At 41.2% G+C, this 72089-nt stretch overlaps 4 protein-coding genes across 4 annotated transcripts in view; 2 read left to right on the top strand and 2 right to left on the bottom strand.

Annotated features, from left to right (window-relative positions):
• LOC146972629 (uncharacterized) overlaps positions 1-1927 on the bottom strand; it is a 25586-nt gene extending 23659 nt beyond the window's left edge. The window contains exon 1 of the mRNA XM_085803233.1: positions 1720-1927. Coding sequence (XP_085659359.1) covers positions 1720-1897 — 178 coding nt within the window. The 5' untranslated portion in view covers positions 1898-1927. The remainder of the gene's footprint in view (positions 1-1719) is intronic.
• Positions 1928-16707: 14780 nt separating this feature from the next.
• ctsk (cathepsin K) lies at positions 16708-35221 on the top strand. Its single transcript, XM_085803036.1, has 7 exons — positions 16708-16861; positions 21255-21377; positions 24044-24196; positions 30274-30492; positions 32497-32662; positions 34156-34264; positions 34436-35221. Exons 1-7 carry the CDS (start codon positions 16739-16741, stop codon positions 34533-34535), a joined length of 993 nt encoding a protein of 330 aa, XP_085659162.1. The 5' UTR covers positions 16708-16738; the 3' UTR covers positions 34536-35221.
• A 2793-nt stretch (positions 35222-38014) lies between these two features.
• ctss2.1 (cathepsin S, ortholog2, tandem duplicate 1) lies at positions 38015-52786 on the top strand. The gene is made up of 8 exons (XM_085803034.1): positions 38015-38057; positions 41216-41343; positions 42189-42311; positions 45066-45218; positions 46902-47126; positions 50638-50803; positions 51294-51396; positions 52406-52786. The coding sequence occupies exons 1-8, from the start codon at positions 38039-38041 to the stop codon at positions 52503-52505; spliced, it is 1017 nt and encodes a 338-aa protein (XP_085659160.1). The 5' UTR covers positions 38015-38038; the 3' UTR covers positions 52506-52786.
• Positions 52787-59793: 7007 nt separating this feature from the next.
• On the bottom strand, positions 59794-69436 carry onecutl (one cut domain, family member, like). The gene is made up of 2 exons (XM_085803418.1): positions 67898-69436; positions 59794-60111 (listed from the first exon to the last, which is right to left on the bottom strand). The coding sequence occupies exons 1-2, from the start codon at positions 69135-69137 to the stop codon at positions 59801-59803; spliced, it is 1551 nt and encodes a 516-aa protein (XP_085659544.1). The 5' UTR covers positions 69138-69436; the 3' UTR covers positions 59794-59800.
• Between the last annotated feature and the right edge of the window lie 2653 nt (positions 69437-72089).

Below are 72089 nucleotides of genomic sequence, written 5' to 3'. Positions count from 1 at the left end.
TTTTCCCACATTATTTAGAAGAAAAGTGGTGTGTTAGGATACATGTCCTACTCATTGTTGCTAAAATCCATTAAAAGTTATATAGTAACACAGCAAAAGTCAATTTCAATGTAACACTTTCAGAAAACAGGATGTTTTTCATAAGTGCACTTAAATTCAGGTGCACTGAAGGTGGGTCAAATTTTTAATTTCACACCATTTGACATTTTCAAGGACATTCAGTCTAACTTCTGTTAAAAAGTTTTGAAGGTCATGAAACCAACATGAATACAAAATCAGGGATGTGATTGGCCAAGGACAAAAAAGAAGGAAATTAGACAGACCCATAGCGTGACACGGCAACAGTGCAGCCATTACACACAATGACATAAGTTTGACACTTTATATGAAAGTATATACGCAAACAGAAAACAATTAATTTAAGGAGAAAAAAAAACTCAAAAACAGCATGTCAAACAATAGGTGCAGATATTATTACAGTGTGTGTGTGTGTGTGTGTGTGTGTGTGTGTGTGTGTGTGACATAATCTTCATTATTTTGATCATTCAAAATGTGTCTGACAGCGACAGAGACAAGAGAGAGAGCCAGTGGTGGCAGGTGGAATTCACTTGATATTGAACTTATTGGTATTTAAAAGGAAAACAAACATGCAGTACTTAGCTCCATTTTAATATTTAAAGGTATATTGTGTAAGAATTACTCCCATCTAGCGGTGCGGTTGTAGATTGCAAGCAACTCAGTCGTATTTTTCATGCTGCATTCACGTGAAATCGGTTAGATGGCAGACGGACGACAGCCGCTGCAGGTAATGGTTTACACAAGTGGCCAGTCAGCACGAGGCAAAACAATACACATGACAATATGTTCATCTCTCCCACTTCCCTCTGAAACACACCCCACAACGCATTCGTCCTCATCCAATCACAATCCGCCACCTTCCCTCCTCCTCCAATCAGCTTTCAGCTGTCATGTTTAAAAGTGCTCTCTCTCTCTACTCTCATTCAGCTGTCAACCAACCCGCAGAAAGTTCTCGACCCACCTCCTCCCCTTCTCCTCCTCAACCTCCTCACTTAGCTTCCATATCAGCAGGCATCATCCCTACCACCACCAGTGTCTGGGCCCGGGGGGGGGATGTCCTCTTCAGATAGAAGCTTCACATTCATCAATCTGTCTTCTAAGCTGATCTACTCCCTGGGGCCTAAGCGCCAAAAATATTATTTGTTCACAATAAATGTCTTTCTGTTTTACATCCCGTCTATTCCATTCTTAATAGTCTGTCCTGATTGAAATGTTGTTCTTTGGCAATATCTGGATTTTTTCATTGGTATTATATCTCTGTGTATTTGATTAGGCTTACATTTACGCGCTGATCATTAAACAAACAAATCAGAGGTTACTCAGCAGTTACTGAGTACTTGAGTAGCTTTTTCACCAAGTACTACTACTCTACTCTTACTCAAGTAAATGCTTGAATGACTACTTTTTACTTTTACTTGAGTAACATTATTCTAAAGTAACTATACTCTTACTTGAGTACAATTTTTGGCTACTCTACCCACATTTTCGGAAAAATCACATGCCTGCAAACCACAAGCAGCACGTGTAAAACTGAACAGGAAACAAGAGAAAACCAGAGGAGAAAACACTAAAGGTTGAAGAAGTTGTTCCCCCACAACAACAAAGACTATATATAGTGTCACTACTCCTGGTTTTACAGACCTGTCCTCCTGTGCAGCTTTATCTCTGGTTTTAGGGCGATATCCAGCAGTCTGCGCTGACGATCGATCTCCTCCTCCTCGTACTCGACGACAGTTTGTTTAAAGACTCTGAATATTTCTTCAGCAGCAGCAGTTAGTCGCTCGGTGACAAACTCTCTCAGAGACTCAACTGAAGACATTGTTGCTTCGTCCACACTGAAACATTTCTCTGAGATAGTGATGGGTCTGGTCTTGCCGTGCCACTGCCGAGGCTTCGAAGCGCGCGTCGAGTAAAATGAAGGAAGTATTTTGTGAAGCAAAACCGAAACCGAAACCAGATGTTTTATTTTTTATGAGTTTAAAATAGAAATCAGATATTACATTCAGCTATTACAAAATATTAAAGACAGAATAAAAACCTTAGAATATTATAAATTATTGCAAACAACTAAATAGCTACCTATAATATATAAAATATAATATAGTGTTGGTACCCCTTTCAGTGTATATATGTATATATTTTTTGTTTGCCTGTTCATTGTATGTTTATTGTTTGAATATTTGTGTGTTTATATAAATGTTTAATTAAAAAAAAAAAAAGTATTATGGGAACCAGAGCGGCATTTTTATGCAAATGAGAATGACTGATGCATCTTGGGTAATTTAGGGGCAGCGCCCGGCATCCCTCCATTGAAAAGTTCAGTACTAACTGGCTTGACAAACTAATTAACAAAAAGTTGGCTATTAACAGGCTATTACAGACAACACTTAGCCAAAACCTACCCGGTGATTCAACCAAATACGTGTAGATGTCTGGGTAAGACATTTCTGGCCACTGTGTGCAGGGTTCCTACAGATTAAGCCAAGTTAAATTTAAGACTGTTTAAGACTTTTTTAAAGCCACTTGAAATGAAATTTTTAAGACCGACTTCATAATAACTAACTTCTCTATGTCGGAATGTTACCAATTATTTTGAGATTTGAGACTAATTACAACCATAAAATACCTAACTGCAAATCAGCAACAACGATGTAACGTTGGTGAACATAAGAAATGAGATTTTAAAAATCCTTATTGAGGGCAAAACTAGAAATGTCTTGCTGGCATGTTCTGGGAAATGAGTCATACCCCTTTGTTTGTAGTAGTGTGTGAATCTAGATACCTCTGCCTCTGCACATTAGTGCATAACTTTAAAGACTGCTGGTCCATGGAAATAATCTGCATCAAGTGGTGCAGTGGTGAATTGTTCTGTTTCAAAGGGCTGGCAGTAATTTCTTTATTTTATTTTATTTGATGCCCCGTTTATTATCTTTCTATTAAACGTTGTCTCCTCTGAAGCTCCCGACAATTAAACCTCCATAAACCCGCTGATGTAAATCTGTGACTTTATGAATGGGAGCTGTGATGGACGATCAACCGGCTCCAAAGGTCGCACTAATGCTCTTCCACAGAACAAAGCATACAAGCACAAATAGACCTTTTAGCTTTTAAATCCATGTTGAGGCCTCAGCTGTTGCCTGTACTAATGAGAGTCCAGCTGATGCTGCTGAGTGCTCAGATATTCTTTAGGGTTAAACTATTGGCACCGCTATAAAGAGTGTCACTTAAGCTACGAGCCTTAAGCCTCGTTTCATTCCCAGCGTCAGCAAATTTCTGTGGAACCTTCGTCTAAAAATATGAATTAAAAAGGACGGCGACACCGCGGCACTTTAAAAACCTCATGTCAACTGCTAATCCCCTAAAGAGCGAACTTGGGAGATGGATCAGCACGTGACAGATCAACCGCTGGAGAAATTATGAATGTGTGCCGGCAGCTTGTGTTTGTGAAGCAGGTTTTTATTTCAGTGTGCGTGATATGTGGGGTTTTCTCTCTCTTCGTCGAGGACTAATCCCTTAAACATGGCGGCACATGTGTGCATCAACTGGAGGAGGAGGGGGTTGGTGGTGGAAGGCACCGATGCACAGATGCACAGCGGCCGTAAAGAGATTTAGATGCCAGAATTCATGAATGACTTAGTTTTGCTGCCCAGTTTCTGACGAGGTCCGTTGATAATTTTCTCCTCGGCACGTGACTAAAGACAATGAAAAAGATGAAGTGAAGATCTGGTGTGGAGTTGAGCTGATGGTCCGAGGTCCGCGTACATGAATGATCACGCAAACATTGTGCAGATGTCACTCACAGCTGGATTGATGCCCCACAGTCACGGTCACACTGGATCTCTTATAGACCACATCACATGATATTGTTGAGTTGAGCTGTTGATGAATAAAACAACATGTGACTGGTTCCCTTCATGAGACAAAATGCAATTCATTGACAAGATAGATAATAAGATATAGATAGATAATTATACATTTTAATACTGATTATTATTCTCATTCTTATTATTGTTGCTCCTGAGTTGCTAAGGACACATGTACACATACAGTATCCACACACCCACACACTTATATTTTCAGGTTTTTTTTCTATATTATTGTTGTTAGTCACTATTATTTTTTTCATGTTTTCTGATATCTTGTACTTTTGTACATAAAATTGTAATATTAATATTATTATAAGGTGGATGCTTCAAATAAGCCCGTCATGGGTTTTTTTTTTGCCTCTCCCTGCACTGTTTCATTATTACCTATCATGTTGTATGTGTATTCTTATTGTGCAAAATAAAGAAGATAGATAGATAGACAGACAGACAGACAGACAGACAGACAGACAGACAGTTAGTTGTGGGTTTTCAAGTAGCAAGAAAAGTGGGAAAAGAGTCCGATTTAAAATTAAAAATGCATTTATTTAATTACATATTTATTCCCATGCTTGCTTTACTTAGCAACAGATGGGCTCGAGAGACGACTTGATGAAAATGCAGCGTATCCAAATATCATGATAGATTATTCTTTTTTTCCTCCTCCATTTCTTTTAGAATAGACATATGGTCTTGGGGGGGAAAGTAAAAGTGAATTTTAAAAAGGAACAAATAACAATCTTCTGTTTTATTTTTCTAAATTTCACTTCAAGCGTTTCTCATTAAAACAAAAGTACAGAGAGCCAAGAGGGAAGAGATGAAAGTGGATATGAGACAGACTGCTGGTTTACTTTATAAAATAACACAACGGGGGAAAGAAGATGATCAATAAAAGAAGAAAGGCGATGTTAAAAGGGTTAAAGCTGCTGGTTTGCAGTTGTAGATTTGAAGAATATTAGCGCAACAACAACTAGTGAGTGAAATAAAGCAAAAAAAAAATGCAGTTCTGCTGAGAAATCTGCCTGCACTCTGCCAAAGTCTGGGGGCATTACTCTAAAAAGAATTGGCATCTTTTAGGCTCAGATCCACCAGAACGCACCACCCACACAGACCGAGGGGGGGGGGGGATAAAAACAATTTATCCAATTTATCTCGAAACTTAAAGGGATAGTAGCATTTTTTAAAAGTGGGGTTGTATGATCTACAAATAGCCCCTAAGTACTTTAATTGCAGTAGAAGACTCTCTGCACTCCTCCCGTTAGCAACGCCAGCCCATAGCCCTGCCCAGAGATTTACAACATACATTGTTGTGAATGGACCCAAAGAAACGGCCTATTTTCGCGGCCTAAAAGAGGTTTTACCTGAAAAACAAAAAACACAGTTCCATTGTTCGCTATAATATAATTTTTTCCAGCCCTTCAAAGTGCAGGAAAAACGCAGTATATCATACAACCCCACTTTTTTAAAAAGTCAAACATCAATATTCTATATGTCTAAAATACTTTGTCGTGCCGCATCAGTCCAGAGTATTGACGTGCCGAGCGCCGTCAATCACCGCTGTGCTGTGTGGCTGTAAATAACAGTCTTCCTGATGCTCCGACATCCCAAAATGTTTGTTTTTCTAATGTGTTTTATTTTATTTATCTTGGCACTGAGCGAAACCCAGGAAGAAGAAGAAGGAGAAGGAGAAGAAGGAGACACTGATTAATGGTGTAGATCAAGGAGAGCATATTGGATGTAGAGCCTGACCCCCGAGGCGTGAATGCTAAGGAGGATAACAGCGTTCCCATCAATGTGCTCACCCACCCACACGCTGTCCATTATATCTCTGCTTCCTGCTCCTTCTGCTTTGAATATATATGGAGCTATTCTTTCTATTTTCTATATTCTAACGCTGGTCCGTCCATCTGTCTGGTTTGTTGTTATAGTCCGTCCAATTCTGTCGTCAATAACTGGACTGGTACAGACACGAGTGACGTCCCCGGGGAAACTAGTTTAATGATTTTTTGGGGGGATTTTTTTTAAAGATTCACTGGTTTTTCATGCAGCTACAATAATTAGGTCAACATTTCCACTTCAGACACGTTTCCTGAAGAAATTAACACATGCAAGTCTGTGGAAAAATGTGTCGGTTTTCTTATTCCGAAGGGCGGAAATGTGGTCGTTCATTGTCGATTGATTATCCTTGAGAACAAAATCACAAAAATGACCTGATTCTCAAAGCAGGTGGTTCATCGTTACTATACCACAACGATCTGGATCTCCTGTAGGCCGCCGCAGAGCATGGAAATACCAGTAGTATCCTCTTCCTGGGGTCCATTACAGGAAAAACTAAGGGTGAAAAACGATGCCAATTAAAATCAAAGGAAACAAGAATATAAAACAACTTCAAACAACAGAGAAAACACAACCAATGACAACAGGAGCAAGTCCTACAGCAGTGGTTTCCAGCCTTTTCTAACTCATTGAAAGTCTCAGAAATATCGGCGGCCAACATCTGGGGCTCATCTGTCGATTCACCGCCAGCCTCTCTTACATTGTAATTCTCCCTGTTGTTAACCAGCTGTGAAATAAAGTTTTTTTGCCATGGACGCAATTTTTATTGTGCAGTCAGACTGAGACAGGAAGTGATTCAGCCAGCAACATTGACATTGGCTGTCAACAATGAATGACATCAATAAGAGGATCAAAAACTATGGAAACTGTGAAAGGAGTTTTTTAAGATTGTTCATTTTGTTTAAAAAAAATATTAATTTCTACAAAACTGAACAGTTTTGCAAATGATTTGTCAGCCCACGTGCAATACCTTCACCACCCACCAGTGGGCCCCGACTGATGCAATATTCATTTATAACTCAGCTCAGAAACAATAATACAACAGTATTACTTTACTTATTGTAACGTATTATATTAACGTATTATTAGTTTCTTTAGGTTTTGCAAATTAGAAGCTTTTTTGTTGAGAAAATTAAACAGCATTAAAGACAGCAGAAAAACTAAAAGTGAATGTGTTAAAGCTGCTGTATAAGAATCTGGTAGTGACCTTTTAAATTACACAGAGTTACTTCATTAAAGCTAATGCTTCAAATGATTTACCTCAACTGAAGTAACTTCCCCTACGGTTAATTTGAATAATTTACACCAACCTCCTGACCCGAATCCAAAAAAACCCTGTGGACGTAGCAGGGATTCACTGTGTGTTTTGTCTATTGTGTGTAATATTACACTACCTATCCTCCAGGCTAATTCACCCGCCTCTAATTAACCTATAATGAACAATCTGGGTCAGTTCAACCTGGTTTTGTTTTCTGGTCACATCCTCTTGATCCAGATTATAAGAGTTTATGTCTTTTTTTTTTTCATTGTGAACAACAGTGGTGGTTTTTTGATTTCTTATTTTGGTTGCACCTGGATTCACCTGTTGGCAGCGCTGACCTCAGTCATATTATTAAAAACTAGGTCACCGTCTTCCATATATATAGCATTTTGGAATAAGTCTCTCACAAACTGCAACACTAAGTACTACAATATTAAAAAGTAACTCATTTGCTACCACAAAAGATATTATAAAGACTTTTCATTGCACTGTCGCAGCTTGGAATGAAAGTATTCCAATCTGATCTAATCTGAGTGGATGAATGTAAGATTTTAAAAGGCTTTTTGCTTATTGGAAATGTGGTGCTTTCTGTGCTGCTGTTCAAGACTGTCTGAGGTCACAAAGACGTTCAGAGAGAGGGTTTTAATCCAGGCCTCTGGCATCAAACCATCACTGCCTCTACCGCCTCCAGAGCTGCTCAATCTCCTCCTTTTATACCTCCGTCTTCAAAGGTTGACTAGTAGGCTACTGTATGTGACACAGTTTACCTATTTACAATTAAAATTAAAATTAAAAACTCAAACACAATCTCAAACAAAAATGTCCTTTTAAAGGGATAGTTCACCCAAAATTCAAATTGCACTCATTATCTACTCATCCTCATGTGGACTAAGGGCTGGGAGAAGTTTCAGAGTCCTCCGTGGCTTCTCTGAGTTACAGCGGGTCTCGGCGTAGCAGTGCATGTCCATAGAACGGTTGCAAATGGATACCAACTGTCTTCGTAACAAAAAGACACACCAAAAAACATCCAAATACCTCCATGCTGCTCGTATGTAATGTCCATCTTGTATTGAAGTCCCAAAATGCGAAATTGTTCCGAAAAAAATTAAATAAGTCAGTAATCGCACTGACGCCGGCGCAAATCTCGCGAGATTTGGATGGACCAGGAAGAGGAGCTTCCGCTACAAACAAGCTTGAAAGATAGACTCGCATTTCGGGGCTTCAATACAAGACGGACATTACATACGAGCAGCATGGAGGTATTTGGATGTTTTTTGGTGTCTTTTTGTTACGAAGAAAAGTGGTATCCATTTACAACCGTTATATGGACATGCACTGCTACGCCGAGACCCCCTGTAACTCAGAGAAGCCACGGAGGACTCTGAAACTTCTCTCAGCCCTTAGTCCACATGAGGGTGAGTAGATAATGAATGCAATTTCAATTTTGGGTGAACTATCCCTTTAAGGTATTTGCGCCGAGATTTGCGCCGGCGTCAGTGCGATTACTGACTTGTTTAATTTTTTTCGGAACAATTTCGCATTTCGGGGCTTCAGTACAAGACGGACATTACATACAAGCAGCATGGTTACGAAGAAAAGTGGTATCCATTTGCAACCACAAAGCAAAATGTTAAAAATGTCCCACATGACATCAGTAACAACAACAACAAAAGCAGTTCAGTTCAGTTCAAATTAGGCTGTTAAAAAACCCTCAGAGTGATCCCTCTCGCGCAACAAAAAAATCTCTGGGTCAGGTAACATCCTCTTTTTTTTTTTTACACCCGAGGAGCTAACTCCTCTTTCCAAAAAGGAACGCATAGAGGATCTTTCCGACGCTCACCGACAGTTGTCATAGTTACCTTGAAATTGGCCGGCAAACTTGTTGCTACTTAGCGTTTTACGGTCCTGTCGGCCGATCATCCGGTGTGGGTCTACAGGACGAGGGCGCCGGTGAACTGACCGCGGACTGTGTTTAAAAACCACAGACAGGCTCGGCGCTGAGGAGATGGATAAACCCGGCGAGGCGGACACTGACGCTGCTGCGCCTGTAAGTACAGTAAGATTAACCGCCATCTTGGCTCTAACGGGTACCATTTTTAAAAAACACATGGCGGGATTCATTGTGGGACGCCACTGGCTAGACTAGAGTGACAGGGGCGCGATGGTGCGTTCGATACGACTCGGAACTCGGAGTCCCCCAGTTGAAAACTCCGATTTCTGACCTCAAAGCATTTGAGACCTACCACGCCAGAATAACCAAAAACATGACACATCAAACATCACGTAAGACATTAAAACATTACACTAAAACAATTTTAAGAAAAAACGTTTTTAAATAATTAAACAGATCATCTACTGCTGTTGTGGAACACAGTACATTCATGTTCTCTTCGATTTCAAATAATCTTTATATTAACCGTAAGTAAATATTGTATATTTTATAAAGTTTTATATATTTTGGTATTTTAAAACGCATTTTAATCTTTGTTTTACCATTGGTGGTGTGGTTTTGTTCGCCAGACAACTAATTCTTGGAGAAATGGGGTAGATCTTTTTCAGAAAAGAAGCTCCAGTGCAGGAACAGGGCAAGCTAAGCTAACAGGCTATGCTAAAGAAACCAGATAATCAATGAAAATATTTTCACATTTATTGATTAACAATTTAATTCACTCTGCATCTTAGGGGCTACTGTCAGCTACCAGTCACTATTAGAGTGAAATGCTTTATGTCGTGTTTGTCTGCATGATTGGCATTTGGAAATGCCTTAAATGTCATCATGACAACTCAACTAAATTTGTTTCAATCGCGCTTTGCAAAACATAACTTTAAGTGATTATTTTCATTACAAGGAAAAAAGTAGGCTATTATGGCGTTGTTCCTGCAGCATTTCTTATCTGTTAAATGTATATTTTGCTTTTTAAATTGTAATAATTTTCATCTTTGTCAATAGTAGCCTACAGCCTTTAGCAACACTTCATGACAACCTCAGTGTGTGACAGTGAAAAACATTCACACATCTTGAAAAGAGCGGCTCAAACAACTTCTTGATCACTTCCTGTTTTGCCCCTTCCCCCCGACGACAAACACTCTAAGCTTGGGATGGGAAAAAAAAAAAAAAAGACAACGCAGTCTAATCTGCTGGAATCAAAACAAGCCTTTAAAACCTCTTTGGTGTCTGCTGCACTAATCTCTGAACTGGTCAGTGAAAAGTGCACACAGTTCAGCGCGGGATTGAAAGCCTCTCGGCCTCTCTCAGCAGATTGGCAGCGGAGAAGAACCTGGATGAGGTCCGATGTTTTCTGCCGCTTAAACACAATTCATTTGAAGAGGGAACAGCAGCATTAGTCTTACGTAATCTGTCCCCGAGGGAGTCATTATATGGATCGTGGGGTGGGAGTGGGGGGTGTGCATATAGAAAATGGGATGTCATTCGGGTTCCTCTCTGCAGTGCCGCACCGCTGTGATGTAATATTACTTCTTGTTATTACGGAGTGAGAGCCATCCCCGTGATGCTCTGAGTCAGCGGCTCGATCATATGACAGGAGCAGCAGAGCATCCTGGGAGTGCAGCTGGGTTTTGTTTTTTTTTCTTTTTGTGGTGAGGTTTTGACATGGTATGTGTTGAAATGGGAAACAGATGTGGCTACAAAACAAAAAAGAGAGGAGGAGGAGAAGAAAGAAGGAATTCACAGACTAGTCAGTCGAACTGGGCTTTGGGTTTTTTACGTTTCAGTTCACGCAACCACGTCAGATTGGAGCGGAAAAATCAATGGCAACAATAAGATAATGGCTCCTGCCACCGCCGCCGCTCACATCACAGCGGTGTGGGATTATAGAAATGCTTTCTCAACATCAGCCCATATAGAGATATTAATAGATTTTCTAACACTCTGGATAAAAATAGAGCCATCGACCGATGGGTAACCACCTTAGTCAGGAGTATTGGATTATAAATCTATCTTTCATCAAGCCCCCACACGCACACACACACACACACACATTCGCACACAGGTCACGACCCCGCTGCCTGATGGTATGTTCACCGGGTTCTTGGATGATAGATCAGTGGAGACACTATCGTCCATGAGTCTCATTATCTAAAGTGACCATATAGGAATGAAGAGGACAAGTCTTAAAGGAGCTTAAGATGCTGGGTGGGTCCTGATGAGCAGATGCTTCAGGGAGGAAAAAAAAAAAGAGAGAGAGAGAAGAAGGAAAAGCCATCGATCAGGTAGATAGCGAGCTGTCAGGGATGAGAGGCTGCGCCGGGAGCTGCACTTAACACAACCACAGATCTCATCACAGTGTGGCCGACTGGACTGGAGAGACTGATCTTTTAGGTGTTTGGAGCTTCAACATTAGACCTGCACCTACAACAACACACAGCAGGTGGAGGATGCATTAGGAAAAGAGGCTGAGAGCTTCAAACTACGGCCTCTAGAGGCAGAAATGCTCTTTACTGATGATGTTCCTTCCTGGTTTTCCACATTATGAAAAACAACATGTCGACCTGTTTGTTACCAAAACAGTGTAAGCTGAGAGTTGCATAAGTGCACTGTAAAAACTCAAAACCTTTCCAAGAATATTTGTCTTATTTCTTGTCAAAATGTCTCATTTCTAGTCAAAACTAATCTCTTCCACTTAAAATAAGACTCATCACCTAAAAACTAACTTGTTTTTAGATCATTTTCACTTTTTTCAAGCAAATTTTCAATTGAAATAAGTAGAAAAATCTGCCAGTGAAAGCAAGTTTTTTGTGCTTGTAATAAGAAAGAAAAACTTGCTCCACTATCAGATTGAAATATATAATATATAATATAATATATATAATATAATATTGTAAAAATATGCTTGAAAAAAGTAAAAATTGTCTAAAAACAAGCTTTTTATGTGATGAGTCTTATTTTTAGTATAATTAGATTTGTTTTGACTAGAAAAAAAACAAATATTCTTGGTAAGATGTAGAGTTTTTGCAGTGTGGATCATCCCTCCCTCCAGGGCTTTCATCACACACTTCCTGGGTCAGATGTGATTCTGGTGAATTCTTGTATCTAACACTAACAGATACAAGTTGTTGTGAAATTGAATGAACTGAGTCATTTTGCAGACTCTGTAACTTTTCTCCTCCTGCACCACTGTTAACGCTCTGATTTACTTTTTTCCCACTCGTCACTCGAGGCCACTGTAGCTGTTATTCAGCAAAAAGAAGTTCAGCAGTTGCTCAACAAAACAGAACTTCAAAAAAAAAGAAGTTTCAGGCACTTTAGATGTTTAAGATGAGAGGAGATTTTATTGATCCCAGGCTGCAAAATGACTGTTACAACAGCAGGCATATGACAGACAATGCAAATAGAAGACATTTTTGAATAAGATATAAAATGTAAAGAATAGTGTATAAAAAATAGATGATACATGTTGTTTAGATTCAAATCCAGTCAGTTTTGGATCATGATTATCAGTGTATGTACCTATGCATTCCCTGAATGAGACAATAGAGTACATCTTATCTTATCTTCTTACAGCGACAAAACACTAGCAGCCTACAATAAAAAATGTCAAATAATGATTTGATTTAGTTTTTTTTCTGTTCCTGTTTTGCTTTGTCTGAAGTTCAATTATTCACCTGCCCTTCCTTAAATCAGATTTAGTTCAATTATTCATCTGTCCTTCCTTAATTCAGATTTAGTGCATGAAGTCCTTTCATGGCTAATACAATATTAGACTTTATTAAGATGCCTGCAGTCAATGTCACTGAGATCACATATTCTTCTCCATTGTGACGTTTTATCTGCAGGATCTCATATGCACTGCTGCCAGACGATCAGCCGATTGGACAACTGCACTAATGAGAAGGTGTAAAGATGTTTCCGAGAAATGCATGGTGAGTGTTTATCTCAGAGGTTACAGCAGAGAAGTCACAAGATTCATCCACATTATGCCAATACTCTGTTACTCAAAGACAAAGTCCTGACCCTGAGGGAAAATAAAGAAACGTCAAAACTACTGGGGTCCATGAAATCATAACAAATATTATAATTTAATGTATTTATATGATATTGAACCATGCTTAACCCATTGATGGCATCACGGGAAACATGACGTGAAGTCAATGTGCTCTGCAAAAAAAAAAAAACATCACATCTAGCTATATGTTTGTTCTATTTTACATGAATGAGTAACCAGCCTATGTCTCACTGGACATATGAGCTACACGGGACGCTCTTTATATTTAGACGGGTGACTACATGTGCCAGTCTGCTGCAGGAGTCACCTGACATGTTCATATATACACGCAGACCTGACACATGAAGCTGTTGACTAAGTGAAAGAGGAAGTGCGGTGCACGTCGTCCACCATTGACCAGAAGTGAGCAGACATGATGGCACACGTTATAATTATGGATCAGGCCGGGAAACTTCCTTCGATGACTCGATCCATCAGACACAATGTCTTACTAATATTGTTTTATAGTGTTTTTCCAATGCACAATCCACAGTTATTTATAATAAAACACATAAACATTTTATTTTTAGTTTTTAGATGCTTTGTCCTCGATGTTCACTCACGCTTTTGGAGATTTTCTAGAAATCTGTGTTAAACCAAATGTTTCACTTTGTAATATAAAAAACAAACCAAAAAAAACAAAGCCCCATTAATTTTTCATCTGGGAACTTTGTAGATGTTGTACTGTTAGTTTTTGTAACCGTGCATGAGGTTGTAAAAGTCTCGCTTTATTTCCTTATTTATCACAAAAGAACACATTCCTTTAGATATTTAGCACAGAGATTGTGTGAAGCTTCTTTTTTTTTTCTGCTGCTGCTGCTGTGGATGTTTTGAGGGCGAATCAACGTGGAAAAACACAATCGCCGAAACGCTTCATCATTAGTAAAGTTATTAGTTGTTTTTTTTGCTGTTACATGTCAGAAGTTATAGATCACAGCCAGAAACACAACGAACGCCGGCTCGTGTTTGACAAAGGTCTGATGAATAATACAAGCTCTGTCTGAGGTTTGAATGGGAATAAAATCCAAGTTGTTTTTTATTAAAAATTCAAGAGCCTTCCTCCCCCTCCTCCTCCTCCTCCTCCTCTTCTTCTTCTTCTTCTTCTTTTTCTTCCAGACTCAGCGTTCAGCCGCCGTGAGGTTTTTCTGTTCAGACACGTAATCTGACACCTGACATCATCTGGTTCGGGGATCTTTGCCACTTTGAGTGAAACCAGATGTGATTACCCGGCATGGAAAAAAAAAAAAAAAAAAGACTCCACCTCCTTCTCCTCCTTCTCCTTCCTCAGACCTGGAACTCCCATTGTACTTCCTGAAAACCCCAAACCAATATAAACTCACACACTGACCTACTTCGGCAGCAGTAGGTGGACGGCGCCAGACTCAGTGGACTTCACCAGAACTCTTTGACTTTTTTGCACCTAAAGGTAAAAGTTTGTTGTTTGTTTGGTTTGTCTGGTTTCATGCTGCAGAGGAGTTTTTTGTTGTTTTTTTTACTTTCAGTTCTGTCTGTTCCTCCTGAGCTTGTAGAGCCGGTTAAATCAGTTTGAACGGATTAGAAAGGGACGGCTGCGGATGTTTTGTACTTCAGGTAAATCAATCTGGGTGTAACTGAGCTGAACAGACCCACACCGGTACAGAACTCACTTCTCTTAGACTTACAGACTGTAAGTTTCTTCCCTGACATCAGGTATTTTTCCAGCTAAGAAAGTAATCAGCCTTAGTGGCTCTGTGAGATTAGATTAAAGAATGATTGTGACCCGGTTGCACCTTTGATTGGAGGATTTCTGGGAAGTTGGCTGCAGTTTTATCTCAGAGTGTGCATGGGAAATTACAACAAGAGACATATTTTTTAGAATATGATCACAAATATTTATGCTTTGTGCAAACATCCATCTCTAAATCCTGCAGAAACTCTCAGCGGGAGAGTTCCTTCCTGTGACTCATCATGCACACGCTGTTTTATGTAAATCGAGGCGTTTAGTTCACATCACCCAGGGGTGAAGCCGTGGTGCTGCTGGTGGATGTAATCCTGGTGTGTAGGAAGCAGAGACGGTGAGGCAGCGGCTCTCAAAGTTGAAGGAAACTGTATTTCTTGTTGTTGTTTTTCTGCTTCAACCGCACAGGTCAGACGCCCTTTACTGGAAGAGACGGGTGCTGCTAATGCAGATTAGAAAAGCAGGATGTAGTGAAACAGCAGGGAGAGGCTGATGAAAGACAGATGGACAGAAAGCAGAGGGAGGTGAAGGTGGAGAAGAGGAGGCCTCAGTCTGCACACAGACGGTTTCCATCCAGACAGCAAAGGAGTTTTATCTGCAGAGGTTATTCAGCTTGACTCTCCGTGTCGGGGCAGCTACTGATACGTCTGGTATGAAGCAGCTCACAGACGACATCATTATCCACAAATTCAGTCGTCTTTTATGGAAGGACAAGAGTATTTTTTTAACCAGACTGTGTGGAAACTGATCTCAGAGCAGCAGTTGTTTGGTTTCAGCCACTTCTGGACTGCTCTGTGAGGTTTTTCCTCCAAAATCAATCAAGCTTTCATGGAAAAGAAATTCCACAGAGCAATGTGGCGTCAGTCACCACCAGTTTCATAGCTCCTGCTTTATTTAAACAGGTTTCTCTCCTGCAACAAGCTCCCAGCTCTTGGTATCAGGTTAATTCAGGTCTCACACCGACCTGAGCACTGGTTTGTTGTGAATATAATATATATAAAACATTCGGTAACACTTTACAATAAGGGTCCCTTAATTAACGTTAGTACATTACATTATTAAGCATTAATATATAAACTAATGTGTTAATTAATGTTGAGTAATGCATACATAATGATAACTAATTACATTATTCAACTTTTATTATTACTTAATAATTTATTAACTAACTTTGAGTACGGTAGTAAACATTAATTAACTGCTTACTAATAGGCTACATTAATTCATGTGTTTCCTAATCCTAAGTAATACATAATAATGATTGTTAATATATCTGTAAACAGTTAAAGGGATAGTTCAACATTTTGGCAAATTGGCCCATTGCCATAATCGCTATAGTCATAGCAGTAGGTTTGTTAACTTTATTTAAGGAATTTCTTGGTTTCTCTCATCAAACTCATCAAATACAAAATCCCCCAACTCCAAAATGCTTTTGTGGACAAGTTGTGACCTGCACATTCACCACGATATGAGATAATAACGGAACGTTACGAAACAGAGCCGTTTTCATGGTAAATACAGTGACTGCTTGCTGAAAAACTGTCCCTGAACGCAACGCATATCAGTGGTTTTGCATGAATAAAACAACTCTGTCTCGTAACGTTCTGTTATTATCTCATAGCGTGGTGACTGTGCAGCTCACAACTTGTCCACGACAGCGTTTTTGAGTTGTTGGATTGTGTATTTGATGAGTTTGATGAGGGAAACCAAGAAATTCCTTTAGCCTCCGTAGTGTAGCTCTGAGCAGCTCACGGCTCTGCTCCGCCGTTCTAAAAATAGCTTGCACCGACAAATAAAGGTAACGAACCTACTGCTATGACTATAGGGATTATGGCAATGGGCCAATTTGCCAAAATGTTGAACTATCCCTTTAATTAATGCTTAATAATGTACTAACTAATGTTAATTAAGGGACCCGTATTTTAAAGTGTTACCAAACATTCAGTTGTGTGTATGTGTGTGTTTGTTGTGTTCTTCCAGGATGTTGTCGTACGTGTGTGTGCTGCTGCTGGCGGCCTCAGCTCTGGGTCACCTGGATCAAGCTTCTCTGGACGGCCAATGGGAGCAGTGGAAGATCACACACCAGAGAGAGTACAACGCCCTGGTGAGTGTCAGCACAAGGAGTTTATGATGCAAAAATAAGAAAAAGCAGAAAAGATCATTGTTTCAGTTCAAAATCAGATTGTTAAACCTGAAGTGAAAGTGAAACCGGCCTGCTGTGGCATGTAGGTTGGGCTTTGTTCGAGTTGTGCTCCAGGTGCTTGTGGTTTTTTAATATTTAAAAGTTCACCAGGCTCAGTGAGTAGACAGTTGGTCATATCTAAAACCACAAAGCTTCCACTTCTCTCTTCTGTATCGACAGTTTTCTGCTCTCACATGAGTTGTTTCATTCTGAGAAAAAACATGATTGCACAACTTCTGGACAGCGACAGACAGAGGACTGTACTTATTTCTAAAAGCTGCATAGTTGAGTGAATCCTTGTTGCTCTTGTGGTGAAGCTTCATGTTTCATTCCTATCAATCCGATCTGTACAAAACAAACTAAAGAAACAACATTGCTTTTTTTTTGTTTTTATTCTTGGACGTTCCTGCTCTGAGCTCTGCATTGAGTTTTTCTTTTGCTGAAGTTTATTAAATAGATTCAACAATATAAGGCAGAGTGGCAGGAGGAAAGATCATAGTGACATTAATGGGGAACGATGTCAAAGTTTCATTCCAGCTGCAGTCTCAGTTTGTTTTATAGCAGTCTGTGCATTTATCTGCTGTCTCTTCCCATCAGCCTCTGTTTGTTCCCTCCTCTCTCTCTCTCTCTCTGTCTCTTTGTGCTTCAGTGAGTTTCTCAACATGGACATGTTTGTGTTTGACTCACTGTCTGTCTACATCTGACTCAATTTATCGGACAGTCAGTGTTGGACTCCCTCTCTCTGCTGTCTGGTGGATATTTATTAGAGAGGATGATGCAGACCTGCAGAGGGAACATTAAACAAAACAAATGTTCCTTGTAGGAGTTACAAAGGAACTCCACGCCGGTACCGAATCTCCATCTGCACCGTCGTTATCACTCTGTCGCTCAAGTGTCGTATAGATGATCGAAACAGCTCATCACTGCTTTGTTTATTTCAAAGGATTAAAGGGATAGTTCACCCAAAATTGAAATTTCACCCTCATGTCGACTAATAAGGGCTGGGAGAAGTTTCAGAGTCCTCCGTGGCTTCTCTGAGTTACAGGGGGTCTCGGCGTAGCAGTGCATGTCCATATAACGGTTGCAAATGGATACCAACTGTCTTCGTCACAAAAAGACACACCAAAAAACATCCAAATACCTCCATGCTGCTCGTCTGTAATGTCCGTCTTGTATTGAAGCCCCGAAATGCGAAATTGTCCCGAAAAAAAATTAGTCTCTAGTGCTTCGAGAAGCTTCCGCTACAAAACAAGCTTGAAATATAGACTTATTTCATTTTTTTCGGGACAATTTCGCATTTTGGGGCTTCAATACAAGACGGACATTACATAAGAGACCCCTTGTAACTCAGAGAAGCCACGGAGGACTCTGAAACTTCTCCCAGCCCTTAGTCCACATGAGGGTGAGTAGATAATGAGTGAAATTTCAATTTTGGGTGAACTATCCCTTTAAAACAGAGGTAGGGATTTATCGCTGACTGTAAAATCAACAAATATAAAAACCATCGGCCCTGAAAGAAGAGAATATAAAGTACATAGTTTAACTTCAAGAAAACCATAATTGGGAAATTATCTAAAGAACTGAAGTTGCACTTTAAAAAAATCGCCTGCTGAAGTTTGGCTTGTTTTTATTTGGGAATAAAAGTGCATCATCAACAAATTACTGATTATTACTGGTTATAGTCACTGCAACTGGAAAATATGAAATGTTTAAGTCTTGGTGTTTTCCAGAGGCTAAAATAGTAAAAACTGCTGACCCATGTTGAGGTCTTTTCATAGCTGAACTGCTGCAGTGGAGTTTCTACTGTTGACAGATGGAAGGATCAAAAAAGTGGATTAATCCCGTCTCCAATGGATTCTGTTTGTACAGTCCAACAAATAGACTTTTCTTTTCCACCACAGTATATTGTGTTTGTTTTTTTTTTTGCAACCAAATGTTGTTGCTGCCAAGATTGTTTCCCTGATAACATTTTTGGAGTGTAGAACAAAAACAAAAGAGAAGAGACTGGGATTCGTGTCCACAAACGTGTCACATCTTGTTCTACTGTTTAGGTTGTAGATTTTAAAGCTCGCTAGAATAAAAAAGTAATAACACTTGAGATGTTACAAATAGATATTGCATTGCATTACTGTAGGAAAACATGTTTCTTTCAAATCAGCAGCTCCAAATATGTAGGAAACGTTGAGACGAGCAGCGTATTTAGAGGTGGTACTGTCTGTAACACCCTTTACAACATTTTCAGTTCTATATCAATTAGAATTAATGAATCGAATCATCAAACCATTTCTGATTAGACAGCAGCCGTCTGTATCGTCATGGCTGCATCACTTTTATTTGAGCAGGAAGAAAAAGATACTGAGCGACCAAGATGTTTGTAGGATTTGTCCACAAGCCAATTAAAGCAGCTCCTCACTCTCTACAAGTGTGAGTGTTACCTAAGATAATTAACAGTGAATCTCTGCAGCATATGTTTTCCTTAGACGGGCTGCGTATATTGTAAACGCTGAGGGACACGCAGTCGACTAGAAAAGCGAGTGATATACGGCAGAGTCGGGCCGCGCCGGGCCGAGCCTGGCCGGCACTGGTTGCTCTACTTCCGTGTTTTGGCCCGGAGTGGAAACGAGACAGATGGAGTTTAGAGAAGCTGAAAAGTAAAGCAGGACACGCACAATGAGAATTTACTTTACTTCATCTTTCTCATCTCCAGCCAGTATTTAATTCAGAAAAAAAAAAAAAAAAGTTCATTCTCAAAAGGCCGCAGACCCACTTTACTACTCCGTCTTCTTATTTACTTTGAGTCAGGAGGAAGAATCAGGGCCGACGGACAGTGATGCGTTTCCTTTTCTCTAAAATTCCTGTTCCTTTCTTTCTTTTTTCTAGTTATTTGTTTTTGTCCATCCATTTCCTGGATGGAGGGAAATGTAGTTTAGCTGTTGTTGTAGGACAGACGCCTGCAAAATTGACTTCCTGGATGTTCAGTGAGCATCTGTCATCCCCTCACTCTTCACCTCCAGCCAGAGGTCACCGCTTCACAGCTGTGTGTGTGTGTGTGTGTGTGTGTGTGTGTGTGTGTGTGTGTGTGTGTAGTTTGTAATGGTGCATGTGCAGTATGTTGTTTTGTTTCTATTTGGACACCATACATTTATGCATTTGCATGTATGTGTGTTTGTGTGTGTGCGTTCATATGATGATTATGTGCTGTTTATTTATATCTATGTGTAGTCAGCAGAAAAGACACTACCTCTCTCTCTGTGTCTCTCTCTCTCTCTCTTTAATCACTTTTCCTCTATTTCAACCTTCCTTGAACTGACATCATTGTAATAGAATCAGCCTCTTCGCATGATTTGCATTTTCCATTACAGGAAAGGATGGAAAATAATGATCATAGTTATGCTAATGAGTGTTAAGACCATGAATACTAAGCACACTGTTGGATGTGTTTAGGTAACCAAGCATGAGACTGTATCTGAGTCCCATAATGCATCTGTACAAGCAGCACCGATGTCATATAAATGCAAAGTCACTGTCTGACACATCGGCGCTGATGGGATGTCAATACAAATATAAATCACAATGGGATTGGACAGTTTAGTTGTGTGTGTACAAGCTGCAGTAGGAAGGAGGATTGTTGTGTGAGTGTGCACTGATTTAATTGGCCTAATTAATGAAATGGGGCAGCTCTCTGTCTTTGCTAATTAAAATGTAAATTTGCTCTATTTGCCCAGATTCATTTCTTTCCACTGTCAGGTGTTAGAGCAGAACTAAAACTTCAGACTGAGATTTACTGATGTGTAGGTGACATTCATGTATCACAAGGACCAGCATGCACTTGGGGGGCTGGATCCTCAGGTGTTTAAAAAGTAAAGTCATCATGATTTCATAAGCTGCACAGTGTTTTATAGATCCTCATTTTGTCATTAAAACGACCAAAAAGCTTTGTTTGAGGTAGTGATTTATTGCTGACTATAAACACCATCCATCCTAAAAGAGGGAGTGTGAATTACACTGATTTTGAATATTAAGTGGAAAAGCTTTACTTAAAGAGAAAACAAAGTTGAAAACATATGAAACGTGTGTTGGGCAGCTGAAGTGTGGCTACGTTTATTCGTGCATTTGAGTGAATAACGGTGCATCGTCAGCGTATTGCCTGATTAATAGCAACGACTGGAAAGCCTGTTCACCATAAAGCTTTAGATAATCTGTTTATTTTCTGCTGCGTTTTGAAGGTTACCGGTAAATGTCAAAAAGGGACAATTTCAAAGCTCTAAAGAATTTTTTAAAAAGTTTTTAAAAAAATGTTGTGTTTTTGTGTCAGGATGAGGAGGGGATCCGCCGGACCATCTGGGAGAAGAACATGCGCATGATCGAAGCCCACAACGAGGAGGCAGCGCTGGGCATCCACTCCTATGAGCTGGGGATGAACCACCTGGGAGACATGGTGAGTTCAGGGACAGATCATGTCCTTTTCTATCAAACATTAACCCTCCAGATATGAGATTTCACCTTTTAACCCTTTAACGCCCACTTTTTTAAGGGGTTTATCCCATGTAGAGTGTAATAGTGGAAGACAATCGATAGAGGATGGCCTTCTGGCATTGTGACCATCTTCAAAAACATGAATATCATGTTGAGGAGCAGGAAGATCACCAGTATCCAGAACTAGGGATGTCACGTTAATAAATTTCACAACACTATGAATGTGTAAAATCAAATATAGACAAAATGTAATGACATTACTAATCTCCTATAAAGGACCAGCTATTAATCCCCAGTGGGAAGTGTTTGAAATATTTAAGTCATTAATTGTCATTTTTACCAGATGTTTAAGTTTATTTTAATTTTTTTTTTTCTTTTACAAATGACACGCTAACATTTAAATTCCTAATGACACGCTAACATCTAAATTCCTATCAATTAAGTGAAGTGAGTAAATGGACCAGTATCTGTGCATTTTCCTTTACTTTGGTGCACATCTGTTGATATAGTTCCGACATAATCTTTTTCGGAAAGTGACGGTATTTAGGAATCTTTACGATCAATTAATTGTGGCATTTAATACCACGATTTATTGTGAAAACAAGTAATCGTGACATCTCTATCCAGAACCAATCAAGTCACTGTTCCCGCTCTTCTTCTATCGTTCATATCCATCGTATCACTTTGCTCGGCCCAGCTGCTGCCGTGCCAACGCTGAGGCAGCTGTCTCAGGTTAATGAGGTAAAAAATGACCAACTGCCACCGCGACGTAGACCGACGATGCAGCTTCTAACTAACATTTGTTTAGATTATGGTCTCTGTTCATCATCAGAAAACAGTGAAGGTGATTTCTTCACACTGCAAAAACTCAAAATCTTTCCAAGAATATTTGTCTTATTTCTTGTAAAAATGTCTCATTTCTAGTCAAAACTAAACTCTATAAGACTCATCACCTAAAAATGAACTTGTTTTCAGATAATTTTCATTTGTTTCAAACTAATTTTCAGTTGAAATAAGTAGAAAAATCTGCCAGTGAAAGCAGGTTTTTTTGTGCTTGTAATAAGAAAGAAAAACTTGCTCCACTATCAGATTTTTCTACTTATTTCAAGTGAAAATCTGCTTGAAAGAAGTAAAAAGTGTCTAAAAACAAGCTACTTTTTAATGTGGTGAGTCTTATTTTAAGTATAATGAGATTGTTTTGACTAGAAATTAGACATTTTGACTAGAAATAAGACAAATATTCTTGGAAAGATTTTGAGTTTTTGCAGTGATACGTCTTAGTTTCAGTTTGCAAATATATGCAACAACAAAAAAAGCATCATATCTAGACTGTGGAGGAGTTGAGAAGCAGCAAATGTTGCAAAAACCTATCAATTAATAGATAATTGCTTCATCAGAGCAAAGTCTTGGTGCATTCACAGATCATAAACTGAGGTGCGGATGCCAGAAGAAACATTAACACATGTCTCACATTCATTAGCGAAGCTCACATCGTGTCGTTTTCCCACAGTGTCACACATTAAACCAAAAGTGTTTCATTTTTCAGGAAGAGTGTGAGTCACAGAAAATCAGCCGCTAAGTGTCAAATACGTTCTTGTTATTTTATTTTATTTATTTATTTATATATTTTCACTTGAGGCTTTTTAGCTGCTGTCGTGTTTGTTTTCTGCATCAGCTGCATCAGCTGCAGACGCTGACATGTACTTAGACACAGACGCCGACGCCGCCGCGAGCAAACAATCAAGTGGGAAACAAGATATGTGCACGGGTGCTCGGGCTTATTCATTAGCTACACATCCAGAATCTGGATAAATGGTCGTAGTGTCGGGGTTTTTGTTGCAGGAACAGGTGGCTGAGAAATGAAGGATGAGTTTCTGTCTTGTTTTTATTACTTTTATTGGAGGCACTTAAGTGAAATTAACAGATGGTGGTGTATTTCTTCCTTTAATGATCTTTCTGCTCGGAGACTGAACCGTGATGAAAACGCTGCTGCTTATTATCACTTAGCGGTCTAACAGGGACAGACAGAAAACAAAAGAGAAGTCAGATGCATTGATTCCTTCTCTGCTCTACATCTCTCTGTCATTGTTCTGTGAATCTTTTCTTTGCACTGCTGCACCTCGTGTTGCGCCGCCTCCTGACCTTTGTGCAGCACTTAAAAAAAAAAAAAAACTGTGTCAAACCGGTTTCTTCATGAAATACTTTTCATCCTCCGCCACCCTGCTGAGTCAAATCCTGCCTCTCTCATATCTTCTTTTACTCGCTTCGTCTTAAGTCTAAAAATAAATCCCCCCTGTCCCTCCCCCCTCCCCCCATCTTCTCTTGTTCTTGCCCCAAAACATTTTTTTATCTCACAGGATTATTCCAGGAAATAAGGGAAAGTTTTTTTTTTCACACCATCCACTGTCAGCACAATACAACCTGGATCCGTTAACCTCTGCTCTCTCCGTTTGCTCGTTAATGTTTTTGATCTACACTCAGCCGCCCGCCTGCTGTCGCTGTGTTTTTTTTTGTTTTTGTAGTGAAGTAAAGTGCAGATTCAGCAGCAGCAGCAGCAGCACTAATGACCAGAAACAGGATGCAGTGTAAGTGTAAAGTGTAACATTGACTCCATCTGTGTTTATGCAGACGTCAGAGGAAGTGACCAACAAGATGACCGGCCTGCAGATTCCCCTCAACCGCGATCGCAGCTTCACCCTGGCCATGGACGACCGAGTGTCCAAGATCCCCAAGTCCGTGGACTACCGCAAGAAGGGCATGGTGACCCCGGTGAAGGACCAGGTCAGTCAGACAACAAAGACACACTTAACTTTGCATGCAGCGTTTGAAAACTTTCAGACTTTGTTGCTCTTTTGGCAGCTTTTTCCCCCTCGATCCTCTGAATTTATTTGGTGTTAATCAATGACTGTGGATGGCGTCGATCATAGCGATGAACCCACAGAGAATAATCAGCCCCAACCTGCAGCTCACTCACCTCGCAGCGACTTTCACATCAGATCCTTGTTGTTGATTTACAGAATGTGAACCTGCTGAGAGATGTTGATTAGCTCATTAGGAAACTGCAGACAGAAAAACATCGTGACTATCTGTAGCTGGTGAACACAGTGAGGCATTCAGAGGCTAAAGGTCAAAACATTTCGCTGGTGGTGGAGGAGCAGGTGGAGACCAAACACGGAGCAAAAACCAGCACAAAAATATGATAATGGACATATACTTGATTTCTACATGTACATGTAAAACTAAATATACATTTAATGTATATAAAATATTAACGAATACATTTGAAACCAAGAAATAAGGACTAATATCTTAGCACATATATCTGTTTATAAGACCTACCTAAATATTTCCATCCCAGCGTTTGTCCATATATATATAAACAGTAGTCCAAACATGAATACGGTAATATGAAGAACAACATGTTTAAGATAGATTAGAGCAGGGGTTCTCAACTAGTCTCACTCTGGGACCCACATTTTCCCATGGTCATTAAGTCGCGACCCACTTTTATAGAATTCAAACCAAGATTTTTTTTTTAAAGCCTTTAAAAACTCATTTTGCTCTTTATTGAGCAAAGTGCATTTCAGAGCACATGAATGAAACTGAGGAGGACCATGACAACTGCATGTGTTCACATGACGCGTGCCTTTCAATATTATTTTTCAAAATAAAAGACATGTCTAACATCAGATGTGCATTAAATATTATTAACTTTTTTGACCAGCTGTCCGTGACCCATCCAGAACGGGTCCGCGACCCACTTTTGGGTCCCGACCCACCAGTTGAGAACCACTGGATTAGAGAAAACCTAAAGAAACATCTAGAATGTATATATTTGTTGTTTATAAAACACAAAGTTACAACATATTAGACAAAATTTTAAAAACAACATATAGATATTGCAATATATGTTTCGCACAATTTGTATTTGAGTGTTAAATATATATTATAAAAACTTTAATGTTATATGTGATGGTAATATATCTCCTTATAAGCTGCACATATGACAACAATAGCCTTGATTTAAGGCCATATTACATTCCTCTATGGGAAATATTGACTTGAGTTATCAGAGAGTTGTCAGGGATGTAATTCAGATAACTGCTTATGTAACTGTTTGTTAACACGTCGTGTCAGAGTGATGATATGTAAATATTGAGCTCGCAGCTCGTTGCTTTTATCACCGTCATGATCAGTTCTTTCAGGTTTAAACAGCAGAACTAATTAGAGCTGAGCTGGAGGTACGTGAGTGTTGTTATGGGCAGACGAACCTGTTGGTTGTAACTGAGAAACTGCAGCACAGGGAAATAAGACGACGAACAAAACGAATAATCAGAGTGAGTTTGTTTGACTTGAAGTTCTGTGTCAGAGTTCATAGGATCATAGAGTTCATAAAACAGGAAGAAGCTGTTAAAAGGGAAGTTGTTGTATTTTTGTAGCTGTCATGTTCCTGTGGATCAGCGTTTCTGGAAACTGAAATACAAAGTTGTAAAAAAAAAAAAAAAGAAGAAGGTTCCCGTTTGGCTTTTGACATGTGATCATGTTCAGCCTGGAACAAGAAAAAGTTTCCACAAAGAAAAACCTCATTGATTTCTGAGAAGAAATGTGGCCGAGGTAAAAAAAACAAACATGAAAAACAACTTAATTATGTAGAAATCTGTCAAATTTAAAGTGTTTGTTTCTTGTTTTTCTCTCCTGTTGGGCCTGTAGGAGTGTGTGACCTCCTCAGTGTCGTCTCTTTATCTCTAAAAAACCTGAAACCCTGACACGTCGAACTAACACTTCGTCTTTTTGACTTCTTTAAACATCGTCCTTGCACTTATTTAACAGATGTAGTATTTAACACCCGTACACCAAGGTTTCCTGCTGCACTGCACTGTGTCCTAAAGCGTCTCTCAAGTGAATAAATGTAAATGAGGGGAATATTTTCATTTGTAGCCTTGAAAAAGAAAAGATTTCAGGAAACTCATCCAGTCTCTAGTGAATGAAGACGGTCACATGACCCGCTGGAGGAAACAGGCCCAGGCCTCAGCTCTAATTGACTTGGACAACAAAGGAATGAGTTTGATTATTGGAAGTAATTAGTCATTAGCAGCGTGTGGGACAGACGGGGCCGTGTTTTATGTAAACATGAGCTGAGCAGGACAGGAAGTGGATAGACAGACTGAAATATGGAGCATCTGTGCTCCGGCTCGGAGGCTCGTTAGCAGCACGGTGATGTCATGTTATCTAATGAACACACAGGGTTGATACTCTGATGTTTGATTTAATGTTTATTTTACCTTTTTGTATAGTTTCAGTAAGTTTTTTATTTATTTATCTGTTTTATTTTTTCATTTATTTGTGGTGTCAAGTTGACTTTTAGTGTTCTGTCAAATAGAAAAATACGTTTTTTTTTACATTTTTTCAATTGATTTTTCAGCTGAAAATAGATGGTAAATTAAATCAAATTGAATTAATTTAAAATTTAAAGGTCCATTTTTGTTTTCATCTTAATTAGATAATTATTTAATACAATGGTTTATTGTTGTATTTCAGTGTAAATAGCAAATTTTGTTTATATAGCTATACCTGTCATATATAAATATATAATAAGACAATGGTGCTCAGGATGTCTTCTATTGACGTATATTTTTAGTTTTTATGGCAAACTAAAGACCCTAACATATTATTTTTCTGTAGAAGTCTGCTGCCGAGACAAAATATTCAACTATTTTCATAGATAACATTATTTTATACTTGACTTTTATTTCCATTCGAATCACAATTTTACTGCAAATTACAGTAATACTACTGTTATAGTTTTTACTACCACCACCACTGTACCATTATATTCAGTAGAGGTATAACTTCATGGTGATTTATGCTGTAGCTGTGACCACAGTGAGTTTATGCAGAGGACGCCGTCGCCCCCTGGTGGTTGCCGCTCCGCCTGCAGCTGTAAACAGGATTTATTGAGCCGTCCTTCAGCTTCCTGTTGCCCATGAATTATTCAGCAGTGCTGGCTGCTCTCTGCTGCATACTAACAGCTCTGCTGCTTCCTCCTCGCCTCCTCTTCTGATGACTGAATTGTCTTTTGATGTTTTGTTTTGTTTCGACTCCGCCAGATCTCGGTCGCCCCCGGGTGACCCGAAGTGATTACTCGTTTACAAAGTTTTTTAATTGGAGAAAGTCGGAGCAGCAGAATGTCAGAGTGTTTTTTCCTCCGGGAGCAGCAGCAGAGGTGTTTCTGCTCAAATCCGGCTGAGACGTTAGCTACAGTCAGGCATCGACTCTAATTGAGTTTTTTAGCGTTCAGACGGAGAGAGGCCGAAGATCTGACTCACTCATATATTTCCCTCTGTACAATGTTGAATTAGAAAAAACCAAACATTTTTATGGTCCTTAAAAAGCTGGCTTCATCTGGTGGCAGAAATAAACATCATATCCAAGTGTTAATGTGGGCGGTGGCTGCAGATGTTGACACCTGGCTGCCTGGCTGCAGGGATCATCTCCCATTCCCCATTAAAGTGGGAGAAGCATCTCATTCATACCTGGCTGTGGTCATGTTGGGTCATCGTCAATGCCATTTTCAGCTCGGAGCCCATTTAAACAAAGAAATATCCACCTGTTGGTTTCATATGTAGATGAAACCAACAGTTTCTTTAATAGATAGATAGATAGATAGATAGATAGATAGATAGATAGATAGATAGATAGATAGATAGATAGATAGATAGATAGATAGATAGATAGATAGATAGATAGATAGATAGATAGATTTATTTGTCCTTTACAAGGAAAATAGTTTTTACCATTGCGTACAAACGGGCTTGAGATGTGCAAATTACATTCATTGACATACATTCCCACATTTCATACACCACAAATACATAGGGACATAAAGATACAACATAAGACCCTGCACCCCACATTTACATGTACATTCCCCATGGTTATGTTCTTTTCATTGTCTTATTGTAGTTCAGCTATGGCAGATAAAGAGTGGCTTCTTCCTCCTTTCCTAAGTCTACAATAACATAAAGTTTCTCTGTATGATGTCGTATTAACACAGAGGGACTGAATCCATAGTCAACATGTCAGTACACGGTGTATATTTAAGGTGGAACACCAGAGCTAGTGTGTTAGTGATTGCATTTCCACCTTAAAATTACTCAGAAAAGGCATCAAGCATAGATGTAGGTACAAAGACACTAAGATATAGACTTTACTGCTGATACACTGGACTCAATATAACGTTGTTATTTTATATCATATGTTTAATATGCACAAACCCGACGTCTTTAACAATGAGGTTATTATACAGACAATGTCATCATCCTGTGATGTTCTCGTGAGACAAAGCAGCTCATGTATGTACTTGTAGCTGTGTATTGTACACAATGTTCCCAGCAGCCTGTTCAATCACCAACTTCCTGCTGCTCAACAGCATCGTTGTAAAAAAAACTTGTCCAAGTCTGCCCCCTGGTGGACGGAGAGGAGAAGACACAACCTGCCTCCTCCTCCTCCTCCTCCTCTTCTTCCTCCTCATCCTCTTCACCTCCCATCACAGTTTGATTTCCTGCAGGCTTGACGAGGTGTTAATGAGGTGTTTAGTTGCTCTCTGCAGGCTCCGTACATCTGTGATTCAGTCACTAATGAGTCACTGATCTGTCGTTTTTCCCTCTCACCTCATTCTGCTCTTGTTTTAAACACCTTTCATCTATTTATTCTCTAAACTCTCACCAGAAACAGGTCCAGGGTTTGTTTAGTTTAGTTTAGTTTATTGGTTTAATAAGGGACAATGTGCAATTACATTAATCATTTAAAGGAAAAAATGAAAAGATGGTTGCACCAGATTTAGCTCCCAGCTAATTTTCATTTGTAGTCCCTACACATAACATAAAAGTAATAACATACACAGAATACAAGCTATTATACAAAGATGAGGCATTTATTTTTCTTTCTCAGACTCTTCCCATCTTTCCCATGAATGACATGTTAGTAGAGTATAAACCAGTAGAGCTCTGAGATCTACTGACTCAGGTCAGATAGTGGAGCTCAGAGTTCAAACCAGACATGGTGAAGCAGCATTTAGCTGTTATGCTGCAACAAGTGGAACAAACTACCAGCAGAACTGAGATCAGCCCCAATAAGCACTATTAAATCCAGGTTAAAAACATTTCTCTTTTCACGTGCTTATAGCTGAGAACTTAAAACTTTATCTATTTTCTTTTATTTTACTTTTATTTGCTCTTGCTTTTAACTCTGTTTTTAGTGTTTTGTTTGTTTTTATTCTGTTTCATGCTTCTTCTTTTTTTATGTTTTGTCTTTATGTAAAGCACATTGAGTTGCCTTGGTATGAAATGCGCTATATAAGCGACACCATCACATTACCCCAATTCTCCGCACTTTACACTGGCTTCCTGTCTCTTTTAGAATTAATTTTAGTGCCTGAATGGCCTGGCACCGTCCTACCTGTCTGACCTTCTTGTTCTTCACCATGCCCCCCGAGCACTGAGGTCTGCTAATCAGCTGCTCTTAACCACACCGAGAGCAAAACTAAAAACGAGAGGAGACAGAGCATTCTCTGTGGTGGCCCCGACATTGTGGAACAGCCTACTGTACCTCTGCATATTAGGACTGCACAAACTTTATTTTAGTTTTATATGTCTTCACTCTTGTTTTATTGTTTTATTGCATGTCTTATTGTAGCTACATTACCTGGATTCCATCTAGTTTTATTGCCACTAGTTTTGCTTGTGTGTTTTATTGTACAGCACTTTGGACAACCTGGTTTGTATTTTTAAATGTGCTATATAAATAAATATGTATTGTATTATTGTATATAAATAAAGATGCCTTGCCTGTCCCTCCAGGGCTCCTGCGGCTCCTGCTGGGCCTTCAGCTCGGCCGGCGCCCTGGAGGGCCAGCTGGCCAAGCAGACGGGTCAGCTGCTGGACCTCAGTCCTCAGAACCTGGTGGACTGCGTCAAGGAGAACGACGGCTGCGGCGGCGGCTACATGACCAACGCCTTCAAGTACGTGGAGGACAACGGAGGCATCGACTCCGAGGCCGTCTACCCCTACGTCGGACAGGTGAGCAACACGCTGCCACGCTGATATTTATTTATTATATAGTGACACTTTAGATTAGGGAACACATATTCACCATTAACTAGGTGCTTATTAATATGCATATAAGTAGCTAACTAGCTCCTTATTAGTAATTATTAAGCATGTATTAACACCTTATTCTACATAGCCTTATTCTACCTCTGTTACACCATGAATTAAGATTTTTCCTGATATTAACTCCTTACCTAATTATCGCTTATTCATTGTAAATGAATGCATTGTTGTTTCTGAATAATGATGTGAATAACCAGTGGGTTATTGGGGCAGTAGCACAAGAACAGTAATTGTTCCTTTATCACTCTTAATTAGTAGCATTAATGCATTAATTTACAATGAATAAGCCATAATAAGGAGTTAATATAAGGAAAAATCTCAATTCATGGTGTAATAGAGGTAGAATAAGGCTATGTAGAATATGGTCTTAATACGTGCTTAATAATTACTGATAAGGAGCTAGTAAGCTACTTATATGCATATTGATAAGCACCTAGTTAATGGTGAATATGTGTTCCCTAATCCAAAGTGTTACCTTATTTTATTTTATTTTTTTTGTATTTACTGTATTTCTTTATTTGCACCATCAAAAAAGCCAATTACAAAAAACAGAAATTAAACAAAAATAGTAAGTGCGGGAGAGGGCTTATAAAATAGGGGTCAGTGGGTCGGTTCCTGCCCAGTCAAACTTCCAGTCATCTCAGTGACCTATCGTGCGTCTCATGACTGTGGTAAAGCATCAACAGGAACTTCTGAGATTCACCACATAGTCGACCTCGAGTTTTTCTATCTTTTGTGTGTTCTCATTTGTTTCTTTGTTCCTGTTTCGAACTGGCTTCTTTTTTTTGACACATGGGTGGAGTCGCTCGCAGTCACAGACACAAGATTTTGAAAGTTTTCTTTTTATTTTCAGTCTCTTTGTGCCACCAACAAATTGTACCATTTTCCAGATGACGCAGGTTTAAATAGAAACAAAGTGCTGGTTTAAAAGGATAGTTCAACATTTTGGCAATTTGGCTCATTGCCATAATCCCTATAGTCATAGCAGTAGGTTCGTTACCTTTAATTGTCGGTGCAAGCTATTTTAAGAACGGGGGAGGAGAGGCTCATGGGATTTCTTGGTTTCCCCTCATCAAACTCATCAAATACACAATCCAACAACTCCAAAACGCTCTGGTGGACAAGTTGTGACCTGCACATTCACCACGCTATGAGATAATAACAGAACATTACCAGACAGAGTTGTTTTAGAGGGAAATTCATGCAAAACCGCTGATACGCGTTGCCTTCAGGGACCGTTTTTCAGCAAACAGTCTCTGCATTTACCTCTAAAACGACGACTATCCCTTTGAGCTAAACAGCTGCTGATCGTTTGAAAGCGACAACCAAAGTGCAAACCAAACAAAAAAGAAAGAATAGAAATGACCACAACTGGACAGATTCAGACTGAAACCAAAGTGGTAAACGGTTCCTCAGTGATGATCACGTGCGGCGCGATCTCACGGCACCTAAACGCATCGTTCCCAGCAGCAAACACGAGACTGATTCAGCAGCAGGAGCCTTAAATAAAAAATAAAAGCAAACACAGTTTAGTCATGAAGTGGTGAGAGGAGGAAGTAGAAGTGCTTATTAATGATTGACGGCTGCTGTCGAGCAGGAATCTACTGTGGCACATGACGGTAAAATCACAAGTCAGTGAAACATACATGACATCACCAAACAGCACAATAATACTCCATTGGTTTTGATAGAAGACAATTAAAAGCAGCAAATTCTCAACTTTGAGATCCTAAACATCAACTGTTTGGTATCGTTTCGGCCTGAAAACTGATCTTTCAGTTTGACTCACGGTGTTAAAGTCGAGCCACCTCTGCTATCATCTGGAGAAGACCATTTCCAGCTCCTGTTTGTTTGTGTAATCTTTGTCCAGAGACTAAAAACATTTCCTGTGTTCTCCGGTCTCGTCTGCAGGACCAGCCCTGCCGCTACAACTCGTCGGGCATGGCGGTTCAGTGCAGAGGCTACAAAGAGATCCCAGAGGGCAACGAGCACGCTCTGGCTGTTGCTCTGTTTAAAGTGGGTCCAGTGTCCGTGGGCATCGACGCCGGGCAGAGCACCTTCCAGTTCTACCAGAGAGGTCAGTGAAGCACTCAGATGTGTTCAAGTTTGGCTGTTTTTGTGTTTTTCAGGGCCTGTGATAAAAAGAATGTGATTAAAATAGGCGAATTGCTTTGTTATTATAGTCAGTTGTGCTGTTTCGATGCAGTTATGAGTTGGTTCTGGTGCTTTAAAGGAGGCTTGGACTCTTTCTAATGTAGGGAATGATAATAATTACAATCCTGCACACAAAAAATGTTCATTTGTGCTGCAGTCGACTCTAAAACCTTCACTGTTTAAGAATCCCCGGGCTGGTTTGTGAAGAATTTCAGCCAAAATTACAAAGAAAATGGCCATTTCAAATGTTTTTCTCATAGCGGCTGATCTCCAAGGTCTTTTCATGATCTCTTAAAGTTTTATATTCTTTTCCTGAAGCAGCGTTCAAGAGCAAATTGGCCTTAAGTGCTGCATCTTCAGTGCTGAAGACGATGCTTGAATGCACTCACAGAATAAAAAAGCTGGTTTTAAACGTGCACACCATTTGTCCATTGTCAAACAGGAGAGGAAAACCAGACTAATGGGGGCAAACAGGGCTCCTGATGGCCCTTCATATTGCTACATTTCCACAATGACAACTATGAACAACCTTAAACCTTCAATGAAGACTCTACACAGTGAACTACTCCAAGAAACATCTGTAAAATGTAGTGCCAACCAATCTGGAGTGGGTTTCTTTAAAGGTTTCGATCATCAGGGTCTTAGTTAATATTATCATTGCTACTGTGAATATATACAAGCAAAACTGAGGTTTGGATAGACAATGACAATTATAAACCCCATTAAACCTCCAATAAAGACTAAATACAGTGAACTGTTTCTGCCCCAAACCCAATCCTGCATGTGAGGAATTCAAGGAACACCGGAAATTATACCAGTTGGTTTCTACCAAATGACATATGAGCAAAGCTGGTCTTTGGTTTCAAATCTGATATCCAGCGTGTTGAGGGCCTTAAAGGGGCCATATTATGGAAATATCACTTCTTGAAGGCTCTTTAACATATATTTGGGTGTTTGTCTTGCCTCCCAGCCCCTAAAATATGAGAATTGACAAAGAAATCTGTAATTTTCAGGCTCCCTTGGTAGAAATCCATGTGGTTTTATGAGCTGTTCCCTCAGTTGTCTGACAATGATGTCATTAGTTGTCATTTGCATAATACCACCCCTACCTGGTACCGGTAGAAGGGGCGGGGCAAGCAGTGGTTAACTTGCATTTAAAGGGACAGGCACTGAAACCAGCCGTTCGGAACAGGGCTGTTTTGAGAGGATGAAAAGAGCTGTGATGTTTGATTCTTGTGGTATTTTGACTGAAACATGTCACAAACATGTCTTTAAGAACTATTTTAATTTGTGAAAAAGGGGCAGAATATGTCTCCTTTAAAACCAGAGTTTGGACCTTCTATTCATGCAGGAACATACTGTAAGACGACTGAACACTGAAAACACCGTCGTCCTCTTCTTTTCTGTCTGTCTCAGGTGTTTACTACGACCCCAACTGCAACAAAGAGGACATCAATCACGCCGTGCTGGCGGTCGGCTACGGAGTCAACTCCAAGGGCAAGAAGTTCTGGATCGTCAAGAACAGGTGGGTCACTCACGACACGACGACACGTCACCTTGTCTGAGCGCTGAGCGGCAGCAGGTGGCGGCCGAAATGAAAAAACCACGCCGTCGGTCTGATGACAAACCAGACGATCACTCAACTGTCTGTCTCTCTTTTTTCTTTTTCTGTCTTTCTTCCTTCTCTCTCTGACAGCTGGAGCGAGGGCTGGGGCAACAAGGGCTACATCCTGATGGCGCGTAACCGTGGCAACCTCTGCGGCATCGCCAACCTCGCCAGCTACCCCATCGTGTGAGAGAAAAAAAGGTCGGAGGAGGAGGAGGAGGAAGACGGAGAGGGAGGAAGACGGAGGCTCGGCTCAGAAGAAAGAGTTCCTTTCAAATCTACAGAAACCACCAGCAAAGAAAATGTTTAAAAAAAAAATTCAAATCTGACGTCGTGTGATTTGGAAACAACAACTCATCTGGGATCAGAAAAGGTTAAAAACATAACGGACTCTTGGATTGAAGCGTCTTCATGTGGGTTATCTCGCAGCGCTCTGAGCCCCTCGAGTCTTTTTCCAGTTTTATCTCCAGAGCAGCAGCAGACGTCCACTCCACAAACCTCAGTGCCAAGTTCATCCACCAGACCCACAGTGTTTGGCTGAGAGAGTCTGGTTTTGATTACTCTGTGTGTCTGTGTGTGTGTGTGTGTGTGTGTGTATATGTATGTGGGTATGGGTGTGTGTGTGTGTGTGTGTGTGTGAAAACGAATTAAAATTTTAAAACTTGAGTGTGACAGGAAACATTGCTGGGCGATGGGAGTTCCTCCATTTCCTGTTTGATGCTGAGTCACTTCCCTTTAAAATCCAACACAGTGTTTCAGGTCCTTGTCAAACTTTTTTGTTGTTTGTTGTCGTTTTGTTCAGCACTTTTCTGATGATCAAACTGTAACACTGATGTTTTCTATGAGATTGAATAAAAGTTTCATTTTGAATTTCAACATTTTATGTATGATTTTTTAATATATTTTTTATGATAAATGAAGGAAAACGTGGAGGAACCGCAGGAAACACATGCAGATCAACAACAAACTAGTGACGACTGATACATGAACCAGCAAAAAACCTGCACATTATTAAAGCAGAAGTAAGCGATCCGGTCGTTTTCGCTAATGCTGCATTCCAGGCAGGCTTTTGAAACCGTAAATTACAGCTTCAAGTCACGACTTACGACTTTGTAGCGTTCCAGGCAACCCGCAACTCGCGTTTCTCCGACCTGTTGCCTGTGAAAGTCACTATAACGGCCACTCGTAACTTCCGACCCGTGAACTCGCACCAGATCGAACTGGTACGACTTCACAGGTCGGAAAAACACGAGTTACGAGTTGCGCTGAACGCACCATAACTTCTTGTCAGCAGATGGAGTTAGCAGCCCCCGCCCTCGTCATGGATCTATTGGCCCTCGTCCCTACGTCACCACATTCAGGCGCATCCCTTGGCTGCACACACAGCCCTGCATGCCGTTCTCTCTCCTCATTGGATAAAAACTGTAGGATACGAGAAAAGTTTTCTCCTCGGCTCAGAGAGCAGAGCAGAGGGACTGACAGACCCGTGTTTCGGTCCAAACACTCTATGTAAGTGATTGCTGTCGGAAGATATAACTATTTAAGACTTATATTAACACAAATATATCACTTACTTCTGCTTTAATTTAAAGGTGCAGTGTGTAAAATGGGGGGAAAACCGTCACATCCAGCGTTCAGATTCTAAGGACAAAAAACTTGTTTACCACAACTGGAGCGATGAGGTGAAGATCTAAACCATTGATATGTTGCTGCTGTTTCCTCCTTTTTCTTCTCTCCTTCCTCCTTCTTCTTTGTTGATTTATTTATTAACGTGAAATTCGTGAGACAAACTCTCTGGTTGATAAAATGTTCAAATAAAGGAGCGCTTTGTGGACTCGTTGTTAAAAAGAGGTGCCCTTTGGCAAGGGATCAAGGATGTGGGAAAACAAAAGAAAAATTCCAAGGCACTCTCTTAACTCCGCAGGTCCGCTCCGCTGCCAACAGATATCAAAGAGACGTGTTTCCTCTTTGGTATCTGTTGGCATGTTTATATCGTACATATCACTGATTGTTTTCCTTTATTCTTCCATTCAGCTTAGTTGAGGCCTGGGCTATGGATAATGTCCCTTTAATGGGCTGACGACCACACCCACTCTGGGTCGTGGCAACCAGGTGGACACTTGTCATTGGATAAACACTTGTATAAAAGAACCATTGTTCCTGTACTCCATTTGACTCCCTGATGAAGGCTAGACGCCGAAACGCGTCAGAGTTTTTAATTGTCATTTCGACCATGCCATAATTTAATAAAGACTCTCTAGCTGGCTGGATTTTCCGTTCTTCTGCCGTACAAACATGGCGGTGCAAGATGGCGACACTCTCTAAAGCAAGACCCTTGTTAAATGTATATATAAAAGAAGAATTAAGGGGTCGTGTCCACCGGACGGGCTTTTAGCGCTCTGGGCGTCTACTTTCCATTCAGATCCTATGGAGTTCGGCGCTCACACCGCTCAGAGTTGAAATGTGTTCAACTTTTGGAACCAGCGCGCCGCTCATCAAGCTGCTCGGAAGTTAGACGGCTCGTTTTGTAAAATGGTCATGGCAGCTTTCTGAGAGAGAGAGAGCGAGCGCCCCAAAAGCGCGTCTGGTGGACACGGCCCCTAAGGCTACGAAAACCAAACAAGTTTTATTTTATAGCGATTATACACTTATACAAATATATTCATAGGTAGTAGATTCAGATTTTGCCAATAAACCTTGTCAATTATTACACACTGGACCTTTAACAGTTCGGTATGAACATGAGCATGTCATTTACAGAATATTAGATCCGGAATAAAAACATTGTTAATTCTCATGTTTACAATACAAATCATAATACTACTAAAATTCTAAATACTGCAACTATAAGTAAAAAAAACCCCACTGATAATTAATAATAGATAAACAACCATGATCTTATAACCATATAACACAGTAGTGTGTCTGTCTAACAGCTGGCCAGCTGCCATCACATGTGATGATCTTTGACCTTCCTCATCCTCACCTACACATCTGTCCGACAGCTGCTGCTGCTGTCTGGATGTTAGTGAGACGTCTGCAGCTCCACAGAGAGAGAGAGCCGCTCCTAACGTCCATGTTGTTGTTGGTGGATTTGACCTCTCTGACCTTTTGCTGCTGCGCCACAGAAATTCACTTCTACTCTGGAAATATTAATAATATTCTTGTAAAAATCACTCCCCTCAGTCCAGAGATGTTTTTAATTTCCATTTTACACCTTCTGGACAAACAGTTTTTACTGTTTTATAATAAAAAGTGTGTTTCATCCTTTTTTTTTGGAAGTGTATTTCACTGTTCAGCCTGTAGGTGGCACTGTTAAGGCTTAGATTTAGTTTTTTTTTTTTTAATACAAATATAATTGTTCTGTTTTAATGTCTTTAGTTTGGTAAATATAAAATAATACTTTCTCCCACATCCTCTCCAAATCTTAACTATTATTCTTCATTTAATTTTTAGCTCTTTCAGCCATTAAAAGAAGTTAGATTTTTTTTTTAAAATTATTTCTCATTTATTCCGTCATATATTCAGTTTCACATTGACTTCAGGTGATCAGTGTATAGCACATGGTCGCGGTCGAGTCTCAGGTTTCTGAAGAGGAAGAAGAAGTGACTCAGATTCATCATGTGACTCTTATTTCTACATAAATATGAAGCAGGAAAACACAGCGTCAGTGGTTTGATCACAGACGCAGCGATGAGTCCGACTAAACGAGGCAAGTTCAAACTTTTCTAAAGCAAAACTAAAGCTTTTAATTCACAAATTATCCTCCGCATTTATAAATATGAAGAGTTTTATTACAGGAGGCTGCGTCGGTGACAAGTTTTAACGAGCTTTGGCTTTTACTTTCGTTTTTGGTGTTTTTCAAACAGAGTCCTTTGTGTTCAATCCGCAGGTGTTGGTGTCAAATGAAACTGTAATATAAAACTAAAACTGTAACTATGAAGGTTCATATTAACTTTTATGTGTATTTTATTCCCTGTGCTGTGATATACTCACACATGCTGTGATTAAAACAAACTTTAGGCCTGCTATGACTCTTTATCTTATTATTCCTGATGATAATTGATAATACAAACAAAAAATGACTAATCAAGTTCATTTAATAAGTTGAAATATTCAGTATAAATACATAAAGGTTCATGTTTCAGCTGAGTGAAGTTGATAACTGGGAGCTTCAATAACAAACAGGCCCTTTACCTGTTGAATTAAAGACATAAATAAGATTTAATCGTCTCATTATCTGAATTTGTTGAGTTCATCATTGTCCTCCAGCTGTTCAAGGTGTTTTATTCACTTGTCGATTGTTAAAGACGCCTCTGATGTGTTATTAATGGCACCTTCCTCCATTACAGCAGCGTTAAAGACTGAACTCATGTCTCTGCCCCTTTTCACCACTTTCACTTCTGGTCTTGTGACTGCTGCTTTGTCTCATTTGTAGATTTGTGTTCGGTTCAGTAGTTCTTCAATTTTCAGGAAATGAAACTTCCTGACGTCTTAAACATTAGTATGATGATGATGATGATGATTAAATATAAGAGAAGTAGAAGAGGCGTTGTGCTCTGTCAGTGGAACATGAAGCGACACCAGCAATAACCACAGCTTCAGAAATAACTGCAGTGTTAAAACAGCATCGTCACCCACAGCTGGACAGATGTTGTATTAAGACTCTATTAGGTCTAGTAGCTGTGGCCTATTGATATAATAATGATAATAAATTGTATTTATAAGCGCTTTTCTAGAAGCTCAAAGACACTTTACATACAATAAATTCAGTTAAGAACACAAGACATATACAGTAAATGCAGTTAAAAGCAGCAAAGACAGTATAAAACATAGAAAACAATATAAAACACACACAGAAATTATGTATTAAAAGCTGATTTAAAAAGGTGTGGTTCAGTTTTACCTGAAACCTATCAATCATTATTATTAATCAACTCTTTTGATGGGTTCAGGTTTTGGGAAGTTTTACATTTAGCAGATTTGAATGTTGTTGAGTTGCTGCTCCGTTTTTCTCTTTGGGACGATTTAATCTGATTTCATAATAGGCTACATTATATAAATGTGGGTCAGATAAAAGCAGATCAATGATAATATTGAATAATTTCTCAGCTTTTCTGAATCCTAAAGCTCATGTTTGACCCAGTTTGTTTGGATGTGATGATGATACAGATTATTTATTAACCTCTTAAAGATTAATCCATTACATTCACTGGTTTGACAAGCAATGTTTATTACATTTAGATTAGATTATGTTTCCAAACTGATCATTTAGTCCTGTACCCTAGGTATTTCACAACCTAACACGTTAATATTTAATGAAAACACAATAACATTAAGGTTTACAATCACAAATATTTCAGGTTTTTACATTTTGTGTTGTTGTTTTTTCCCCACCAGTGTTTTTCACCGTCACACGACAGTTCCTCATACTTGTTCTTTGAGTTGCACAAACACAAACCACAAACTATAGGGTAGGCTACTCGTGCTTTAAGCTGCCAGGGACAGATGTTGTTGGCACTGCGCATTAGGCTACTACTAACATGTTAAAATTCAGCTTCACTTTTATTTCTGCGATATTTTTTCTTTTTTCTCACAGTTTTCTCAAAAGAGTGTTTGTTTCGTGCTGTTTCTTTTCTAAACTGACAGTGTGATGTCAAAATTGTGTCATTGTTGTGCCACAGCCTGTGACAAGTTCGACCAAGACTCTTTGTTGCAGAAACATACCTGAGACAAACCACTTCCTGCTCTTGCAGCAACACTTCATGGCTGCACAGGAATACATTCTGTTTTTATTTCCTGATGCAAGCACCTGTCTTATTGTTACAGCTACAAGTATTTGTCAGTTGTAGCGAGTCTGACTTTTACTTGTATTACTAACACTCTTGCAAAAAATGTTGTTTGTTTATCTAGAAACATGACTTTATTGACATCTGTGCCATGTTTATACTTTAATATCTTCAAAATTCATCACCCTTAACTCGTCCTTTTCTGGAAACATGGCAGTCCTAGCACTGGAGCCAAATTTTAGTGCAGCAACAAAACGTCGAGTAAAAAGTAAAGTTATGAAATCATCGCGACAAAAAAGTAGAAAACTTGTCAAATAGTTAGTAGTTAGTATATTAACCCTGCTGCAAGTGTGCGAGTAGCCAAAGCTAGCCACCTGAAGTTAAAATCAGCTGATGCATGACATTTTCATTTTTCAGAGAACATTAAATCTATGTAAATTACACATTAAACTTGTTGCATTGGGTTTCTGCTTTGCAAACAGGCTGAATTGATGTTTATATTGTGTTAAAGTAAAGAAAGCAAAGAGATATGGCAATTTTGCATAGCACATTTTCATGCACAGCAGTGTTTCAGTGGGCTTAACAGAAATAAAAGAAGCATCATAATAAAGGCACAATAAGAAAACAATATAAGAGCAATGTTTATGAAACAGATTATAAAACAGGATAGATAAAACTAATCAAAGTGCAGGATTAAAGGTTAGATAAAGAGAGGTGAGTTTTACAACCAATAGGTTAGTTTTTTAAATGTGCTATAGAAATAAATGTGACCTTATATGACCCTAACGCCTCCTTTGCTTTTCCGACAGCATTGAACGTGATCTCTGAACTCGTTTTCTTCTGACTAATCTTTGTAGTGGAGCTGCAGGTTTTGTGCGTGTGGTTTGTACGAAGTGACAAACTCAGCGTCGGAGGATCGGTTGACGGTTTCTGCAAAGCCGATTCTTTTTTTGTTTTGTTTTAGCGTCTTTGCTGATGAGCACGCAGCCGTGCTCATCAAAGGTCAAACACACATCCTGTCCTCTCATGTAGTTCATGTCTGACTGTGTGTGTGTGTGTGTGTGTGTGTGTGTGTTCACAGGCCTGATGTTGTTGGGGAGCCTGCTGCTCGTCTCCCTGTGCGCCCGGGCGGCGGCCATGTTTGACAGCAGACTGGACGCCCACTGGGAGCTGTGGAAGAAGACGCACGGGAAGACGTATGAAAACGAGGTAACACTTGAACATTTATTAAAGGGATAGTTCACCCAAAATTCAAATTTCACTCATTATCTACTCACCCTCATGTCGACTAAGGGCTGGGAGAAGTTTCAGAGTCCTCCGTGGCTTCTCTGAGTTATAGGGGGTCTCGGCATAGCAGTATTTGTCCATATGACGGTTGTGAATGCATACCACTTTTCTTCGTCCAAAAAGACACACCAAAAACCATCCAAATACCTCCATAGTGCTCGTCTGTAATGTCCCTCTTGTATTGAAGCCCCGACATGAGAAATTGTTCCGAAAAAAATAAAATAAGTCTATATTTTAAGCTTGTTTGTAGCGGAAGCTCCCAGTGTCTCAGTTCACTGCTTTGCCTGTTTCTGTGCAAATCTCGCGGGATTTGCACTGACGCCCAGTTCACGGCTCCGCAAATCGCGTGAGATCCCGGCAGAGCAACACTTGGAGCTTCCGCTACAAACAAGCTTAAAACATATACTTATTTGATTTTTTTCGGAACAATTTCTCATGTTGGGGCTTCAATACAAGGCGGACATTACAGACGAGCAGCATGGAGGTATTTGGATGTTTTTTTTGGTGTGTCTTTTTGGACGAAGAAAAGTGAGCTCCGTCCGTTCGCAACCGTCATATGGACATGCAGTGCTGCATGGAGGACTCTGAAACTTCTCCCAGCCCTTAGTCGACATGAGGGGGAGTAGATAATGAGTGAAATTTCAATTTTGGGTGAACTATCCCTTGAACTTAGCATTAAAATACACTGTAAAAAAAACCTCTCTTACTTCTTCCAGTTAAAACTAGTCACATGTTGATGCGTTCTTTCTTTTTGTTCTTGTGTTGAGGATGAGGATTTGCGCCGCAGGAGATTGTGGGAGGAGAACCTGATGCTCATCACCACGCACAACCTGGAGGCCTCGATGGGGATTCACTCCTACGATCTGAGCATGAACTTCATGGGAGACCTGGTGAGACGCTCGTACCACAGATTAATTCATTTTATTGATTTGTAATCTAAACTTTGAAACTCAACTTTTAATCTTTTTAATTTAGGGTTGTCAGCTTTGTTATAATTAAAATACATACTAATTGATCTGGGGACTTGAGATGTTAAAGAGTAAAGTTGGAGTTGTGCATTTTAAATCACAAAAACTGACAATAAATATTCAATAAAGCACAAAAAGTGAAGTAAATCCACAGCTTGAATTTATCTTCTAAACTTAATGTTTTCAACCTGTTAGTTAAGTTAGTTACTGTAGTTATTAGAAGTTCTTGGACCTGCAGCATCCATCTGTGTTTCAGAGTTTTATTATTGAGTTTTAACTACTACAACTTTCCTGTTGTGGTTCAGTCTCACTCTGCCCTCACAGTGTTTGCTGCAGGTGATCAGCTGTTTATCTGTTTATCTTTAAGGAAATAAAATGCTTAAAAAACCGAACTGTGCACGAACACAGAGGAACATTTAGCAGCTAAAGAGACGGATGTTTCTGTCAAGAGGTGGTGGAGACCAAACACAGAGTTTAAAGAGCGAAAACACATGATGTTGTGTTAGTCTGACTAAAACAACTTTTTAGGCTTTTTAAAGGGATAGTTCACCCAAAATTGAAATTTCTCTGAGTTACGGGGGGTCTCAGCGTAGCAGTGCATGTCCATATGATGGTTGCAAATGGATACCAACTGTCTTCGTAACAAAAAGACACACCAAAAAACATCCAAATACCTCCATGCTGCTCGTATGTAATGTCCGTCTTGTATTGAAGCCCCAACATGAGAAATTGTCCCGAAAAAAATTGAACAAGTCTATATTTCAAGCTTGTTTGTAGCGGAAGCTCCTCTTCCCAGTTCGTCCACATTTGACGAACCGGGAAGAGGAGCTTCGAGAAGCTTCCACTACAAAACAAGCTTGAAATATAGACTTATTTAATTTTTTTGGGGACAATTTCGGGGCTTCAATACAAGACGGACATTACAGTACATACGAGCAGCATGGAGGTATTTGGATGTTTTTTGGTGTGTCTTTTTGTTAGGAAGACAGTTGGTATGCATTTGCAACCGTTATATGGACATTTCAATTTTGGGTGAACTATCCCTTTAAATACGTGTTTTTAAATGCATACATGTGAGGAATTGACTTAGTGAATACCTCAATCAGACACTAAATGTCCTCGGTACTTATCAGTCACAACATCCTGGGCTTTTACTTTGAAATCAAACTAAATGTGCAACAGAGGAAGACGATAACAAAAAGTAAACAGCACATCCAGTTAAATGAGCTAATGTATAATCGTAACTGAGCCGTCACTCACCAGATATTCAGCTCCCAGTGTTCCTCGCTGCTCTGAAACTGCTCAGTGAGTAAATACGAAACTGTCTGCAGCTGCAGGTCTGCAAAAAAACAAAAAACAAAAACAAAAAAAAACCTTGGTGATGATGTGTCAGGGCTGAATTCAGGTCAGTTTAATCTTATTGATGCAGCAACTTGAATCTTAACCTACATATCTCAAGGCAATTTACATTTTTAGGTCCAGATTTTATAATAGAGAGAAAACCAACAAGAGAGACGATAAGGAGAGACAGGGAGAAGTTTCCAAAACACGGTAACTGATCCCATCTGAGAAGCTGGAGATGGATGAAGCTGTTTAGAAAGAAACAACAGAAAAAAAAACTCAACGTACAGAATAATGATAAATTAAATTACAGTGACTTTGTTTAAAACCTGGGGAGTGGATTTATCTTTCGTCAAACTTTTATAAAATAAAACGTTTCTTGTAATGATTTGATTTTCTGCTTTCAGCTCCACCTCTGATAAAAACTCACTACGATGCTTTTTCTTTTCTTTTTAAATGTGCATACACACATGTGGCCAATAGCCTGCAGTGTGTTCCGTGTCTGACTTAATGAGCGACCAAATCACCAGATACATTAACCATGTGCTGCCTGGGTTGTGTTTTTTAAACCACAGTCTGTGTCGGACTGAACTGAAGTTTACTTCGGTTCAATGAGCATCATTCACGAGAAACAAAGAAACAAACAAAACATGGCTGATTCTTGAGAACTAAAGGGATGTCAAAACAATGAAGTGTCTGTTTATCTGTTACGAATTTTATCTGTGGCTCATAAAAGTTTGATATTGTAGTTATAAAACCAAACACCATGCAGCTGTTATCATTTTACAGGTTTATTTTTATGCTATTGTTCCTTCTACATTAAAAAAGGCAAATTTAAAGCTGCATTAAGTTGAGTTTTGTTGAAATCATCAGTAGAAGCAACAGCTTTCATATTAAAAATGACATTTGTATTCATTATTAATATATAAACATGAAGAGTGGAGTTTTCATGTGATTAAATTATACACACTACAGCAACTTGGTGCTAGTTGAAGAGAAAAGATCAAACTTTGAAGATGTTTAAAGATCAAAACAGCGAAAAAACTAAATAAAAATAATTAGTTTATGACTGAGCTTTTCAGAATAAAAGCCCATCACAAATAAATTATTCAATCAAATAAAAAAAAAATCTAAATAAAAGCAAATTATCCTGTAGGAAAGTGAGAGAGTATAATAAAAAGACATTATAGCTTGTAGCTTATTTATTCTGACAGTCTCAGTCTTCAGTGTTACGGTAAGTCCTCTGATTTCCTGTTTAATGATTATTATGGGTCATTTGATTGTGACATCACGGATGTTTTTGTTCTTTTTTTCTTTTCTTCTACTTCCTCTCAGACTCAGGAGGAAATCCTTCAGTCCTTTGCCGGGCTCACTCCTCCCACCGGCATCCAGAGGGCGCCATCTCGCTTCGAGGGGGCGACGGGCGCCGACGTCCCAGACACAGTGGACTGGAGAGCTCAGGGTTATGTCACCAAGGTCAAGATGCAGGTAAAGAAACGAACAAACACTCAAGTCTTGTTCTGTTTCCTTCATATCAGCTCTATATCTTCGTGCCACAGTGATGCAATCTAAAACTTTCCACAGACCGTGTGTCCAGTCGCCCACATTTCATCCTGTTCCTTATTTGTCGAGTTGTCAAATGTGCAAACAGGAAGTCGTCACCACAGCAGCAAAAACTGTTATGAAAGAGTTTTACCACATTGCTCCACAGTGTGAGAGGCCAGAAACCGACACGCATTAACTCCACATATTTATATGCTGTATATGTAAATCAATGTTAAAACAGTGGATTTGAGATATAACTAATACAAATGGCCCCAAATATCCACTGAAAATCATTCATATTGTCTAATTATTATAATATTTTACTCCTTTGTTCATATACTGTAGTTTGTCCTTCATAATAATAATAATGATAGATAATAAAAGAAATGAGATTACAAAGTATTTCACCAAGGTAAAACTACAAGACTAAGAACAAACATGCAGAGGAATAAACCAAAATAAAAATAAAAAGGTTAAAGAATAATAAAATATTTGATACTGAAGCTTTGATGCATTAGATAGAATTTTTTTGTTCTGATTTGACCTTCGTATTTTCTGCAGCACTTTATTTTTGCACGCTGCCCTTATTTATCATTCATTCATCCATTTATTCTAATAAGTGGAGGTCCAGGTGAGGTAAGAAGATTAGATACATAAATAAAAGTTTAAAAAAAAAAAAAAAACTAAACACAGGAATTGAAATAAACAAAAACTAAACAATTTATAGAAGAAGAATAAAGTATAAGAATTTAAATTAATCTATTAACCAGAAACACAAAGGAGAAGAAATTATTTTTTAATTTTACTAGTTTTATCTTTTAACAAATACATTTTTGACCATTTTTATGTAATTGCTGTATCTATTTCATCCACAAAGCTGTTCAGTTGCAGTTGTGATAAAAATAAATGAGCTCTTTGCTGAGTTTGAGGTTAAAACTGACCAACAAACTGCTGCTGTAAACTCTCTCTCTGTAAACTGTCTTTTAAAGAAGTCAAAAAATCACAAATAAGAAAAATAACTGCAGCACTTGCACAAAAGAAACTGATCGTTGTTTCAAAACATTCAACCAAGCTGATTTACAAAGGGTGCGACTCTCAGACTGAACTTATTAGGAGCTTGTGTTGTGTAGATGAAGCTTCGTTCACACACACACACACACACGCACACACGCACACACGCACACACAAACACACACACACACACACACACACACACACACACACGTATTGATTCTGGCATTCCTTCTGTTCTGTGCAACATGTTGAATGTAATTGACAAACAGGAAGTGTGTGTGTGTGGAGTCGTTTAACCTCTCACACACACTCTGCTGGACCCTCCTCCGTCTTTACGCTCTCGTCTCGTGCTGCCAAGTGAGGAAGATAAAATAATACATAAATAAATAAATAAATAAAAGGAGGCACGAGACGTTTATAATATTTCCGTTTGATGTAACGCTGCAGCTGCAGAAATAAAACTGTTGTTGAGTTTGAATATTTCAGTCAGTGTTGATTTAAAGTCCATCCACTGAACCGTCGCTGTACTGAAGGGTTATGGGAAATATATTATAAAAAAAAAAAATCTTTAACGTTGTGTAGCTACATGATGTCTCGCCTGTTTGATCCCAGGGCGCCTGTGGCTCCTGCTGGGCCTTCAGCGCGGCCGGGGCCCTCGAGGGCCAGCTGGCCAAGAAGACGGGGAACCTGGTGGACCTGAGCCCCCAGAACCTGGTGGACTGCTCCAGCAAATACGGAAACAAGGGCTGCAACGGCGGCCTAATGCACCACGCCTTCCAGTACGTCATCGACAACCAGGGCATCGACTCCGACGCGTCCTACCCCTACACAGGAAAGGTGAGTCCAGAAACTCTGAGGAGACACTGATAGAGATATGACAGGAAATTAAAAACATTAAAGGGATAGTAGCATTTTTTTTTTTAAAGTGGAGTTAAATGATCTACAAATAGCCCCTAAGTACTTTAATTGCAGTAGAAGACTCTCTGCACTCCTCCCGTTAGCAACGCCAGCCCATAATAGCCCTGCCCAGAGATTTACAACATACATTGTTGTGAATGGACCCAAAGAAACGGCCTATTTTCACGGCCTAAAAGAGGTTTTACCTGAAAAAAAATACACAGTTCCATTGTTCGTTATAATATAATTTTTTCCAGCCTTTCAAAGTGCAGGAAAAACGCAGTTTTTAATTGGACCTAACCAACTCACGTATATCCCTCCGCCCAGGGTTAGCGCCCGCCGATCAGCAGTTGGTTAGGTCCAAATAAAAACAGCGTTTTTCCTGCACTTTGAAGGGCTGGAAAAAATTACATTATAGCGAACAATGTATTTATTTCCAGGTAAAACCTCTTTTAGACGGAATAAAAAAAAAATATGCTGTTTCTTTGGGTCTGTTCACAACACTGTATGTTGTAAATCTCTGGGCAGGGCTATGGGCTGGCGTTGCTAACGGGAGGAGTGCAGAGAGTCTTCTACTGCAATTAAAGTACTTAGGGGCTATTTGTAGATCATACAACCCCACTTTTAAAAAAATGCTACTATCCCTTTAAATCAGAAGTTGCATGCAGACTTGACATTTCCCTCAACCATGATGTTTATGATGATGTTTAAATCATCATCATACTGAGCAAGAAATTAAAACATCAAGTCATAAAAACATCTAAACAGAGAGAAGTTAAATAATTCTTTGTCCCAAACATTAAAATGTCACAGTGATGTTTTTATCACTGTAACTGAGGTGTACAAAGATGTAAACATCCTTCAAACAGAAAAAACTTTAGTTGTTGATGATCTGACGACTCTGGTGCAGTGGATTATGGGTAAATTCAAACCTTTTTTTCTCCTTCCAAAAAACAATAACAAAGGAGTAAGACAAAGAAGAATTTATTTATCTTTTTTCTTTCTTTCTTTTTTCTTTTCTTTTATGTATTTATTTAGGGGGTTTTTGGGTCTTTTTTTTTTTTTTTTAATTAAAATTTTTATTACATTTCCTTAAAGGGACAACGAGGAGTTTCTATTCGGTTATAAAAAAGTCTCACGTTAATGTGGATGAATCTCCGCTACCCACACTTGTTAATGGGCCCATTTTCGATAAATATATCGTTCTGTCTCTATCGTTATTTTGTTATTATTAGTGGTGGCGGAGATGCTGGTCGAGCCGACCAGCGTTTTTTACTTTCGGTTTCGCAACGAGTCATGAGAATAACACAGCTGAATCGCCGTTTATGGTCGGAACTACAACAGTATGTGAATCTCTTTGAACCTCTGACTTTAATTCTTGATGAATGAAAACATGAGTCTGTCTTGCGCCGGTCAAAATAATTTTACGGTGCGCGCGGAGGCTCATAAATGTTGCGTGAAAACGCTTCGCTTTTCCAAAACTCCTCGTTGTCCCTTTAAATTTCTATTATTTTATATTTTATTTTATTGATTTCTTAAATTTTTCTTATTTATTTTATTTTTTTATTATTTTATTTTACACATTTCATTAGTTTTCAATGTTTGGGATTTAATTTAGTTTTAATTTAACTTATATATTTCTTTTTTTGGGTTATTTTATTAAATTAATTTTGATCTGTTATTATTATTTATAATATTTTATTTATTCATTGTATTTTTTTTTTCTTTTTCATACCATCTTTCTTCCTTTCTCTTGTGTATTTGAACCAGCAGCCGTCCTCATACTTTCTTTAACTTGAACATTGTGTGATTGTTATGGAGGAGTCAGTTTCCTCCCCACAGACGGAGGAGGGTGAGTCGAGGACAGAGCTCCGATTGTTTCCTGCTTTTATGAAGCCGTTATTTCCCAGTTCTCAAGAAAATTAAAAACAAAATGTTCTTTTTTTTAAGTGCAAACATGTCGGGGATCCAGGCGCAAAACAAACAGGTTTACAGTTAACAAATTCCTGTTTGAGTCAACAATGTGGGTGTAGGAAACAGCAACAAGAAGTTAAGTCCAACCCCTTCGGGCTGTAGACAGCAACGCTCTCCTCGACTTGTCTGTGGTCGGCTGTTAATGTCTCTTTGGAGCAACAATAAATTAATCGGAGCGGACAACGTGTTTGTCCTCCAGGCTTCATCTGTTTCGCTGCTGTTGGTGTTTGTGTGGAGGAGGAGGAGGATGAGGAGGGCAGTTCTCAGCCTGCAGCCTCGCGGAGGTGTCGTGGCTCTTAATTCAACCCAAAAGGAAATAAAAACTCTCTGTGATGTGAAACGTTTCTAAATGAGCGCATGCAGCGACTGAAATCCACCTCCTGCCTCCTCACACCTGCCAAGAGCGAGAAAATATCTCTGCTGTTGTTGCAATGTCGGTGAGATCACACCTGCAGAAGGGCGTTAAGGCCCCGCCCTCCCCCAAGCACAACCTATATAATAAGCAGTGTTTGTTTACTTAGGGCTCCTGGTGGTCATGGGGGCTTCAGAGCAGTTTAACCGCAAAACACAAGAAAGTTTTTCTTACAAGACGGCTTTTTAACACATTGAGTGCCGCGCTCCTCTCCAAAGTTTTAGTCAAGTGTACCGGCAATTTAGACCATTTTTGACGATTTTTGTAGAGCCACAGCGTATTCTATATTATTGCCACCAACACATACAGGTGAAACTTTATGCTTCAAATGGCCACAAACCGTTTGTTTCTACGTGCCTCCGTTCCTGAGAAAACTCAAGCTAAACATGGCTGAGGGCTCGTGTAAGATAAATATATACAACAATTGTTGTTCTATTCACAAAACCACCATCGGGGGGGCGGGGGGGGCGCCACTAAACAACAATAACACAGACGCACCGTGCCGTGGCACAGCCTCTCGCCGCGGAACGTGATGGTCTCTCGGCCACAGCAGGTCGGGAACACCGGCCCCACCGGTGGTCGCGGTCCTTCTGTGGTACGGGTCGGTGGTGCCGGCGGCCTGCTTTGACCGAGGGATCATCACATTTTACCGCGGGAGGACCTTGGGGAGGACACGGTGTTGCTCCAGATGAAGACCGGGCGGGACAGTGGGCTGAGAGCTTCCTGTTTCGGCTCCGAGCTGCTGGGGCAGGCTGGGTGAGAGCAGAGCAGCTGCTGCATCCACATGCAGAACTCCGTTTGCAAAAGCCGAGTTATGATAAAAACTTCCAGATCATGAGCTGTCATGAGTTTTTGATTGTCATCTATTTCAGTTCTGCTCGTCGTAGAGTCCCCAAATTTACACATAAAGGTGTGTTAAAGTGTCTAGTTTCATAATTTAAAATAAGCAAAAAACGTAAAATTACGTTTTTGGCACTCAACGCATGGGAACGAAAAACGAGAAATTACGTGGTTGGCACTCAATGAGTTAACAGTGCTGGGTTTGTGTGTGTTGTCTCTCTGCAGCAACAACAGTGTCGCTACAACCCCTCGTACCGCGCCGCCAACTGTTCCCAGTACAGCTTCCTGCCTGAGGGGGACGAGGAGGCCCTGAAAGAGGCGGTCGCCACCATCGGACCCATTTCAGTGGGGATCGACGCCACAAGGCCCCGATTTACTTTCTACAGGAGCGGTGAGTTACACGTCACGTCACGCAGAGTTTCTCTCTGGAGCTCAGCTAATCAGCTAATCAGAAGTGATTTCATAAATTAGAGTAGATTTCAGAATAAAAACACTCAGACAAACCAAATCCTGCAAGTGTTGGATGGTGTCATTGGTGATTGCTTTGTTGTGACATCACAAAGTGACAGGAAGTCCTGACGGCTGGTTTTAAGGCTCAGTTTCTGAATACAGGCTGTGTGCATTTCTCTGTGGACTGAGGCTTTGATACTTTCACAGTATTAATATAGAACCTAGAGCTGCTTTATAATCACACTACACATGGACATCTACCTTTATACTGTATGGAGCTTTAACACAAACATCTACCTTTATACTGTATGGAGCTTTAACACAAACATCTACCTTTATACTGTATGGAGCTTTAACACAAACATCTACCTTTATACTGTATGGAGCTTTAACACAAACATGTGTTTATGTTATCATCATCATTATTTCAGGAGTGTACAATGACCCATCCTGCAGCCAGGAAGTGAACCACGCTGTGTTGGCCATTGGCTATGGGACATTGGACGGACAAGACTACTGGCTGGTGAAGAACAGGTGAGACCTTTATATTGGCCGTCTGCTCTGTATCTCCATCAGGTCTTATAAATAGATCCCATCCCATTGACTCTTTGGGAAATTGGTTTATTGGTCAGTTTAGCTTTTACATATATACTATATACATGTATGTACAGTATATATGTGTAAGTGCTGGTATGTTCCTTCTACATTTACCCTCTGCTGAGTTGTTTGTGGAGGACGAAGAGGAAGTGAAATAGGGAAGTGGACGGTGTCAGCAAGTCAAAACCTAATGTTGGCTCCGGTTGGAGGTTTGGTTATTCTGCTGACGTGACTTCAGTGGTTCACACAAAAAAACCTTTACATGTCCTGCCTGCAGGTCTGAGCCCACTCCGTTAATGCATCACATGAACAAGTGGTTTCATTTCTCTGCATTTCATGCAAGGAAAAACTGCCACAACTTCTCCATCTTCTTGTGGTGACGTCAAAAAGATCATTGTGTTCAGAACAGTTAAATATGTATGTATGTCAGCCAACAGGTTTGGAAACACTGCCATAAAAATAAAGTAGGGGTAATTTTAATGAATGCATTTCCTCTGGTGCAAGAGAAACTGCAAGTTAATCACTTTCCGTAGTTTATTATGTTAATCAATCAGGAGAAAGGGTCCAGGTCCTTTTCTTTTTATAGATATATTTTTATAGATGTATTTTATGTGTCAGGTAACAGCAGTTCAAACTTGTAATTGTCACATTATGGTTCAATTTTGGCAAACAAAGCAGTGAAATGAGTCTAACTGAGCAAAATGTTTTTTTTTAATTAATATTGAAAAATATTGCATATGCTGGCAAATATCGCACTATCCGACATAAATATATCGGGATATTGGTCCAGGTTCAGCAGAGTTACTGACATGGACAACGTTTATCTTCATATTATCACAGGACAGAGACATTCCCTGATAATTCAGCATCCCAGCAACATATTTTTTTTAATTTAAATCTGGGCCTAATTAATAATTTTGTTCGTCTCGTCTCTCTCTTCGTCCAGCTGGGGAATCACCTTCGGAGACCAGGGCTACATCCGGATGTCGCGCAACAAGAACAACCAGTGTGGCATCGCTGATTACCCCTGCTATCCCATCATGTAGCTGCACAGCACAGAGACCTGGAGCCTCACTCCTTTCATCTATGTATAATATATTTTTCAACAGATTAATTTCATCATATAATTTACTACAAAAGCGAAATACTAAAATTAAACACCAGCACTTTCTGGTGTTTTGCTGTAAACTTCTATCTTTAGGAGCATTTAAGATTTTTCTTTTCTACATGTCAGACCCACTTTGTTCGATAAGACTGTTGTTTATACGTGTAACTAATATGTTTGTGTGTATGTTTGAATCTACAATAAAGCAACAGATGAACTTGTTACAGAGGCTCAGCCACAGTGATACACACCAGGTTTTGATCAATATGTCCGTTTATTGATTGATAGAGGTCAGATCAGTTTTCTGCCTTCGATGCAGTGGAGTTGAAGATCTTATTTTTTACACCAGCAGCTTCAGGTCTGTCTTTTTAAACCTGCCATAAAAACAGTCTGAGAGGATCCCATCCCATCGACTCTTTGGGAAATTGGTTTGTTGGTCAATTTAGCTTTTACATGTTACGACATAGGGAATGTCAAAATCAATACCGTCTGTGTCTCTAGTAAATATCTATATCCTGTGCTGAGCGCGTCGTACACCAGCTGCCTTTAGTCAGAAGAATAAAAAAAACATCTTTTATTTTCATAATGTTGAACTACTTAACCACAAAGTCAAGAGCACTTTAAGAAGGATCGATAAAAACTATGGAAAATATGGGTTAATAAAAGTTCAGATACCTACTGAATATAAAGCTGCAGCTAGTGGTTTTAGCTTAGCATAAAGAACGTGGGGAACTGAAAGCTTCACCTAGTCCTGCATTAATGTGACATTTGCTGTTTCAAGCCTTAAAAAAAAATTGCAAATGTTAAATTACTGCTGTAAAAAAAATGCTGTAAAACACAAGAAAGTCAATAACGTAGGTGAATGATTGGAAGATTTACTGTTTAAAATATTAAAGTCATCTGCTAGACAAAAATAAAACTGGTCTTTCATTGAATTATTTTGTTTCATAATCTGAAACCCAGATTGCATTTAAAAAAATATATTGTGACAAAACTTTCTGAAGACACCAAATCTATGAGGCTACGTTTGTGGTAAATTAGTATAAAAAATTATAAAATGCTTGTGTCTGAAGTTAAGAAAATAAAAGTGTTGAATATTTCATCATAGAGCTGAAAAGAAGCAGATACTGAACATTTACTGCATATTTATATTATATTTTTGTGCTTTTTTTGTGGATACATATAGTATACTATACAATACTTAAATATTGGAGCTACATAGTTTTGGCCTTTAAAAGCCTCCATAGGTTCCCGATCACCTTCGACAAGGTCAGAATAAAGTCAGCCGAGCACAGCGTTGGGTTACAAATGAGTCATTTTTATTTTTTTTAGTGCAACATCACAACAAACAATTTTCACATGAGGTATTCAAAGGGATTTTCTTCAGTTGTTGATACAAAATGTCCCACCATGATTGACGTTTAAAGTGTTGTGTATCATTTTTTTTTCTCTTTTTAAAGCCTTTGGTTGGTTAGCCACATTCATTAGTAAGTCTAACACATGGACAAGAAGAATGGCACGATAAAGCATGGTGGGTCGGGTCGGGGCCGAGGAAACTTTGACTCAAATATAATATTCCCCTCGGCTCGTCCCCGTTTAAAGCTTTTTGTATGGATTTCATCAATTCCTACTTACAACAGTGGGATCGAACAGTATCTCAACTACACTAAACATTTTGGAAAAAAGAGGGGTGGGAGGGGAGTGGCTTACAAATGTGGAAAAATAGCTTCTGTCTCCTCTGACCTTTGTGTTTTTATTTATTATTATTATTAGCTTTGGGATGTGTGTTTTGATTTTTGGGCTTTTTTTCTTCTGTCACAGCAAAGTCACATGATTCGAGTTTATTCGGAAAAACAAGGAATAGGCAACGTTGATTACAGCAAGATCCTCCTTGCTTGGATTGTCACCTCCTTTTTTTTTTTTTTGGTCTTGAGAATGATTTTTGTTTATATATTATATACAGAGCAATGGATCAATGGGACACTCTAGCATACTGGACTCTTTATTATAAGCTTTGGCTGGACGGGGGCCACGCTCGGCGGCTCCTGTTACGGATTGATTCCAGCACATTTGGTTTGGAGTAAAAGGCATGACGAAGAAGAAGTAGAAGTAGAAGTAGAAGAAGAAGAAGAAGTAGAAGAGACGGATGGACAGACAAGATAGATAGATAGACAGACAGATAGACAGACACCCTGACAGGATGGATTCTTTGGTTAAGGAATATCTTTGCCACACAACATCTCACACAGTTGAGGTAGATGGGTAAAGTCTTCATGTACACACAGGGGGCAAGGGGGTAAAAGGGGGGGGGGGGGGGGCAGGAGGGGTCAGGGAGGACAGATTGGGGACATTTGGGGGGAGGGGGGACTTCCATCTGAAGACACTGCCTCATGTCAGTTTCTCAGTTCCAGCTCAACATAATACTGTTTTATGCAACATAAATAATCAGCACGACGCGGAAAAAAAACCTCCGACTGGTGCTTCTTTTTTTTTTTTTTCTTTTCTTTTTTTGTGTTTGAATCCTCTGAGTGCTACGGTAGCTCTGATAGGGAACTGCTAAAACTACCCATGATACATAATGATTCAGCAGTTACCCATCAATCTTTGGTTGTTTTTTTTACTTTTTGGTTTAAATATTATCAAAAAAAAATGTAAAAAAATCTTTTTTTTTTTGGTCTTTTTGTTTTTACTTTCATTTTTTTTTGGTGTGTGTGTAACTCTGAAAGAATATGTTAAGCTTTCAGTTCTGCTATTTCATTATTTACCCCTCAGGACCTGCTCTGCAACGGCCTCGGCTGCCAGCCTTGTTTCAGGGTCAAGTTTTCCAGAGGAGCCACTAGGGGGTGCCCCAGGCTAAAATGGCAATGCGGATCACCTGCAGCAGCCAAATGGATTCACTCCTCCCTCCCTTACTCTCCCCTCCCTCCCTCCCTCCCCACTGTACAGAAAGGGAAGAGCTTCCCCCTGCTTGACACGGAGCAGAAGGTGGCTCAATGCAAAAAGCTCTGTCTCCATTTTGGGGCTCCCAGTCGGAGAGACAAAGAGGAGAAACCTGAAAGGTGTCACCTCAGCTTTGATACAATGACAGCGGCGAGCAAGGGGTCGGCAGAGGAGCCTCCAAGCTCTTTTATTTTTCATTTTTCCCCTCTGTACAGACTCGAGTGCACGCCCCCCACCTTCGCTCTCAGCATGCTTACAATTGTTGCTCATTAAAGTTTAATTCAGCTCCATGCCCCACTACTCCAACACCTCCTGTTCCTCAAACAACCACCATCACCACCAGCCCCCGCCCTTCCCTTCCCTTCCACCTCCACACACACACACACACACACACACACACACACCACTACCACTATCCTCTTTCTGGATGATTCAGCCTCCTCTCTGATCTCCCCCCGCCCCCTTTGAATGCCCCCTAAAGCCCACAGGTCTGGCCAAGAGCGGACCCCAGACCAGATACCCAGAGAGGAGACGGGGATGAAAAAAGCCTCCCCTTTGAAGTCCGCGAAAAAGTCGATGGCCTCTTTCATGACCGCCCGTCTTTCAAGTGCACGCTGTGAAGGGGGCCCCGGCAAATCCACCCCTTCCAACGTTAAAGACAGAGAAAGAGAGAGAGAGATAGAGAGAGAGAGGAAAAGAGACAGACAGACAGACAGACAGAAAGAGAGAGAGATAGAGAGAAAAAAAAGGAGAGGGTAGAGAAAACGACCAGGCTAGTCTCGCCACTCTTAGGCAGCATTTACAGACGGGTCAGACAATCAGATCGTGGGTGATTTCTCCTGATTTAGGTGTTTACCAGGCAAAACGACGGAAAATCAAAGCCACTTATGCCTGTGCAAGTTGCAGAAGGGGGGTAACCCGAAGAAGCTTATAGGATCTGGCACAGACGACGATCAGGAAAGAACCCAAAACTGACCGATGGACAAAAACCCGACAAATCTTCAAAAGGCCTTTGCGATGTGAAACAAACCGGAAGACCCTTCAAGGTCTTAGGACAAACTCCATAAACCTTGTGCCAAATTTAAAGATTCCTACAAGATGCGAAACAAACCGGAAGATCCTTCAAGGTCTTGGGACAAACTCCATGAACCTTGTGGCAAATTTAAAGATTCCTGCTAACCTAGAAATCTAGACGCACCCTAGCGGCAGCAAATACTTTTGCTCCGTAGGTGGGTCTAGAAACGAGCCATAGGAACTTCTTGAGTCTCGAACACCGTTTGTGTTCACCAATCACAGCGCTCTATCTGTTTAGAGAGTCGTTGGACGGGCTTAACGCCATGACGACATACATTTTAATTGGCTTGTCAGGCTAACGTCATCCTGCTCTTTGCTCTGATTAGTCGTAGCGCTACCCTATTGCGTGCAGAGGCAGTTTGAAAGACAGCCTTCATCCCGCCCCCTGGATTGAGCCGAGGTCTACCGGTCGTTGCCAGACTAGACATTTTAATGATATAGTCTGGCTTGTCAGGCTAGATTCCTACAAGATGTGAAACAAACCTGAAGACCCTTCAAGGTCTTGGGACAAACCCTACGACACCCTTGTGACAAAATCAAAGATTCCTGCAAGACGTTAAGCGAACCCTAAGACGCTTGGAGATCCAGGAACAAACCTTACAAGGCTAAGAGGCCACGCAACTTCATCATAGATCTCCAGGACAGAGGAAGGAAACCAGAGGGCCGATGCCTTCAGAACCCGAGGAACAGGACTTAACACCCAAGATCCAAGTAAGATAAGGGACGTACCTCAAGAACCTGCCCCCTAAAAAGTCTAGGAATGACCCCCTCTTGGAACTGAGACAACTGTCAGAAGGGCTTGGCGTGTGGAGGACAGTGAGATCAACACTGAGCTGGACATAGACAAGACTGTCTGCACTGCACTGTGGGCTGTGGAGGGAAGGGAGTAAAGGGAAGGAGGTGGTGGGGTGGGGAGGGGTGTGGGGTCACAACCATGCATTTCCCCAGGCAGACACAGTACGCATGTTTGCATGTGACCCTGAAGGACTCGCACTCAATCGGGCCTTCGGACGGCGCTTTAAGTGGGTCCCCAGACACTTTACACAGTCTGCCAGATGGCATTGGTCTGAACACAACTTTACAAGCAACCTGTGAACCTATGGGATGCCACATCTTCATTGTTATTATCATCATCATCATTATTATCATTATTATTATTCATAGTGTTATTAATTATAAATATTAGCACAACATTCAAACAAGCTTTGGCCTTGGCGTTAAGAGCTGACCGCAGAGACATTTGTAAGAGTAAGGAAATCCCCGTTTTTCTACAAAAAAAACAAAAACAATATGAAACAAAAACAAAAAAAAACAAAAAACAAAGGCCAGGCCTTAAAGATAGAGAGATACGTAACATCACTGGGTGGGATCGGGCTGGATCGGGTCAGGATCGGGAACAGGGGTTTAGGGATTCAGGCCGTACATTCAGGGAGGCAATGTTAATCTTTGGTATTACGATGGGATTCTACAGCTAAAAGTGCCCATCAGAAAAAAGTCTTCAGTTTCACACAGACATACAGAGCATCGTTAAATAAATACTTACAGTATATAGATAGCATAAATAAATAACCAAATAAATAGAAATAGGAAAGAAAAAGGAGAAAAACAATAAATACACAAATGCAGTAATAAATACGTTGATCAGATCAGCAAATTGCATTTGAAATGTTCTTGGTTTGATTTAACTATTGGCTATAAGGAGGCGTGTTAAAGCCGTTCCTTTGTGGACCAAAAAATGACCTTGTACGTCAGCAGGGCTGAAACAAACTGCCCCGCAACTTCCAATGTGTTTCTATAAATAGAGCGATGTGCTTGAAATCTGTACAAAAAGGGCTGAAAGAATCACATTCCTCCATTTTTCTAGACATCTGTAAAAAAAAGGATTTTCATAATGGAGCAGAGGTGTTGTACATTTGTTTTTGGAAATGGAGTGGAAAAAATACGACAATGTCACTATACATTGTGTCAGGTTTACCTCCTTCCCCCATCGTGGAAAAGCCTTTTGTGTGTTCAAAGGGCCGCCTTTCACTTTGTCTTCTTGGTTTTCTTTTTTTTCTCTGTTTTTGGCTTGATTTGTTTTTTTTTTGGAGTCAAAAAAAATGGCTGTGGAGCTTCGTTTTGGAAGCTCAGTGAGAGTCTTAAAGCTTAGACGTTTGCACCAACAAGTCCGTTTCTGCGTCCTACTTGTGTTTATTGATTCTGTCCTGGCGTACGGCGAGATGCACTGCGGTCCCACACCCCCTCCTCCATCCTCCATCCTCAAGCCCCAACCTTGAAAACTCTTGATTCATTCGAGGCGGGACTGTCTTCACAGACTTCCAGGAAAAGGAGTTTCCTGTTGGGGATGGTGAATGATTGACAGCTGGGGAAGGAAGGAGGGAGGGTTGGTGCTCGGTGCTTGGTGGTTGAAGGGAACCTCTGGATAATTCCGAATTCGGATCAACGCCACACAGATCTGAGAAACCGTCACCATGGAAACACATGCTTAAGAAAAGGGAAATTAGGTTCTTCAGAAAAAAAGTGTTTTACGTAAAAAGGAACAAAAAAAAAGAAAAAAAAAGGAGCCTCTTTTTCCTCTTTCACCTTGATTTTCGAGGAAAAAACAGGACCATAAGAAGAACATCAGGGGCTTAAGGAAGGGAAAAGGGGGGATCAACAACGTCTTTGGGATGATGGTGAACAGTTTTTTTTGATTAAGAAGTTACACGATGGAGCTCTCCAGGTGTGAGCAAAACGGCACCTCTTGATTCTTCACGTTTGGAGAGATGACTATAGATCTGAAGGTACACCAAAAAATATGCTTCCTCCTGATTTGTAATACCCTCATTATCTCTAATCTACATAATCAAAATAATGCAATGAGATGGTGTCTATGCAAAGGGTGTGACTCTTCTTACGAGTCAAAATCATCATCATCATTGCACCCTTGACTATACAAAGCGGGACCTCGCATCCCGCGGTTCATATCACTCTGGGTTATCGCCCCCTTTCCATTTCAAGGGGGCGATCGACTTTGGTTTTGGGGGAAAATGCTTTCGTCTTCATAATATCATCTCTTCAACAACAGCTGGCTCCGTCGCTCCTTCTGATAACGAGGAGGACATTTTTATGACGGCTGATCTCTGCCTTAGACCAGTCTTATATATGTGCCCCCTTGCTCCCTCGGTGGCGCCTCTCCACCTTCTCTCCTCTCTCTCTCTCTCCACACACGGCGGTCCGTCATCAGGCCGTGCTGCAGGACACCGCGGAGGAGGAGACGCTGGAGCCCGAGGAGCCCGTGGAGGAGGGACGGCCCTCGTCCGCCCACTTGTTGATGTTGCGTCGGCGGGCGTTCATGAAGAAGTTGCTGACGGTGGAGAGCTCCAGGCCCAGCTGCTGGGAGATGGTGATCTGCAGCTCCTTGGTGGGGCGGTGGTTCTCCCTGAAGATGGCCATGAGCGTGCGCCGCTGCAGGTCCGTGAACACCAGCCGGGTGCGCTTCGGGCCCTGGTTGCGCTCCAGCTTGCTCTGCTCCTGTTCCTTCCGCTTGCAGGCTGCGGGGCAGATGGATGGATACAAGATAAATTTAAGAAGGCAAAGCAAGACAATTTTATTTGTATAGCCCGTTTTTTTTACAAACAGTTTGTCTCAAAGGGCTTTACATGGCATCATAACAACATCCTCTGTCCTTAGACCCTCACATCGACTGAGGAAAAACTCCATAGAAAACCCTTTTAACAGGGAAAAATCGGAGAAACCTCAGGGTGAGCAACAGAGGAGGGATCCCTCACCCAGGACGGACAGACGTGCAATAGATGTTGTTACAGACAAGACAGTTTACAGTTTATGACACAGAATGTGCGAAATATGGAAATGTTAGCAAGAAGGAGAAGAAAAAAGCAGGAAAGGGGGGGGAAACAGGTTAGCTAACAGCAGACTGGCTGGCTAACTAGGACAAATGGATTAAGCTGAGGGAAAGTGGATTTGTTGAAAGAAAACAGATTAGCTAAGCAACTTTGATTAGTTAAAAGAGATGAATCAGCAACTTGCTTCATTGTGCAGTAAAGGAATCAAGATGTTCAGCCTATCACATCTTATTGCCAGTGAGCTGCTGTAAGGCTGCCGGGGTAAAACAGATCCAGATAAAACTACATCCAGGCCAAAAGCTCTAAAGTTTTTTCCGTCATGGTTTTCATTATACACTTCGTCCTCTGCTTTTGAAAAACACAGTCAAAGGTTTTCTGTTTTTACATGGATCTGGCTTCAAGACAAAGTGCAAAAATCTGCTGTCGTCATCTGCCGACAATGACTATGTCGTCCAAAAGAACAATCACACTCAAAGACAGACAACGAACAGATGTGAGCAGTGGATTTCTCATTTCACCCAATGGACCCAAACAGTAATAATGATTTTCAGCCCAGATCCTCCTCCTCCTGCCTCTTGTTCTGATATAACATCATCATCATCACCGCATCGCTTTTAAAATCTATTGCAGCACTTAACGGCTTCTGGCTTTTTTTACTCCTTCGTGTGCATTCGGAGGCTCCAGAGAAAATTAGTCAAAGAGCAAAGTGAAAGACAGATGCCAGAAACGGTTAAAGACGAGAGAAAAGCACAAATCTGATGTTTTTTACTGCATCTTCTAAGTGCCTCACTTCGTCTTCCTTAATATATTTCTGCATCTGCTGCTTTTTATTATTTTTTATTATTATTATCCCGTGGTCCACAGAGGGTAAAAACATGATTTCATTATCTCGTTATTTCTTGCTGCATTAGCTCCATGTCAGTGTTGGCCATGTTTAAACTTTTTAAGTGGTAATAGAGGTGATGAAGTCTTCTGGAGATTTGAATTTGTGGACACAATTAAAAAAAGAGAAAGAAAAAAAAAAGGATTCAAAACTCAGGGTCTAAGGGTTAAACACCACTGTAGCTGCAGCAGCCCGTCCAATTAGATCATCTGGATTTCCTCAGGAGGAATATATGAAATTGTAATAAATAATAAGGAAATAATAATAATAATGAGTTTGCAAATTAAAAATAAAAAATGAGCCAAAGAGTGAGTAAGAAAAGACAGCTTGGTGTGTGTCTATGTGTGTGTGTGTGTGTGTGTGTGTGTGTGTGTGGGTTGAGCTCAGATCCATTTTGAGAATCAGACGAGCATTTTGAATTCAGGCTGCATGTTCCTCTGCATATCTATCGCTGAACCCTTCACCTCCAACACGCTGTAATTCTGTATTTACAGGAAACACAACACCAACCTCTGCCTTTGTGTACCGAGCCAACTTCTCCTCCCCTCCCTCCCTTCTTCTTCCTCCCCCCTCCTCTCCTCTCCTCCTCTCTCCTCTCTGCCCATCTCCTTCCACTTCCTCCTCTTCCCTCTCTCTTCCTTGCTTAGTGGACACTTCAACATCATTAGTTTCTCATAAAAGTCATTTACATGTGGCGGCAGTGAGTGAGTAATAATCACTTTAGGAGGAACTAATTTATTTTCTATTAACGGCGGGTTACGTCAGGGGTGAGTGAAACAAGCAGAGTCGGCATTGCCCAGGGTGTTTAGAAGCCTTAAGTGGACTAAAACATATTTGGGGGGGAGACAGGGGGGAGGGAGGGTAGGGGAAGGGAAGGGAGGGGAAGGGGGGAGTCATGCAATTACCTAAATGCACACTTTTAAGAGGTTTCAATCAGCACTGTGCGGCTGAGCGACTGTTTTGCTGATGGTATCAAATGCGTTTCTAAGTGTAAGCATTGGTGTATGTGCACACACAACACAAAACAACACAACACACACACAGTGAGGAGTGAGGAAGGGCTGGTGCCGATAGTGAACTTATATTAAATATCGACCTGCAAATTGGAAACGCAACTTGTGTTTTCTTTTTCTTTCTTTCTTTCTTTCTTTTTTCCGGTTTTTGCCTTCAATGTGCAATAATATTATTTTTTATTTTAGTCCGGAGCTAAATTCAGACTGAATAATATCCACAGTGTTTCAGTAAAAACGTGTAGGGGGGGTTGAACACTGAGTCATTAGACATTTTTAGCACCAGAGCAGCCTTTACTGTAAATAAATAAATAAATAAAAAAACACAGGAAACAACTATTTTTTATGCCTAATTCTCTCACAGGAAGTCAAAAAACGACGCCAACACAGAAACTGTCTCCAACTCACATCCACTTTCTTTCAAGGAATTAAAAAAAAATAAGCAGCAGCTGTTTGGAAACAGGCACTAAAAATCAAGAAAAATGGCGCTTTATTCTGAAGGATTCTTGCAACGAGCCGCAGCTCTGTCAGACTTCTTCACTTGTTTCCAGAAAACAAGGTTTATGGAGCTCTATTATCGACAGAAATGACTTGATTGGATGGAGATATCAGGTGGTAGAAAGGGGGGAAAAAAAATACCAATATTTCCAACCCCAGTCTGACTCACACACATACACACATAGTACAAAAACACATACATTGAATTAAGTGCAGACGCTGCCTTTTTGCTCTCAACACCGCTCTGACACGATCAATTGATTGGCTTACATCTTCCTATTGAGAAACACCTCACACCGCCGGGGGCTGATGTTTACTGTATGACCGGCTCCTTCAGCTGCTCGCTGTGGCAAATCTTCTCTCATTAGCAGAGCTGCTTGAGAAGTTAAGTGTGACCTCGCTGCCGCACTTTTCCACTGTCACATCAACAACAGCAGCATCAGCAGCAGCAGCCGGGGGTCGGTCGGCGGCGGCGTTAGCGTTAGCCTTTGGCGTGAGCAGAGGATGTTGGAGGAAAGTTGGTTTTTTTTTCTCCAAGTTTAAATGTAAAGGATGTGAATTCCCTGCTCCCATAGTACCTCCCTCTTCTGAAATCATTATCTGAAAGGAAATGTTTTGACTTTGGGGGGGTGATGCACTCCAGATTACGGCGGCGGCCCCCTCTGTTTGTTAGCAGTTTAGGCTTCCAGAGCTCGTTTGCATTTCTGAGAGTTATCGAACGACGTCTCATTAAAATCTGAAACAGGCCCGAGATGTCAGCGGCGTGTCAATACCACTACAAGTGAAATAAATAATTTTTTCTTCGTCTTTTTTTCTCCTTTTTTTTTTTTTTTGCTGCTACATTTTTCACAGGCGTTTTCACACCATCCAACCCCAAACATCGATACTCCTGGTGCAGCTTATAGACGGTACATACTATATATATATACAGTGGTGCACTCTCGGCTCGTGTAGTAATGAAAGGAATGACATGATAGCGCTGGCTGGCTAGCTGGCTGGTAGCGTGGATTTATGTCTGGTTGGAGGAGTCGGGGTGTCCTGCAGCCTCCTCCTCCTCTTCGTCCTCGGCTCTCCTTCCCTCTCACTCGCTTTCCCCGACGATCATAACGCCGACCATTAAGTAAATGCTTCCTTATGCTGTAATCATGTGTAAAAGGCTTCACAATTACCATGCTATAAATCCTCCGGTTGCCGGGGCGACTCCTGCAGACATAAATATTCCCCCTATAGGGCTTCTTATGATCGTGGGAACGGCCCCTAATCGTGATGTACGCCCCTGTCTCGTGTTGCTGAAACGTGATCGAAAGCCCTTTCCCTACCCCCCGGCGTCTCAACCTTACACCCCCCCACCTCCCCCCACCCCCCCACCCCTCCTGCCCAACACCAACACCTCACCCACCCAACTCACCCCTCCCTCCCTCCCTCCCTTTCCAGCCCCAGCCCACCCCCCCTGCTGATTTCTTGGGCCAGGGGCTGATAGAAATTATTGATTAAATCTGTGCAGCTCAGACTACTCGACCCACAGAGGCTGGTTAACCCCTTCAGCGCCGGGGAGTCAGAGAGGAGGATGGGAGGGGAGAGGAGGAGGGGGGGCTTGAGCTGCAAGAGCCAGATAAAAAAAAAAAAAAAAAACAATAACAAAAAAAAGAAAGAGAAAAAAAAAAGAAAGCGAACACCAACACCAACAGCAACAGCAGCATCGGCTCTGTTTGCTCGGCAGCTAACGAACGCCACGTCGGCCTGTTTACGAATCCCCTCTCTCCGATATGTAAATGGAAGCGGCGTTGACCTTTGAGCCTGCACGGCCGGACGAATGTGAACTGTAATGCAGCGAGAGGTGGTGGACGGGAGGGGAGGGGGGGGCAGTTGGGGGGGCTTTGTGGCTTTCATTACTACTGTGGGGGGTTGGATGGTTGGTGGTGGTGGTGGTGGTGGTGCAGGCACTGGAGCCGACACGTAAACCGCATTGACCTTTCTTATTCATTTAGACCTTTAGTCAAGGGCTTCGGCCATCATCTTTAAAGTTATAGTCTCTGATCCCTACACACACACACACACACACTCCACACTCCACCTCCTCCCTCCTCCTCCACCTCTCCATCCTCTCTCTCTCTCTTTCGTTCTCTCTCCTTTCGACTTTAAGTGTCGGAGCATGGCTGTACGGTCTTTATCCTGCCTCCTTCTTCTCCAACTAAATCCTGATTGCCTCCTCCACAGACCTGCATGAGGTTGGGGCTGGAGATGCATCTCATATACAGTACAGTGTTGGTAATCCATAGAAAACACACAAATACGAATACGCACACACACACACTCAGTGAGAAAAAAAAAACACTGCAGATAAATCCAAGAGATCACCTCCTCCGTGTTTAGCAAAAAAAAACAAAAAAAACAAAAAACGTCTCATGCTCTGCAGAAAAGACAATTATTTTGAAAGAGACAAAATGGCAGCAACAGCTAGTTCCCATAATGACAGAGCGTCTCTACTCTCTGCAGCCTCTCCTCCGTGTATAAGAGCTGTCGTTATGGAAATAACACGGCGCCGCTGCACTGAAGGGGCCTTCTACCTTCTGTGTATTTAAGCGAGTGTTGCATTGAGGAGGATCATCTTAAAACTTGAGGCGTGAAAGCTAGAGAGCACTCCAGCTGTAGTGTCTTCAAGCTCACACCGGGGCACCGCGCATTTTAATTCCAGTCTCGATTTTTTTTTTTTTTTGCCGATGCGGCCGAGGTGTGTGTGGGCAAGGCGTGCTGCTCTTTCCCATGGAAATCAATAGAGGCTTGTAATTAAACAAAAGGGGGTTGGCCAGGGGGGAAAGAGGAGAGAGAGAGGGAGAGAGGGAGAGAGAGAAACAACAACCCTCTTCGGAAAGTAGGTTATGTAGAAAAGTGCCGAGATGTCCAAATTGTGGCTTTGCCAAGAACTAAATATGCAATTTCAGAGTGTGTGGGAGCAGAGAGAGAGAGTAGGAGAGAGGGAGAGCAGCATTGTCAAACATTAGCACACTTCTCTGTGTAGGGACTTTAATTTTTTATGAGTCTGATTGATCGGCTGCTCGGACTCGGAGCGCCGACTCGTTAAAATAATGTTTGTGTTTGTAAAAGATGAAGAAACAAGGATGCTGCGAATAAAGAGGGAATGATCGGTGATTAGGAATCTGCTGGAAGGAAAACAAAAGAGCAGGGGAGTAGGGGGTAGAGGTGGGGTGGTTTTATCATCACCAGGAAGATTAGATCGGTTGTTTTTTTTTGTTTTGTTGTTTCGTCTTTCTCTTATTCGGGACAGGAAGGAGACGTTTTACATAGAAAATCGCAGTCGACTCATCATCATCACATAGCAACCCCCATCTTTTAGATAAGAGAGGGGTTTTTTTGTGTTTTTTTGCGTGTGATTGGTGTAACGTTTTGCTAAATGGAGGATGTACACATGTGCTCTCAGAGCCAAACAATCAAAGATCAATAATTGTGAAGGGATTGCAAGAGTGCACAATCATTACCTATGAACCCTATTGTGTTGTTGGGGCTTAATCAGTGGAGCTGCTGACAGAGAGCGAAAAGCAGTGATCAACTGGGCAGGCTCGCACACACGTACTGCTCACAGACCCCCGCAGTGAGCAGCAGATAACACACACACACACACACACACACACACACACACTCGTATATGCTCATCTCATATTACTGTGTTCACTTGGATCTCTTTCTGAGCGCCGTGTATCAGATGGGCCTTCGGTCCCTGTGGAGGTACAACACTGTAACACGGCACTGTAACAGCGTGCATGTCGTGTCTTCAACTCACATCCCCCAAAGAATATTAAATGTCAGGCATGCAGATTACAATGTGCCTTTCAAAATAAAAAAAAATAAAAAAATAAAATAAAATAATAATAAATGGAAATCTGTGTGAACAACCACGAGGCCTGCCACTGCCACTCCAATATTGATTCATTTCTGCGTAATTTTTGCAAATAATCACAAAAAGTTGAGTTCAGAAATTTGGAAATTTGTCAAAAATAGAATAATAATAATAAGAATTTAAAAAATCCAAACTACATTTAATGTGCATTTAAATCATAAGCAGCCAATTCTCACTTTCTAGGAAGCTTCAATCTGCCAAGTGAATTTTCATGAACTGATTATGAAAATAGCTGTGAATGAATTATCCTAATTAATTCATCTCTAACGACTACATGCACCTCCAGTTTATTATAATTTTTATTATTATTATTTGCCCTGATATTAAGAATCTCATAAACCCAGGAGGTGCTGCTGCTGCTGCTGCTGCTGCTGCTGCCTCGGAGCAGAGCAACATTTGTATTTAGCCTCGCTGTAATTGCCCTCGGTGACGACGTTGATAAAAGACGTCTGGCAGAAGCTCAAGTCTAATTTGCATCAGCTACCTTTGCCAAGTCAACTTCAGCCGCGCGCTGAGCAGATATAAATCACTGCTCGGATTAATCAATTGCTCCAGAATGGCATATCTGCGCAAATTATTTTCGTGGGCTCAAAAAAAAAAACGATTAAATTGCCCAAACCGCTGCTGCTCGAGCTGATCTTCATGGTTCATTTAAGAGGAGGGCAAATGTCTGTGGCTTTTTTTTTATTTTTATTGTAGCTACTGTACAAATCAATAGAAGCTGTTTGGGAGCTCAAGTAAACAAAGGAATGGCACATATGGCCCTTTCTTGCTCAAACTGTCCTCAATGTGCTGATGAGTTCCCACTGTCCAGGAGGCTGTTGAGACAATGGCTGAGCTGCACTCACAGTGTGTGTGTGTGTGTGTGTGTATCTGTGTGTGTGTGTGTGTGTGTGAAGGAGGGAAACATGAGCATGATGCTTTTGCTTTTCCTCGTGTCTCCACCTGAGCTGCATACTGATTGCTGGAGAGAGAGAGGAATTTTGATTTTTTTTTCTTTCTTTTTGGTGGGAAACAGGGGAATAGTGTGTTTTTAGTGTGTGTTTTTTTGTTGTTGTTATGGTGGTTTCTGTGCAAAACGTGTGTGCACATACATATGAGTGTGTGTGTGTGTGTGTGTGTTTGTGTGTGTGTTTGGACAGAGAGTATAAAGTCAGATCTTCTTACCCTCCAGCCGGAGCGAGGCCATTCTTTGAAACTCGGGCTCCTGCAGCCAGCGGGACATCCTCTTGAAGGTCTCGCGGCCGGACTTGAGCTTGCCCCAGGGCTTGGGGTTCCTCAGGAGATCGGACAGCGTTCCCTGCGACCGGCACAGAACCCTCTCGGCGAAGATGGCCTGGGGGATGCTGTACCTCTTCAGCTCCGTGATGATCCTCTGGGCCACATCCCTGGTATTGATCTCCTCCCCGCCGCTTCCGCCACCGCCACCGCCGCCGCCCGGCAGCATGCCCTCGCCCGGCGGGGACAAGGCGCCAGAAGCGGCGGACGACGACGTGGAGTGCAGATGCTCGGCCATCTTGGAGGCCTGCTGGCTGCTGGGGTGGTGGTGGTGGAGGTGGGGCTGATGGTGGTAGTGCTGGCTGTAGAGGTGAGCGTGGTGGCCGGCTGCGGCTGCGGCGGCTGCGGCGGCGGCTGCGTGCTGGTGAGCCTCCATTTTATTCAACTGGTGCCCAACCACCGACACCTCGCCGCCTACCCCTCCAAGGCCCGGCGGAGACATCTCGCGTCCGAAATCCGACGTCCGGCAGAACAGGCTCCCTCCGTGGATGTCGTAGCCGCCGCCGCCGCCGCCGTGGAGCATCTGGCCGCCAATGATGTTGCCATTGGGGCTGTTTCCGAGGCTGCCGTGGTGGTAGCCGTGCATGGAGGAGGAGGAACCGAGGCCCGAGCCCAAGGTGGCGGACGGTGGCGAGAGGCTCTGGGTCATGGCGAGGTCCTTGGCGTAGGGGTTGTAGAAGTTGGCGGCGCTGGCGAGGCCTCCTCCTCCTCCACCTCCTCCTCCTCCTATTCCGCCTCCCCGGTCGTCGCGCATGAGCGTGAAGCTGCCGATGACGTTGCTGACGGGCAGGCAGGGGTGGTGGTGGTGGTGGTGGTGGTGGAACTTGTCGTCGAAGGGCTGCAGGGGCGTCAGCGTGGTGTAGGTGCTGCCACCGCCGCCGCCGCCGCCACCGCCACCGCCACCCGAGCTGGACGGGGAGTCGCCGCTGTAGCCCAGCGCCGACATGGAGTGGTCGAAGCCCGGCGGACGCGGCTCAGGCTCGAGGGACATGGAGGAGGTCGAGCCCCCCAGCGAGGGCCGGGGGAACGCCGCGGAAAGGTCCCGGGAGTGGAGCATGGCCCGGCCGTCCTGGCTGTGGGCCAGATCTGAGTGGGTGTGGAGGGACATCTCCCCTAGACCCCCATCCATCTTCACCTTCACGGGGATTTCAGCAAATAAATGCGTAAATCTCTGCTGTCGTTGTTGTTGTTGTTGCTCTTCTCCTTCTTCTTCTTGTTATTGTTGCTCAGCAGCCGAGCTAACAGTCTGGAAGGTCTCTTGTTACACCAGACTATGGATTTATTGATTTGTGAATTAATTGATTTCCGGGCTTATGGGATGTCTAATTAATTATCTGATAACGTTAAGTACTGTCTTCCAAACTCCCTCAAACTCCCAGGAAACGAGGTCGCAACAGCATCAGGAGATTTTACGTGATTTTTTTTGGTATTTTTCCCCCTTTCTTTCTTTTTATTTATTTTTTTTTAATTCTCGGTCCAGCATCAGCACTCTGCTCTGCTCTCTTGTCTCTTTGGTTGCTCAGCTGTGGTCCTCGCTCCTCGCTGCTTTTGTGCCTGCGTGAGAGACAAGACAGGCGCTGTTACTTACACTCGCTGGCTGCTGTATTCAAACTTTCATCGCATCCGAGAGAGAAAGACGGGAGACAGAGAGACGGAGACGGAGGAAAACAGACTGTAGGCTACAATAGCTGCTGATCTCATCAACGCCTCCTGCACCGATTTACACGCATGCATCGCAAAAAAAGAAAAAAAGAAAAAGCAGAAACAATTCGCGTTTGACACATTTTGGTGTGCAGGGTGCATGCATGCGCGGACACAGACACACGAGAACTACAATCGATATCGGTGTTTTAATCACTTCCATCCAAATCTCACAACATTTTTTTTTCTTTTTTTGCCTCCTTCTTATGCAAAGTTATCAACGCGCTGCACATACACATACACTAGCTCGGTGCGTTTTGCATATTTACATCACATGTGTTAAATCCGGTAACTCGAAAGAAGAAACAGAAGGGGGAAAAATAATAAAGAAACGATGGCGATTCAGAGATAAGGAGCTTCCGGATCAATCCTACCTTTTAACATCCACTTCTCAGAGCGCGTCCGCGGCCGTTGTTGTCCCTCCTGTGCATTGCATCTCTCCTCCCGATGATTGTGTCGCTGGAGCAGCAAAACCCTGCAGATTCACACAATTGGTCCTGCTGCGCCCCGGGGTGCTGCTGCTACATTCAACCAGAGCGAGAAGAGAGCGCAAAAAAAAAAAAAACCATCTGCGTGCGGACGGTTCCTTTACAGCACCACGAGCCCCCTTCTCTCGCGCGCTGCTATAGCCTCCTCTATACTATACTATAACCCGTCCGTCCGTCCGTCCGTCGTCGGTCTTTGTTTCCCCCCCAACCACACCACACACTCTTTAAAAAAAAAAATCTCCTCGGTCGGTCGGTGTGTGTCTTTTTCTTTTTTTTTTCTTTCTTCTTTCTTTCTCCACCACACCGTCTTCTTCTTCTTTCTTCGCTCTACACTATAGCAGGCTCTCCTCTTTTTCTTTCATTATCTCGTGAGATTTTCCTCCTCCTCCTCCTCTTCCCTCTGCCTGCCACTTCATCGATCTCACCACCAACTCTTTCTCATTCTCCTCCTCCCCCCTCCTCCTCCTCCTCTTCCCTCCTCTCCCCTCCCTCCCTCGCTCCCTCCCTCCTCCCCCTTCGCTCACATTGACTCTCTGCTTTCAGTGCGTCACGGCCTTAAAAATCTGACAGATGTGCGATGAAATTCCTACTCCAATTAACCCTTTCTCTCCGGGGGTGGGGTTGGGGTTGGGTGGGGTGTGGTGGGTGTGGGTGGGGGAGGAAGAGAGGGAGGGAGGGAGGGAGGGGGGAGAGATGTGGAGGTGGAGATGCTCCCTTTCTCATAACCCCACAGGTTAAGCCTTTCTCTAGCTGATTGCATACACAACTTATGAATTATATGTGCACACATCCAGGTCATTGTGCTGCTGCTGCTGCTGCTTATTGCATCTGATCAATGGGGTTTTTTTTCACACAGACTGCAGCTAAATGTCGTTTCTGCTCCTCTTTATGACACAAGTGATGCTCTTATGAAATGAAACCGTCTCATAACATGGAGACTAAACGGGAATGTCATTTATTCATTCTTATTTTTTTTATTTTTTTGTGGTAGGCCTACATTTAATAATATTCTAGCTCCTAATTTCTAATATCAATGCAGTGCAGGGTGGGTGAGATGATTTAAAAAACTGAATTAAAGGGTGAATATGCTATTATGTGAAGCGCCTCACTAACTTATTGACCAGAGAGAGAGAGAGAGAGAGGGGGAAAAAAAAATCCATTTACACTCTGCTGTGCGCCATCTTCACACCAGGCCACATCCTGCTAGTTTTTTTTTTTCTATTCTTCCTATTCAGCACCAAATAATCCAGAAGCAGCTTGTTGTATTCCTTCAGTTGGTTTGGTATAAATGTGAATTACACAACACAAGGTGTGAAGGCTCTTTGAAGGAATCACTATAGCCTACATTTATATTTATTTATTTTATTGTGCAAAATGTGATAATATGATAATAAATAGTCCTCATGTTTTGATATTAAAGAGCTGATAGTGATAAAGGTGCAGAGTCTCATTTGCATTCTGGGCACATAAAGGCTGCACACGTAAAATATGACATGAAACTGAAAGCATGCATGTTCACTTTGCTTTTTCTGCCTCTGCATGCTGCATGTGTCTGTGTGTTTGTGTGTGTGTGTATATATAGGTGGTGCAGTAGTAACCACCCACACATACATGCATACATACAGTACAGCTACATAACTTATTTCTAGGTTATATATCCTGATATAACCTATGTAATTACATAAGTGTGCCACTATAATTCAACATATTGTGTCTGGACAACGAGTGTGTTCATCCATTATTTTGGAAAGCAAACAAACTGTGACTCCTCGAGTTGGTTTAAGTCAAATGTAAATCTCAGTCTCTCTCTCTCTCTCTCCAGGAGTAAATGCTGTCAAGTGACGCTCGTGCTCAGCCGCGCTCTTAATCAGCACTCAGCGCGCGGCTCCATT

Source organism: Trachurus japonicus, chromosome 16 (genome assembly GCF_045865225.1).
Source record: "Trachurus japonicus isolate A0001 chromosome 16, Traja_1.0".
NCBI classification, from domain to species: Eukaryota; Metazoa; Chordata; class Actinopteri; order Carangiformes; family Carangidae; genus Trachurus; species Trachurus japonicus.
The sequence above is the reverse complement of the archived record's forward strand: the minus strand, read 5'-3'. Positions and strand labels throughout refer to the sequence as shown.

Excerpts from the sequence above, each read along its gene's own strand:
- ctsk (XM_085803036.1), top strand. The coding sequence starts at position 16,739 with ATGTTGTCGTACGTGTGTGTGCTGCTGCTGGCGGCCTCAGCTCTGGGT. Across the intron at positions 24,197-30,273 it reads TGACCCCGGTGAAGGACCAG|GGCTCCTGCGGCTCCTGCTG; the intron begins GTCAGTCAGACA and ends CTGTCCCTCCAG. Across the intron at positions 34,265-34,435 it reads TTCTGGATCGTCAAGAACAG|CTGGAGCGAGGGCTGGGGCA; the intron begins GTGGGTCACTCA and ends TCTCTCTGACAG.
- ctss2.1 (XM_085803034.1), top strand. Across the intron at positions 41,344-42,188 it reads GGAAGACGTATGAAAACGAG|GATGAGGATTTGCGCCGCAG; the intron begins GTAACACTTGAA and ends TCTTGTGTTGAG. Across the intron at positions 47,127-50,637 it reads CCTACCCCTACACAGGAAAG|CAACAACAGTGTCGCTACAA; the intron begins GTGAGTCCAGAA and ends GTCTCTCTGCAG.
- onecutl (XM_085803418.1), bottom strand. The coding sequence starts at position 69,137 with ATGGATGGGGGTCTAGGGGAGATGTCCCTCCACACCCACTCAGATCTG. Across the intron at positions 60,112-67,897 it reads GGCCTCGCTCCGGCTGGAGG|CCTGCAAGCGGAAGGAACAG; the intron begins GTAAGAAGATCT and ends TCTGCCCCGCAG.